General features: G+C 43.8%; 1 protein-coding gene across 2 annotated transcripts; it reads left to right on the forward strand.

Moving 5' to 3' along the window:
- The first annotated feature begins 23,127 nt into the window (after positions 1–23,127).
- PRPL11 (plastid ribosomal protein l11) lies at positions 23,128–53,589 on the forward strand. 2 transcript variants are annotated; one of them, XM_086788226.1, is made up of 5 exons: positions 23,179–23,437; positions 23,572–24,034; positions 25,179–25,351; positions 52,910–52,973; positions 53,086–53,589. In XM_086788226.1, the coding sequence occupies exons 2-5, from the start codon at positions 23,953–23,955 to the stop codon at positions 53,292–53,294; spliced, it is 528 nt and encodes a 175-aa protein (XP_086644352.1). In that variant the 5' UTR covers positions 23,179–23,437; positions 23,572–23,952; the 3' UTR covers positions 53,295–53,589. The 2 variants fall into 2 exon arrangements, with proteins under 2 accessions (XP_086644351.1, XP_086644352.1); XM_086788225.1 differs by lacking the exon at positions 23,572–24,034 and having other exon boundaries at positions 23,128–23,437.
- Positions 53,590–72,089: the final 18,500 nt, after the last annotated feature.

Below are 72,089 nucleotides of genomic sequence, written 5' to 3' on the forward strand. Positions count from 1 at the left end.
GAAGTCGCATGGAAAGCTTGCTTATCAAAGATGGAAGGCAAGTTGTTATGGAGCTCATACATCATTTAGCAGTGAAGAAGGAGCTACAAAGGTAGCTGCGGTGGTAGATTGAGATGAAGGGAAGATATTATAAAGAAACCAACAGGGGTACTGTGTTTAAGAACAAGAGTACCACAATTAAAGAGTAGTACATTCAGCAGACAAAGCAAGAAAAGTTTTTTTTTGCAGTAAAATCAGTTATTTTACCTCTTGTAATGGCAAGAGCTAGCAGGCCAGCCACCACGGCCAATGTAAAGCTACTGGAGAAGTAAACAAGTAAGGGTACTAGAGTAGAAATCTAAAGCGCAAAGAGGCAACAACTCCTCGAGCGCACAAGAAGGGATGCATAGAACGGTCAAAAGAAGGCCATCTGGAATAACCATCGCCAGCCAAGCAAGCAACAAATAGCAGGCAAGCAGTAAACGAGGATGCCTGGAGAGAACCAACAGAGAGAAAACAAAGATAAGAGAACACGAGCCATCGTTGCAAGCAAAGGGAATCAATAAACAACAGCTTTCAGTGATCAGAATCAATAATTGTGCAGGCCTCAGAGTTGTCTTCTCCACCACCAAAGCCTCAGGCCACATGTGTAGCACGAACAGTTGCAAAGAATGTGGACTGGTCGGTGCCAAAGCCATGGTCACCGTCCTCAGCACACGACACTCCTGTGAACCTTTATGTGAGAGATGGTGCACATAGCAAAGCAGATAGCAACACGACACCAACGCACGAGCCTTGTTCCAACTTTGGAGATGGCGGATAAGAGCCATGAGTAGAGGTGAAGGATAGACTTGCAGAAGTGGGTGGATAAGGGCCACCCACCACGGCCCATAGAGAGAGAGTGCAGCTTGGCAAGTAGCAGGAAAGTAAAACACCTTTTACCGAACAAGTGATGTAAGTGCAGCCACAACGAGCATCTATAAAAAATTTCAACCAGCACGACCATTTAGAATTTTAAATACCCTTATTAATTGTAAGGTTACATTCACACCATTGAAGATTAAACCTTGTTCATATGCAGCTTATGGAAATGCATGTGATGGTCACATTGGTGCGAACATATGCCCAAGTGGAGGCATCTTGCTATTCTTGTGATGGTCACATTGGTGCAATCATGCCCAAGTGGAGGCATCTTGCTGTTCTTGGAGGTCATCATAAGAATAATGATCTTTGTTCATTTGGCATCGTTAAGGTGCAGAGTTGTATGGTTTTATCTCTCCATAGCCCTAAAAAAAATGGGTAGATATTGGCTTTGGTGGTAAAAGCCGTGGATGTTGATCATTATTTCTTTGAGATGGGTGCCCTACCCTTGCATAGCGCATAAAAAGGTTTGTAAAATCATATCACCCAGATTTATGAGCATCCCCTACTCGAGACCATGGATGCTCGAAATGGTTTGTAAATGTAGTGTGCGTTGAGTTGTGCACGCATAGGTGTCACACTACATGGGTTGGTTCCCACCCAAACATTTATGTTCAAATTGGACTCACTGGTTCCGCTATGAGCAAGTGGGCTCAAAATGGACTCGATGCCTAAGATGGTAGACATGTGCACACACGTTCGTTGGCTAACACTCCAATTTTGCATTGAGGGGGAGTGTTAAGAGACGTGTTGCATTTGGCAATGCTACATTGGTGTTATGGGTGATGGGTGAGTTATGGAACACCTCAATTAAGAGGGGGTGTTGAGAGATGTAATCATTGTGTTCTGTGTATGTGGGAATGCACCCTAGAGGTACAAGATATTGTGGTAAGATAAGAATGCCACATGTGATCCTATATCATTGTATGGTTCATTGTGAATGCAATAGTGTCATGGGAATATATTTTAAGCCCTCTTAAAAATATTATTCTACCCTTTTAGATAATTCGGGGATGCTTGGATTATCTTTGTGTCAAGCCAAATTATATTAATATCATGGGTGATGTCATTATAAATATTAATACGTTTGGTGGATATTGACGTATTTTTGGGATCTCCAATGTTTGTTTCAGTTGGTTTGTATGGAGGCATGATTCCTGGGTTACTTACGCCTGGCAAACATGTGTGTGGCTATGGTTTGTATACTTATGGAATATTTGTTTTACCAATTTATTGTTGGTTATTTTATAAGTGAAGAGGATTTTGAAGGTTGAGGAGGAATTGCACAAATTTATTACTTGGGCATACCATTTTTGTAAACAAGCTTTATATATACATGTGCTAGCTTGTGCACATTTTGATTTATTTGGAAAGCCTTAGTTTATCAAGCATAGACTTGATCTTTAATATTTTTGTAAAGCGTGATATGCTTTAAACCCTAGCCTCAATTTATGGACACTCTATTTTTAAAGATAAGAGTGTCGCGCAAGAAAAGCACCTTTTTGTATTTTTGGAGGCGATGGCCTAATTTGGAATAAAATATCTCACAAAATACTCATGTGTGGGGGAAAAAGGCCATACACACATGAGGGGGGATGATTGCACCCAATCTTGGAGTAGTGCTTTGTGAGCTAACTCTTTTTATTTGTTTTTCTCTCAATTATTGAATATGTTGAGTATGTGGTGTTGATGAATTATTTGAATTAAATCAATTCTTGTAAAGTTTCTTTAAATTCTATCTTCCTAGAAAATTAGATCCATGACAGTGGTATGAGTGGTATGAGAGCTAGATCTAGTAAGATGGAGACAAGAATTGAAAGCTTAAAAGCTTAATTCAAAGGTTTTTGTAGAGTTCCATCTATTATCCTAGGGGCAAACACGAAAGGATAAGGGGAGGGTGGCAAACAACTCTGCAGAAAACCATAAAACTATTTTCTTCTTGAAAAGTGGTTTTTCCCAATCCAAACCCTCTCTATGATCTACCCGTATGGATGGAATTAGCTCTTGAAGGGGGTTTGAGCTCCATAATCACATTGCTAAACCACTGATGGAGAGAAAAATCCATAATGGAGGATGCTCGTGCTTCTACAAATCAATTTGTAGAAAAAGTGCTACACGCTTTGCAGGCTAAATTTTTTAAAATTAAAGCTTAATTAATTAGTTACTAATTTCCTTCTCCACAACCCTCTCTCTCCAAAGTGACCTAGCATCATGAACTTTCTTCTCTCCCATTCTCTTCCAATTGTGGGCAACAGCGGCATTGGCTAATTTTTAATAACGATGGGACACTCTATGCCACATTGATAAAGAGAATGTCCAAGCTTATATTGACAAATTTTGGGGTATTCTTTTATAAGTTCAAGTAATCAAAAAAGTCAAGGAAAAGGAGCAACGTAGAAATTCATTTGCTGGACTTAAGTCTATCATTAGGGCCGACATTAACATGTTTCATCCACATGAACTCAGTACTGCTATGGACCTCGCCTCAGAACATAACATAAAACATCTATATCTAGAGATTTCAAGATACAGGATAAATCTTTTACAAAGTTTACTAAACCTTCTTTCCCTTCTAGTACTTTTGATAAATCCAGGATGCAAAAGGGTAAAGATGGGACTAAAGGAGATGCTCGGAAGGACAACAACAACAAACCTTTGAATGGTCAACCAAAGAATCGAATTTTCAAATGTTACAAATGTCACCAGGAAGGATACCCTGCACCACAAGATAGCCCTAACAAAAAGAAGAATTCCGCATCAATGGCTCGACTCAATGTTATTGAAGAAGATGACAAAGATTCTTTCAAGTAAGAGAGTAACTCTTATCCCGATTATTCAAATAAAGGTAAGTTTTCAATTTTCAAGGGAAAATAAAAGGAAAATCAATTTCTATATTGCATGATGATGGTAGTTTTCATGATTTCATTTCTAAAAAAGCATTGAAAGCACTTAACCTAGATGCATCGTACTCTAGTTTTACAAGGTAAAAGCTGTATTTCAAGGTACTAAGTACAACTGCACAAAGGAGGTTAAGGATTTAGAATTACAAATGGGTTCACTAAAAGAAAAGAGAACATTCCTAGTGGCACCTTTGCAAGGTGTGGATTTCAACTTAGGTATGCCAAGGAGACATGAGCATAATCCCCAAATTGACTATGATACCCATACCATGTGGTTAATAAAAGGTGACCAAGAAATTTGTCTTCGATGTCAGACCAAAGGTGAATTAGGTTCATTCTTGACTCATAGAGCTGTACAAAAAAAGGAGAAGACATTTTTTATTTTTGTCAACTAGCTTACTGCCCAGGATGACTCTAAATCAAATGTGTCTCATGACCCTTTCATTTTTAAGTTCTCTGATTGCATCATAGATGATTTTCCACCTAGCTTACGAAAACCTCGTTTAGAAGACCATAGAATTGAGATAATTCCTTGTAGCTCACTGTTATGTAAAGCTCCTCATAGAGTCAACATGCTTGAGCAAAAAGAGATCCAAAAGCAAGTCGAATAAGTATTAGATAAAGAATTTATTAGACCTAGCAGTTCTCCATCTGGTGCTCCAATTCTTCTCATTAAAAAGAAGAATGGAACATATCGATTGTGTATCGATTATCATGCATTGAACAAGATCACTATTAAGAATCAATATTCGATACCTCGAGTGGATGACTTGCTAGATAAGATTAAGGAAGCCCAAGCCTTTAGCAAGATTGACCTAAAGTCTGATTATAATTAGATTCGAATAGACGAAGGAGATATCTTCAAGACTGCCTTCAGAACCCAAATTGGACATTATGAGTTTTTAGTTATACCATTCGGTTTGACTAATGCTTCGACTACTTTCAACAGAATGATGAATAGAATATTCTTGAAATATCAAAATTTTGTTGTAGTGTTTTTTGATGATATCTTAGTTTTCAGTAAGAATCATCAAGAGCACGAACATCATTTAGAAAAAGTGTTCTCACTTCTTCAAGAGAATCAGCTCTATGTCAATTCTAAAAAGAGAAAATTATTTCAAGAAGAAATTGAATATCTAGAATACATTGTTTCTACTGATGGTATTTGAGCATATCCCAAAAAGATCAAATGTATTGCTAGTTGGCCTAGACCACGTGATATTCATGAACTCTGATCTTTTCTTGGATTATGTAGCTACTACAAGAAGTTCGTTATTAGGAATTTTGCATACATTGCACATCCTTTGGCTGAACTTCTTAAGAAAGCTGGACATTTTGATTGGACTAGTAGACATGATCATTCCTTCATTGAACTTAAGAAAGCATTAACCCATGCACTAGTTATTACACTACCAGATTTTCAACGACCATTCTTCATTGTAGTTACTAATGCAAGTGGGCAAGGCTTTGGTGCTGTTCTTATGCAAGATAGACATCCCATTGCTTATGAAAGTCGTAAGCTTAAACCAATAGAAAGAAATTATAGTACATATAGCAAATATTAAGTTGTGGTTGTTCATGCTTTAAGTCTTTGGAAACATTATTTAATGGAATCTGAATTCTTAATCAAGATTGGCCAGCAAAGTATTTGTCATTTGTTGACCCAACCATTGATCTCTGATCGACATATCAAATGGACTTCATTTATCCAAAGTTTTCAGCCTATGATTCAATATCAACCAGGCAAAGAAAATGTTGTGGCAGATGCTTTAAGTAGACGTCCTAGTGTTCACAACATTTTTGTTATTCAAAGTCAACCATTGAGTCCTATGAGAGAATCCTATCATACAGACCCAAATTTTACTGAAGTTTAGACTAAACTTAGAGACAATAATTGGAACCTTATTGATGATTATTCACGACATGATGGTTATCTTTTCTTCCAAAAGAGATTGTTTATTACACAATCTTTCAAACAATTCGTATTGGAGTAAACGCATCAACGGTGCACCATATATGGGTCATCAAGGTGTTTCAGCTACTCTATAATTAGTCTCTAGAGAATCCTTTTGGCCTCATCTTAAACAAGATATAGAAAAATTTGTGGTTGAATGTTTTGTTTGTTAGAAAATTAGAAGCTACAAAGGTAAAACCCAAGGACTTCTTACTCCTTTACAAATTCCTAATGATACATGGGAACAAATATCCATGGACTTCATCATAGGTTTGCCTACTACATCGAGTCATAATGATATGATTTGGACTATAGTTGACCGTTTAAGTAAGCAAGCATATTTATTGCCTTGTAAGAAAACTTTGACTTCTCAGCAAGCCGCGAATATGTTTATCAAACAAATCTTTGTACATCACGGATTGCCAAAAGTCATTATTTATGATAGAGACTCGAGATTTTGTAGTAACTTTTGGATCACTCTATTCTCCAACTTAGGCACTAAAGTAGATTTTTCCACAGCTTTCCATCCGAAAATGAATGGACAAACTAAGGTTACTAATAGTACTATCTTGGATCTACTTAGAGCCTATGTTTCCCAATAACCTAATTCATGGAATAAGTACATTCATCTTCTCCAGTTTGCTTACAATAATACTCCTCATTCAACTCTGGTTGAGGACCATTCAAAACTATGTACAAAAAACCTTTGCCTATTCTAGCAACTAGACTTTCCCACAAAATCGAAGCTGCTGATCAATTCACTATCGATTTTAGTAGCATTCTCAATGATGTAAAACATTTTATTGCTCATGCTCAAGAAAAATATGCTAAGAAAGAAAACTGTAAACGTAAAGCCATATCTTTTGAACTTGGAGATTATGTACTTTTGAGAATTAAAAAACGTCAACTTAAGAGTGTTGAAAAATTCCCAGCTGTTAAGCTTGCCCAAGATTTTATGGACCTTTTAAGGTGATTCACAAAATTAATGACGTTGCATATAAACTTGAATTACCTTCTCATTGGCAAATTCATAATTCATTTCATGTTAACTTATTAAAACCTTTAAAAGGACCACTTCCCACTCATCCAATGTATAAAGAACCACCTCTTATTGAAGGTGAGGAAGAAATTTTACTACCATGCACTATCATTGATCATCATATCACATCAACTCAAACTAGTAATCAATATAGCAAATATTTAGTGACTTTCCAAAATCATCCTCTCTCATGAAGATGCAAGATGGGTGCGTGAGAAATATTTTTATGCTTTCCCTGGGATCCTTCGTTCTTTTCAACAAACCGGCAAACCGGCAATTGAGGGCAACCGCAAACTCAAGCAAGAGGGAATGATGTTATGGGAATATATTTTAAGCACATCATTTTTGTAAATAAGCTTTGTATATACATGTGCAAGCTTGTGCATGTTTTGATTTATTTGGAAAGCCTTAGTTTATTAAGCATAGACTTTATCTTTAATATTTTTGTAAAGCTTGATAGCCTCGATTTATGGACACTCTTATTTTTAAGATAAGAGAGTGTCATGCAAGTGTTAAGGAAACCCTACCCTAACATGTCGTGGGAAGTTGCCTATCCGCCGAGCTTGAGCATGGCTCGAGAGCTCCACCGTATAGCCGCTCGTCACCGCCACCTCTCACACACCGAGGCAGTTGCTCTAATCCAACAGGTGATGCAAGCTCTCTCGCGAAGATTGTGTGGGATCTCCATGGATGAGAATCGTGTTGGTTAGCCTAAATCACGAGAGAGAGAGAGAGAGAGAGAGAGAGAGAGAGAGAGAGAGAGAGAGAGAGAGAGAGAGAGAACCACTAGGCACTCCCAAACCCTAAGCACACCACACATGGTAGATTAGAGTTGCAAGAGAAAGGGATAGAGAGAACACTCCACTTCTATTACACAAATGGGAGAATGAGTTACAAATAAGAGAAATTGGCTTTTATAGTTCCAAGCCTTTTCCCACTAGGCCGCCCGGGAGTAAGTGACCCGGGGCACCCTTACAAGGCTTTTCTCTATGGTTTGGCCACCTGACTAAGATTCTCTTGTCTATCTTTTAAAGCTCAATACTTGGCAGCATCTTTAGGGCATTGGATTAAAATACTTGGCAGCATCTTTAGGGCATTTCCCTAATCCAACGAGACGGGATTTACAATATAGCACGGGCGCCATTACATAAGTGTGTGGACATAGTTGTCATAGGAATGTGTTAACTAATATGTAGTCAACATACTCCCCTTCCTGAAGTTGATCACATCCTCGTGATCGGTGAGGGGTTGTTAAGGCACGCGGGGAAGTATCGCACTTGATTGGTTCTCCTGTCTCTCCAGAAATGAGAGGGGGTGGGAGAGTTAATATGATGGAACGAAGTTAGTGGAGTACTGATGATTAAGTATCGAGCTAGTCTGATGGGCTCTTATGAGTTTGGCTTTTTGTATAAGTCAAATAGTACTCTTTAGTTTATTTTTTATGTTTTTTTTAACGCCTTTACAGCGGGACATCCTTATTAGAGGAGTCAAAGTACTTAAATGAGTAGACTAGTATGGAGTACTTAATGACCATTATCCTAATGGTAGGTGGTATGATTGAAGAGGAGTTAGTAAAACAATGGCGTTAGTAAGCAAGTGGCCAGGGGGGAATTATGGAGGGACAAGGAGGCAACAGGAATGGAGACTGCTTGTGCTTCGAGATGATGTATGTCGATGGTGATGTTAATGAAGCTCTGGCATCTTTCTCAAGACACTGTGATTGGTATCTTGGCTCCCGTGGATGTTGAGTCATCAGGTTGTGGTGTTCTCTCTTTTTATTTTTATGCTTTGTGTTCTTTAGTCATTGGAGCTCTTGGATCCTGTGTGGGTAGGAGTGGTAGTCGATGTCAAGGATCCATAGGTGTAGAGCCAAAGAAGAAGTTTTGGGTAGGATTGATTAGACATGAAGTGTAGTTATTCGGGTGCAGTAGGGGTGACTAAGAAGATCCAGGCGATGGCTCATACCATGGACCAGGCCTACGCCCACCCCCATCCAGAGATATACCTAGACAGCTGTCTCGATGATAAAGCTTTCTAGGGTGTGTGCGCAAAGGATAGAACCCACTAAGATTTGCCTGTGTTGTGCATGGGCAAGGACAAAAGGTGTGCCCGTGGTCCTAATCACTTGGATCCTAATCACCTAGAGACTCCCTTTTTTTGTGTGTGTTTATTGGTCAGCACCCCTAAAAAGGGTTTTGTACTGAGTGGTCCATGTGGCTGGAGTTGTGAAGCACCTTTGAGTTTATCTTTGAGTGGTTGGATAAGCTCAGCCATGTGTAGCACTGCCCCTCGGTTTGGTGATGAAGTCAAGGGGCAGGGTGGAGCTTCGTGGATGAGGCTTAGTGAGTTGAAAGGGTTGGGCGAATTGAGCATTGGAGTACCCATGGATTGTTGGGTGTGGGCAAGTCCAGAGGATTTTGTCGAGGAGGAGGGGACTAGCCTGCCCATTAGTCGCCAAACCATCTTTGTCGATTAGAGAAGTACTAAAGTGGTGGTGGGTGTGGTTTGGGTGAACTCTTGAGGGGTATGCCTTGGGAGCCAAATGATGAAATTAACATCATGGAAGACTTGGGCTTCAAAGAGACATTTGGGCACCCAACGCTGCCACAAGTGATGAAGGTCCATGGTGGGCGAGGCTTCTAGCTTTTTTGTCGATGAGGCTTTGAGCTATGAGGTAGTTGTCAACACAGAGGAGAGGCTTTTGATTGTGGCTTGGGGAGCCACAGGTGTGTGTTTCCTTCATGGAAGCCTTGTGCTTGGAGCACATTGGCAGCAAGCACCCAGCGTTGTTGGCTTCGCTGTGCTTGGGGTTGCTGAACCTGTGGTTGTGGTTGTGGATTCTTGGGGAGTTGTTGTGGTGGATGAGCACAAGCAGCATGCTTGGGTAGCCATAGTGATGCCTTCATAGTAGCCTTGTGCTCGTAATAGGTGGTCGAGGACTAGCCAATGTTAAAGCTTGGTCTTAGGGTTGGTGTTTGTTGGCTTAGTTGGCTTTTTGCACTTGGGCTTTAGAGATGGTCGTCTCGGGATCCATAGTTTTATGTAGCCATCGTAGAATCCCGGAGCGGCTAGAAGATTCTTGGGAACCCACCATTGATTGTCGTGATAAACATATGAGGTCGGGGTGCTTGCAGTGTGGGTGGTCAAGGATGTAGAGTTGAGGGGCAATATCGACAATGAGGCTTGTTTGTCATTTGGCGGTGGTGTCGATAGTGGTCGATCGACCAGCTTAGGTGAGGCATGGGGTGGGGGAATAGGGGATACTACCCGCCACCGATGATGAGGAGGGGGCATGAGGGGGAAGGGCAATCGAGGGTGAGGGTGTGTGGATGATTTCCTCTTGGGGACACAAGAGGACAGTGGCCTTTTTGCCGTTGATTTCCATGGTGGCCATTTGTTCATGCCAATTGATTTGGCAGTGAGTGGCATCAATCCACTCCTTTCCAATGATAATCCGGAGTGCCCCTACATCAATGATAAGAAATCTGCACTCCAACTCGTTATTTTCAATAGAAATTTTAGGAATGAAAGACCCAACACTCATTAAATGCATTTCACATGAAATTTGAATATAAGTGTTTTCTTTTGTTAGTGTGGGTTTTCCAAGAGCTTTCCATGTCTCCAAGAATATGAGATTGTGGTGGACCATAGGATATACATGGGCTTGCCATCGTTGTAGACCATTCTCGATCAAGAGTCCAATCCATATTCTTGGTGGGTTGAGTTCTAGTGGTAGTTCAGGGGCAGTGGAAGACTTACTAGTTATTGTGGGGGGTGAGGGAATACCCTTTGTGGAAGTAGTTGGGGGCAGAGGATCAGAGTCGAAGCACTCCCCATCCCCTAGAGGATCATTGTTACCTTGCCCTGGGGAAGCTAGAGGGTAGCTGTGTTGTCAACAGAGTTGATTGTGCTTGTAGTGTTCTGGACCCAACTTCCTCCAAGGATGACTGCTTCTTTTGTTTCACCTATGGGAACCACATAAAACTTACAAGCCAATGGGTTAGCTACAGTATGTACAATTTATGTAAAAGACCCAAGGCTTTGTATGTGTTGTCCACTAGGCAATTGAACTTTGGCATGGGCAGTTTTAAGAGAGGGTTTGCCCAAAGAGTCCCATGTTTCCTATGGTAAAATATTATGGCTAGCTGTGGGAGACAACAAGGCATGTTTTCTTTGAACATTTCTACCAAAGGGAAATCTATCCAGACCCGAAGGGTGGTTGTTTCAGGTTGTGAAGCTACACTTACACTCAGGGTGTTAAGCAAGACAATGGCTTTGTAGGGTTCATGAAGGGTCTGGTCGTTTAGGAGCATGAATTGTGTGCTAAGTTTGCAACTTGGGAGGGTGTCAAGTGTAGCAAGGATTTAAAGCCAATTGTGGTCGACTTCGTCACTATTAACAGAAGCGACCATGCATGGCATCATCAAGGGCTTGATGACAAGCCTTACAAACCAAGAGATCATTGGTCTTGGCAGTGGTCACATAGAGTCTTCAGCAAAGGGAGATTTGGCCATGGGATGTGTGCCGGGTATATAAATTGACCTTAAGCGTTTGAGATTATTTGCAGAGGTAGACATGATGTAGGTTGTCCCAGTCATGGATTAGTGGAGTTTATCCCATGAAGGGCCAACCCAAGATGACATCATAGGTGGCATTACGAAAGTCCATGACCACAAATGTGAGGTGGAATGTCATGTCACGGACTTTGACCTTGAGGTCATACACTAGGCCCAAGGGTTTTGCTGAGTTCTCGTCTGCAAGCTTGATCACCAGTTTGGTGGGATTAATGGTTGGCCCCATTTTTTTAACATGTTTGTGTGAGGCTGCTTACACAGCACCTCCATCCAAGATGCCTTTAACTACATGTCCGTTATAGGAAATGTGGGCAATGCTGCATTTGTGTCATCACCTTCAAAGTATTGTCCTAGTGCATTAACACGAATTGTTGGTGCACCTTTGGGTTGTGGGGGTGGTGGTGATGGAGTAAGTCTGAATGATGGGGCTCAAATTCATCCAAGGAATCTAGAGCTTACTCCTCCACATAAGCGTGTAGTTTGTGTTCCATCCAACCCCGAAGGTTGTTCCATAAATTTGGACTACCTTTTAACAAGGTTCCAATGGGCATGTGGATTTGGGAGGAAAGGAAGGCAGAGAGGCCGGCCAGGTAGCGTTTATGAGAGTAGGGGCTTCTTGAGGGGCGGGGCCTTAATCATACGGTGGACCAGCAATAGTACATGGAAGTTCAATTTGGTCCTTATTTGACAGATGTGGAGGTCAAGAGGTGGTTATAGTAGGAGGATAAAATACCTCAGCAAATTTGGTGAGCGGACCTCGTGAGTCTCTGTCGAACTCTCTGTCAGTGTTCGCACCGAGTTGTTCGATGTGAAGCATCATTTGTCAACATCATGTTGGCGAATGGATCTTCCTCAGCCTAGAGCGGTTGCAAGGGCTCCTACCTGACCTGGTTCGGAAGTTCAGATTTAATGGGGGATGGCGTGCACTCAGGTACAGGGTCAAAGGTTATGAAAACGGGTGGCAGTTCAAGTTGAGCCTGTTATTGCTCTACTAGTACTGGGGCCTCTTGAAGACGTTGCTTCTCAAGGATAGTACTGGGATACGTGGCCAGCCATTTTTTTCATTTGGTGAGTTTTTGGTGGGCTGCATGGGGGAGTGACAGTTCGGCACAATCATCGCTCTCGGAGGAGGAGGATGTGGTCTTTGTTGAGCCCGTGTGGATGCTAACCCAATCGTGTCCGTGGTGGCTAATGTGCTTAGAGCGTTGTTTCTCTTTGGGATGTGGCCTTCTTTTAGCTTGGCCTGCAAACCGGGTGACAACATTCAATGGGACAATAAATATGTTCCCATGTTGAACGCTCAACACATTGAGGGATGGCATGCCTTCCACTGTGGAATGAGAAACTGATTACAAAGGGAAATCCTTATAGTAATGGTCAATTCCACAGCCATGACATTGTGGTTGCATTGGCAAACGTTTCTTTTGAGGGGATTTTGCCACTCTATGGGGTTCATGGCAGAGGAAACACATAAGAGGTGGTTTCCCTGCTGCGGGGGCACCTATAGTGTGGTCAATTCCACAACCACGACATTGTGGTTGCATTGGCAAACGTTTCTTCAGCTTGCCAACTGTGTGATGACATTCAATGGGACAGTAAATATCTTCCCATGCTGAACGCTCAACACGTTGAGGGATGGCATGCCTTCGATTGTGGAATGAGAAACTGATTGCAAAGGGAAGTCCTTATAATAATGGACAATTCCATAGCCATGACATTGTGGTTGAATTGGCAAATGTTTCTTTTGAGGGAATTCCGCCACTCTATGGGGTTCATGGAGCAGAGGAAACACAGAAGAGGTGGTTTCCTTGTGGGGGCACCTATAGTGTGCATAAGTGGTTTAGGGTCCATGTGAGGCACCGGCAAAGAGAGATGGGGTGTTAGAGGATGGCGCAGCATAGGGGCTCCACAAGTTTAGCAACAAACCTGGTTGGAATCTTTCCATGAACAATAGGGTGTGCATGGAGAGGCAACGGTTAGGATGGAAAGATTGGTAGTGGAGAGGGGCGTGGTGGCGCTATGTGTGAGTAGTTAGTTTGGGGTGGTGCCACCAGTAAGGCTTGGGGCGGCCTGGGAGGAGAGGAACGTAATGTTACAAATGAGCTTTAGGTTGTTATTGGTGCGGTGGTCAATTGTGTGGAATAGCTTTCTCGCATGTTGTCATCGAGAAAGATCTCCCATTTACAGGCCTGATCAAAGGTAGAGGGGTCCTTGACCAACACGTGGTCGTGAAGCCTTGGATTGTGCAAGCCCAAGAGGAAACGGTCCATTAATTGCTTATCTCTTAATTTTTCCCTCTCTTTGCAACGTGAATCAAGGTACTGTGAGCGATGTAGTCGCGTAATGTTTCCTCGGGTTTTTGTTCCAATTGGATGACGGGGCTCCATTTGGGCCCGCAGGGTGCAAATCCGAGAATGAAGGCCTCTCTCACTACTTTGAAAGTGCTTTTGTGCCGAGGGTCCAAGGATTGGAACCATTGCACGGCCTTGCCTTCAAGGGTGAGTCCCAGGAGATGGACTTTGGTTGCATTATCAAAAATTGCAAATGCCACAGATTTGGTTAAAGAAGTGGTATACAGGGTCTCCAACACCGTGGAATTTCGACAGAAGTTTGAAATTTTTCACCCACATAGGTTTTATATACAATGTTTGTGGGTGCAAGTGTTGTGGCACTCCCCTTCCTAAAGCTTGTGCGAAGCTTGGAATGTCAAGTTGTGGCATAAGAGTAGGTGGTGCAAGGGTGGGGGGTGGGAATAGATCCGTGGTGGATAGAGAAGAGGGTATGTGATTGTGCTCGGGCATCTATTCATGCCGAGGTGCATGTATAGAGGAGCCCCACTGGATGAGGGCTCTTCAAAGATCGTTTCACTCTCCCGGCCAAGCATGTGTGACATGGCGACCACATGTGAATGTGCAATTGAGGGCAGGGTAACGACGAATGAAATGGAGGCATTGGGGGCATGCAACCATGACCGAATGGTTAACGGTGTGCGTGCAGGCCCAAAATAGGAGTTTTATTTAAACGACCGTACACTTACAAGCGTACGCCCGTGGCTTTAAGATAGAACGATCGTAGCAAGTGTGGAACCGTCATTCGGATATTTTTTTAAAAATAGTTTTTTTGTACGATCGTACGCTTACAAGCGTACGCCCATGGCTTTAGGATGAAACGGTCATGGTAATAATGGAACGGTTGTACATATTTTTAAAATTTTTTAAAAGATTTTTTTGTGTAGTACGGCCGTATGCTTACAAGCGTACACCCGTAGCTTTAGGTTGGAACGGCCGTATGGATTTTTTAAATTCTTTTTTTGGAAAAAAGTTTTTTTGGTACGGCTGTATGCTTACAATCGTACACCCACAGCTTTAGTATGGAACGGTCGTTTGGATTTTTTTTTAAATTTTTTGGAAAAAAAAGTTTTTAGTACGGCCGTACGATTACAAGTGTACACCTGTGACTTTAGTATGGAACGGCTATGGCAAGTGTGAAATGGTTGTACGTAATTTTTTTTGTTTTATTGGGTACGGTCGTACGCTTACACGTAGCTTTAGTTTGAAACAACCGCCGGGAAGTGTGGAACGGCCATACGGATTTTTATTTTTATTTTGGGTACGGATTTTTATTTTTATTTTGGGTACGACCGTACACTTACAAGTGAACACCCGTGGCTTTAGTTTGGAACGGCCGCAACAAGTGTGGAACGGCTGTACATATTATTTTTATTAAAAAGTTTTGAAAAAAAAGTACGATCGTACACTTATAAGTGAACGTCCGTGGCTTTAGGATGGAACGGCCATGGCAAGTGTGGAACAACCGTGTGGCAAGTTGGAATTTGGAATTTGGATTTTGAATTTGAATTTCCAATTGGAGGGAAGTGAGTGGGAGACAACTAAGACCCCCTCATTAATGCTAGGTAGGTAGGAAAGGGCTAAAGTTAGACGCTACCTCTAAATTAGTAAATTTTGACTAATTTAGAGGCACTCTAGCTTAAAGATTGATTCTCTTAATCCCACTGTTAATCACTCCTTAACCCTCCTCTTTGCTCAAAAATTACTCATAATTAGTGAGGAGTTTAAGCATGGGATTTGATAGGTAAATTAGCAATGTTTATGCTAATCCAAACATGTGATTACTTGAAAATAATTTCACTAATTATGTCACTAATTAATCCACTCAAAAGAGGGAAAATTAGACAAAAGAGACCAAATTAGTGCTAATTCTTGATGGCCTGATTGGAGTGAACTAAGTATAGATTTAAGTCAAGGCAAGTGGTTAGAACACTAATGCCACTCCAATTAGTTCAATTGCAAGCAATTAGGCCCATTTTTTTTAGCTTTTTGCTCTCTTTAAGTCCATTAATTACACTAACCAATAGGTTCATGTGATAATTAGTAAAAATTAAGAGATAGTTTATGGTTTTTTTGTTTGATTAGTATTCTATCTAGTAATGCTCACCTACCTATGCAAAGGAATTAAGCAAAAAAAAAAACAAGATTACGCTAGAAATTAACAAAAAGCGTCTAGGTTTAAGCAAACCTCTCTTGATTAGGCTCTCTAATCACCTAAATCACATGTTTTTTTATTCAAACAAGTAGTAATCATACTCTAAACACAAAACTATACATGAATCTTTAAAAAAACATAAAAAACAACCAAACAAAACATCAAAATACAACAAAAAATCAAAAAATCGTATGCCAAAGAGCCTACCTGACACCGAGCTATGGGGGCTCCGTCGGATTCGAATCAAAGATAGCGTAGACAAGTAGCGGATGACGCTCCCCGACAGTGACGCCAAAGATACTAAGGAAACCCTACCCTAACGCGTCGTGGGAAGTTGCTTATCTGCCGAGCTTTACCATGGCTTAAGAGCTCCACGGTAGCCGCTTGTCACCACACTGTCCTCCCGCACTCGTTGTCACACCAAGGCGGTTGCTCTAATCCAATGGGTGATGCAAGCTCTCTCACAAAGATCATAAGAGATCTTCGTGGAAGAGAATCGCGTTGGTTAGCCTAATTGAGAGAGAGAGAGAGAGAGAGAGAGAGAGAGAGAGGAGAAGCAAGAGGGAACAAATAATTAGCACTAATCACCCAAACCCTAACCCTAAGCACACCACACATGCTAGATTAGAGTTGCAAGAGAGACGGAGAGAGAGAATACTCCACTTCTATTGCACAAATGGGAGAATGAGTTACAAACAAGAGAAATTGGCTTTTATAGTTCCAAGCCTTTTCCCACTAGGCTGTCTGGGAGTAAGTGACCCAGAGCGCCTAAAACATAGTTACAAGGCTTTTCTCTATGGTTTGGCCAACTGACCAAGATCCTCTTGTCTATCTTTTGAAGCTCAATACTTGGGAGTGTCTTTAGGGCGTTTCCCTCATCAAATGACGGGATTTACAATATAGCACAGGCACCCATTACATAAGTGTGCGAACATAGTTGTTATAGGAATGTGTTAACCAATATGTGGTTAACAGCAAGAAAAGCACCTTTTTGTATTTTTGGAGGCTATGGCCTAATTTGGAATAAAGTATCTCGTAAATAGTCATGTGTGGGGGAAAAAGGCCATACACACATGAGGGGGAATGATTGCACCCAATCTTGCAGTTGTGCTTTGTGAGCTAAGTCTTTTTATTTGTTTTCCTCACAATTATTGAATATGTTGAGTATGTGGTGTTGATGAATTATTTGAATTAAATTAATTCTTGTTTCTTTAAATTCTATCTTCCTAGAAACTTAGATCCGTGATGACAAATAGAGAACTTGTGTTGAGTGTGCAATCTCTCTCTCTCTCTCTCTCTCTCTCTCTCTCTCTCTCTCTCTCTCTCTCTCGTTATGGAGTTTTTAGTGTGGTATAACCCACCTTAAGTTTTATGCTTAATCTTGTGTATATCACCATGATCAATCCCATATTAGGATTCTTAACAAATTCCATGTCCTAGAAGCTTGCCATGGGAATCAGAGACTATCGACGGCAAGGCCGCCATATGGTGCAAAAGGAATGGTAGAGGACGCCGTAGCACATGCAAAAAAAGTAGACACCTGTGATGCACACTTGCCACACATACGGGGAAAAAGTTGACAAATCCTTATATTCTAAAACAGTAGAGATTAATTCAAAGGTCAAAACATTTGAAAAGTTTAATAAAATTTTTGTAGCGATTAAATAATTAATCAAATTAAACATCTCAGGCCTCAGCACTAAGTGACACGGTGCTATTAATGAAGGGGGGACCATGGGATCTAGGGTGGGGAAGTGACATCGTGAAGATCGAGTGCACAGGGGCCGTAGGATGGCTGCATAGGCAAAATGTAAACTCGGGGAAAATACAAACTTGGGTGCACATATTAAAATCGGGGAAAATTTTTGTAGCGATTAAATAATTAATCAAATTAAACATCTCAGGCCTCAGCACTAAGTGACACGGTGCCATTAATGAAGGGGGGACCATGGGATCTAGGGTGGGGAAGTGACATCGTGAAGATCGAGTGCACAGGGGCCGTAGGATGGCTGCATAGGCAAAATGTAAACTCGGGGAAAATACAAACTTGGGTGCACATATTAAAATCGGGGAAAATGCAAACTTGGGCACACATATTAAACTTAGGCATGGCATGATAAATGTAGGCATGGCATGGTAAACCCGGCTGTCATCAGGATTCCGACTATTGCCGGTAATTTTTTTCGGCGTGGTTGGGTTTACACCCCCGTATTGCAAAAAAATGGGGGACATGGAAAATTTTATAAGTCCAAAATGTTTCAAAACAAGTTTGCGAGTGTGAAGCGTTTAACCCGGGTGGCTTCTTTGAAGGGGGCAATACTCTACCATTACAAGATTCCACCTTGAAGGATGGGGCTAGAAAACTAATATATTGTTATTTTTTTGGAGGTTTCCCTTAAAAAAATCACGGACGACCCATCAGATGGCCCAGATTTTCCCCGCCACCCCGATCTCATTGCGCTGTAGATCCCATGGCTTGGCTTCATTTAATGCACCATGTCACTTAGTGCTGAAGTATCTCGAGTGCTTATTAAGGGCCTTTGCCCACCTAATTCGTCTGCCACCGTGGCCTCCACCTCCTGCCCCTGTTTTGCCTTTGCGTGGGTAGCCGAGCTTGGCTGCCCTAACTTGGGCGCACCTATCTTCAGCCAATCGCCCTCTAGTTGGTGGACCATGCTGCATTCCTTCCTGCCATTCTACAATTATAAATCGGCCGTGTTGCTTGGGGACTGCTCTGCAGATTGATTTCTAGCACACTGCCTCGATTTGCAGAGCGACCTCCATCCAGGTAAGCCTTGCGTTTTTTTTTCTTGCTCCTCCTCTGTATCTTCTGTATTTTCTACATGCTGTATTCTCTACATGCTGTCGTTTCTTCTATATTTTTTGCATGCTGTATTTTTTGCATGTTATGTATTCCTCTCTCTCCGTATCTTCTGTATTTTCTGCAACATGCTGTATTTTTTGCACTTAGCATAGTTGAGCTTGATGCTCTGATACGAATGAGACATGTGGAAGTTTGGATAGTCTTCTCTCATCCCTAAGCACTTCATAGGAACTCTCGATGCAAGAATAATCAACATAGATATAGACTAGAGAGCGAGAGATGGCTTTGTATTTAGTATATTCATATGATACAACAAAGTACATCTCCTGTGGCCTTTGGCCTTTCCAAAAGGATAACCCCATATCTTCTGTATTTTTTGCATGTTCTGTATTCCTCCCTTGGTGTAGATTGGCAAAAGAAGTATTCCGTATCTCTTTGTCCTGCATGTTCTGTATCATCTTTGTTCTGTATTATCTCTTTGTTCTATATTATCTGTATAAGGCAGGGTTTCATGGCGGGGTATTTGATTGGCCCAGTGCCACGCATTTAGGTGGGTGTGAGGCAGTGTTCTAATTTGCATCTTCTTTGATTATTGTTAATCATCATTGAGTGCTTTAATTAGTATCTAATTGACCCCTTTATTTTGACATTCCAATAATCGCCCAATGGATTCCCAGAACTCGCAAGATAGCGAGTACACGCCCTTATACTCCCAATATTCTCAGGCATCCTACTTTCCATACCTGCATGTGCCAGTCACTCCAACCAATAGTTTGACACTGCCCGCATCCTCATCCTCAGCATTTGCATGTCCCCCACTTGTTCCAGGGACTTTTCATTTGTCCGCTTTCGGTGGTTCACCGTTTGTGTTTACGCCATACCAATGGCCCAACCCAACCGGCTACTAGTTTGTGCATCAAAGTCCGCAACCCTCATAAGCAGAGATGAAGATCTCATCTTTGCCTCCAGAAGGGAGAAGTGATGTGGATGGGGTTTCTACCCCCAGAAAAGGTAAAAAAGCTTCCAGTGAAACGTAGAGTCCAACAATCAGATGATGTAGAGGTGCAGGAGGTTGAAGTTTCCAACAAAGCCCCCATGACCAAGAGAGGTAGAAAGGCCTCAACACCAAGAGAGGTAGAAAGGCCTCAACACCAAAGATCAATGTAGATGAACAAACATGGAAGAGGGAGGTTTGGAAGGATGCATGGGTTGTTCAACTCATTCACATTTGGGGCTCAATGCACGATGAGTTTGGAAAAACTCCAAAGCAAGGGGTTGATCTATGGTCTAAAGTTGCCACTCAACTTGTAGGGCTATTCCCAGAGTGTGACAGACTCTGAAAGTTGCAGAAAGAAATGGGGTCGTGTGTATGTAGACTACAAGAAGGACAAGGCCCATAATTCGATCGATGGAAATGATCGTAAGGTGACATGTCAATGGTTTGATATCATTGATGAGTACATGCACAATCGGGCAAACGTGGATAGCTACACCCATGCTTTAGCTGTGGGTGGTAACACCGAATTTGGGGAAGTAGATGAAGGAGAGGGCACACAATCCTCATCAAAACAGAAGCGCCAAAGAGCAATGTCCCCAATCTACGCCACAAAAAGATTGTAAGATTGAGGATTCCCTTGTCGACATGGCCAAAGTCATGGTGGTAGATCAGCACAAGGACTCTCTTGCGGATCACAAGGCAGCAGAAGCCCAAAAGTTGCAAATGCTTAGCCAGCTTACTTCAGTTGTGTGATTGGCCTTTTGGATGTAGTGAAAAGTTTTAAAAAGGAGTGATTTCACTTTGTTATCTCTACAAATTATGGTGTTTTAACAAGTTTACTGTAATTGAAATCAATCATCATGTAATGAAACACTTCAATTTTTCAGCTAATTTCAAGTTTTAACATGTAAATACACTAATGTTATGTAATCATAGGAATTTAGCCATTCTTCCATGTATTGCAGGGGATGGAAGATGAGTTAATTCTCGTACTTTGTCTCATTGTTGCAATCATCATTTCTTGGATTGCAATGATTGAGATGATGTATTCATATTATGATGAGGACGATTTATGCATGCAACATGTATCCATATACTGAGTCAGTGCATGGCTCGAGTTTGGCCTACGCACGGCAGGCTCGGATAGCTAGAAGAAGACATGAGCGACAGTCATGTTGGGCTTATCCTAGACCCCAAACTTTTATGGAGCGTGGTTTGCTTGGAAGCTACTCAGACAGAATGTTCAAGAGTGAGCTCCGCCTAAGTAAGGAAACATTTCACTTCTTGACTGCACGGCTTGCTCCTCGCTTGCAATGGTATAACACTAACTATCGAAAGGCAATTAGTGTGGAGAAGTGTGTATGTGTGGCTTTGCATCGTCTAGCTGTCGGATCAAACTTACAAGTAGTAGTAGATTTGTATGGGGTTTCCATGTCTTCATGCCAAAAGATCATTATGGAGTTCTATGATGCAATCTCCACATCAGGTCTTCATGACCTGTACATTAAATGGCCTTCTTCTTATAGGATGCGTATCATGGCTAAAGGATTTCAAGCAATACATGGCATTTCGTTTGTCATTGGTGCAGTGGATGGTAGCCATGTTCCAATTATTGCCCCTCATGTGCACCATGATGAATACTTTAATTGAAAGGGGTTTCATTTTATAATTTTGCAGATGATCGTTGCTTCTAACTGCTTGGTTTGGGATTATGACATTGGTTTGGGTAGGTTCTATGCATGATTGGAATGTATTCCAAAGAAGTGATCTAGGACAAAGGTGTGAATCAAACATCTTGGCAATTATTGTTTACTTGGTGATTGTGCTTACCCTACAAGGTTTTGGATACTTCCTCCATTTAAAGGAATGTATTCCAAAGAAGTGATCTAGGACAAAGGTGTGAATCAAATAGCTTGGCAATTATTGTTTACTTGGTGATTGTGCTTACCCTACAAGGTTTTGGATACTTCCTCCATTTAAAGGAAGTAAAGATGGATTATCCCCTGAGCGGTACTTTTTGGAACTACATCAATCTAGTTCACGAATGCCTGTGGAGCGGGCTTTTGGAATGCTGAAAGCCCGCTTTCGTATTTTATTGAAGAGATGTGACATGTTATTGCAAAATGTGCCGAAGATGGTTAGCACTTGTTCGGTCCTTCATAACATGTGCATTATGCATGGAGATTCATTTGATGAGGGTTGGGTTCGAGAGACACAAGCGGAGGTGGAGAGAGCAAACAATGATGCATTGGCTTTGGATCCAATTATTCAGAATGGGCTGCAAGTGGGTCTTGTTGAGGTTACAGCTTTAGTGGAGACCGAGACCTCAGCGGTTGTGCAGAGGGCACAATCACCACCTGATTCATCCCAGGTTGGGGGCGCAGAAAGGAGAGACAATCTTGCTAGAGTTATGTTTAAAGAGAGAGAGAGGACAAATGTAAGAATTGTATTTGGTGATCATGACTCGGCTGATGAGAGTGACAATAGTGAATAGGAGATGAAATAGTGCTTGGATGTTATGACTTTGGACACAATGTTGGTATTTTGTTTATCTCTAAGACATCATATTTTGTAGGCTTTATAAAATATCTCCCAAACACTAGGCGGATTATTTTATTAGGATGTTTATTTGGTTTTTAAATCTCATATGCCTAGTGATTCTCATTCTTTTTTGTAGATGGGAGGAGGGGAGGGGGTAAGATAAATCTAGTTCATCCCCTCCCCTCCTCTCGAAGAGAGCAGGGTGTAGCCACAATAACTGTGGTGATGGGGTTCAAGTCCCCAACTCTTTATTTGTATAGATGGAAATTGCTTTTGCAGGGTATTGATGAAGTTTGGGAGCATCTTGTAAGTTACGGGGTGAAGCATGTAAGTATGTGGGTAAGTGATCATTGATTACCAATTCATTCTTCCATAGTATAGTAAGAAAGTAGGAGCACTTGCACTTGTATTTACAATCATTTATCATGCAAGGACTCTTATCGTATGTGCTGAGCACCAGATTGGGACTAGGCATGCACTGACTCAGGCTCTTTACATGTTGCATGTATATGCAGGTTAACATGTTGGTGGAGATGCACGTTGTGTAAAGGGGACAGGCGCCCATGCATGAGCGATCACTTTTTTAATAAACGCAAGCATGGGCAGTTGGTGTGTAATGGGGTACGCCCATTCAAGAGTGCACAAGGCACTTTTTGGCTGCTCACACGTTGGGCAGTATTGTGACACCCTTAGGCGGTCTGTATCCAACGTAAGATCCATTGTGTGTCTAATGTTGTGATTCCAAAGAAAAGGACATTATTTTGCCATGCAACGAGGCAAAGCTGCGGCCTTATCCATTCATGCATGCAACCGCGTCCACCTCATAGGGAAGCCTAGTTGGTCAATAATTTTGAATGGGAAAATGAGCCTTGGCTTTCACCTCTTTACTCATTATCAAAAAAAAAGAAAAAAAGTAATGAGGAAGCGATACTCATTATCCCTAAACGGCGACGAGTGGAAAGATCACTGTGTGGAAAGATCACTGGTGTGGTGTTAGAGCAGCTCTAGCATGGCGGCCTCCCTGTTCTCCACCTGGTTGCCCACATCAAGCACAGACGTCTCCTCTCGACTCGCCTTGTCGCCCTCCACGCTGCTCCTCCATCATAATCAGCTGGTATTCCCCCGCCCCAACAAACAGCAGCCTCCGCCCTCCTGGAAGGTCGTAGCGATGGCTCCTCCCAAGCCTGCCGGAAAAGCCAAGAAAGGTTGGAACTCGTGCGTCTTTCTTCACTAACTAAGCCTATTTTGCACTTCTAACGCAGTATGTCTGTCTATAAGGTTTGTTCATAGTTTTAAGACGGGGATTGTAGACATCATGAGGTTGAATGTGGACATACAGGTAGATTATAAGGCTGGAAAACAGCAGCACCTCCAGATGGACACTTGCGAATAGGCTTTATGCCCGTACGCAAGTTTTGCTAGCAGATTTCGTAGAAAATTTTCTCAAAGAGACGAAGGAGTGACGAGACGAAGGCCTCATCTCACATCTAGATACGTGAGAACTGACTCGTGGTGCTATAATGAAGGGCTGACGGCCCCGCCATCCACTCAATGTGCTGCTTGAGCTCCACAGATGCGGACAGCTCTCACCTTTAGAGGGAGCTCTTGCGTCTGTAATGTGGTTCTGTAAGTCAGTTGGAAGGTTTCAATAAATAAGCAGCCATACTCGTTCTTGAACTTGCGATGCTTCTCTTCTCTGAACGTGGACTTAGCACCTTTTATGGGCATGTCTCTTCGCTTGGAAAGCATTAACGCAGGCTGGCATGCTCATATTCAACTGCACAAGTGGAGCCCTCTTGAAGGTGTGCGCATTTCATAATACCCCATTGAATGCATATGGCGTTTATTTGCAGTATCACATTGCTTAGCTAACCTTTTGCCCTGCTCTGTTCCTTGGGTAGGTAAAGATGTGGCACTTCCCCCATCAGAACTGACGTCCCTGTCCTCGGATATTTAGGATGTGGTATTCCCCCATTAGAACTGTCTTTGCCTTTATGGTTCTAGTTTTAGTCCCCTTGCATGTTAACCACACACACAGCCTCTCAAAGATACTCGGGGCTGGTGCTCACAGACATTTGTTTGAGTCAATCTAACCAAATAGCCTCATCTACCTTCTGAAAACAAAAAAGATATTTAGGAATCTTCATAACAAGCTTTCTAAGAAAAATCTCCATACTGCTTCTTCTATTATCTATCAGCATTACTTCTATTACCTTATTTGGATTTGGAGGGCTTGACGAGCTCAAGAATGAGGTAAAGGTATAGGAGAATGGCTCTTTAGTTTGGGGGGTCCTCACTGTGTAACTTGAAGGTGGTGTCAATCCAGTAGTGCTTCTCACACTTGACGTGAGTGGGTATGCGGAACAATCATTGCCCTGCTTCATATAGATTCTCTGGAGTGACTTCACAATCCTTGAACCGGCCTTGGCAAGAGACACACAGCTAACACATCTTGAAATTGCGGGCTTATTTACAATGGTCTATTTTTGCTTTAGGTCACCACCATAGAAGTTTTATTGTCATATAATTGATCAAATAAGAAAGTTAAGTCCGCGTCGTTAGGCAAATTGGTAGTTGTTTGAACTGGAGAGCGAGAGGTCTCCAGCTCAATTCCAGCTCTGAATCTTTAGTCCAATGTTTCAAGTCAAAATTGGACCTGATGTTATTGTCGCAATTGTGTCTTCAAGCCAAGAGTGTTGTTAATGGTTAGTTTGATTTGCATTAACAGTGTCAGCTTACATGAAGTGATGGTGTAGGTTTATGGGTTGAGCTCATGCAATGCCCATGTACGTATTTAAGTTATTCTGCACACCTGATACTTTTTTAGGTTGAGCATGCTGGAAATTCATATGAATCAGACCTTTGAAAGTGGAGGTGAACAGAGCTCAAGATAGTTTTACTGTCTTCTTTGAAGACTTTTCAACATTTTTTATGTTTGATATGCAGTGGTTGCAGTGGTGAAGTTGGCACTTGAAGCAGGCAAAGCAACTCCTGCTCCACCTGTTGGTCCTGCCCTTGGTTCTAAGGGTGTCAATATCATGGCCTTCTGCAAGGAGTACAATGCAAAGACTGCTGATAAGGCGGGCTATGTCATACCTGTTGAAATCACTGTTTTTGATGTGAGTGAATCGTTTTCTTGTACTCTGTAAATCTGTGTAATGTACACAAGGCTTGTGCCTAGTGAGTGACATGTGAAGCTGAGTAGCTGGGATTTTAGTAGGCTTTTTATTGAAATGATCCTTTTGAAGGGTTCTTGATTTGTTTGTCAATTATATTTCCTCTCTGTATACTAGTTGGTTTGAGAGTTTACTTCCTCCCCATAAAATACCAAGTAGCTAGATTGTGCTATACAAATTATACCACAAAAATCTGTGCGAGGTCACATCTTTCTACTTGGGGCATGAACTCGATGTTTTTCCTCTTGTGCCGAACATGAAAAACTTAGCTAGTGTTGTGTGTCTTTTGTTTCTTGTGCTGCCATAAAATTCTTTCTAAGGTCCTGAATAGGCCCCATTCTTTCTCAATGCCGAGGAATTTCTATCCCTTGTTCAGGGTGACACCTGGATGAATTGATTATTTTCTTCCGATCATACACCCTACTTTCAATTCTCACACCCCCGACTGCACAGCTTTTCAGAAGATGCCCACGCATGTGCGCACACACATACTAGACATATATGAACATATGCACACACAGATTATGGATATATATGTACACACATATACGTGTGTGTGTGTGTGTGTGTGTGTGTGTGTGTTTTGTATGCATATATGTATGCATGTATGTATATGTGTATGCATGTATGTATACGTGTATTTATGTATGTGTATATATGCTAGATGTATGTGCATGTATTTATACATATATGAAATGTATGTATGCATATATATATATATACATACATAAATACACATATACATACATGCACACATAGTGAGGATATTGATCTTCCATGGGTCTTCAAGATGCCATATGTGATAGAAAACTAAGCTGAATCCCCTTGGTGCTTCCTTTGTGGCATCACCTATGGCGGATCAATAAGTGCTGACGGGTGGGCGACTACGGGCGGTGAAAAATTGGTAACTATGGGAGGATCTTGGGCCAAAGGCCTGTTGAGAAAAAAAAGAGAACTAAGCTGAATCAATTAATACTTCCACATATACCATAAATCCAACACACCAGTGGAACACAAACTTGGGTAGCTATGAAATTGGTGTAGAATAGTCGTGATAGCTTTAAGTACCATTCCGGCACTATGAACAAGTCAAGCAGTAGTAGCACTGTGGGCAACCAAAACAAGTCGGGGCAGCACTATAGAGCTGGTACAACATGTGCAGAACCTATAATAGTAGGTACATGGCCACCTAGGTCCTAGGTACAAGTACAGTCATTTGTATAATAGGTACAATGGCGGTATGGTACAAAGGTTTGTACTACAAGTGCAAGGGTTGGTACAACAAGAACAATGGTCGGTATAGTGAGTATAATGGTTGGTACAGCAAGTACAATGGCAAGTACACTTGGTATAGTAAGCATAATGGTTGGTACAGAAAGTACAGTGGCAAGTGCACGTGTTATAGCAAAAATACCATCATAGAAAAGCTAGAGAGGGAGAGTATGCCTTTGTAGAGGAAAGTTAGACTCTAAGCCATACATCCAAGATAGAATCACGTTTCATTAAGTGGGTGAGACGAGACAATCTCATAAATGTAATATAATTGAACGAATTTGTAATTATTTGGCCCTACGAGCTCTTTTCACATGATGGAACTCATGCCCGAACACTTGGACAGGTTAATGGTCTCATGGAACATGGATCCTTTGGTTGGCACAAGAAAAAGCACAAGTATTGGTCAAAAAGCAAGAAAAAGCAAAAAGTCAAACCATGTTGACCAAAGGCTGAGGGAACCTTTGGAAGAAAGAGGACATCAAATTGGATCAAAAGCTAAAAGCCACTTTTCCAAAAGCAGCTCCAGGGCTAAAAAGCAAGGCCTTGAAGCTATAAAAGCACAAATCAAGAATTTTGGCTATTATGAATATTTAAATGAGAAAAAAAGCAAAAGCAAGTAGATAAAGCGAAAGCAAAGCAAGGCAAAAGCAAGCACCCCTTTTCAAGTATATAAAGAAGCTTGCACCCTCTTGGAGAATCATCAAAATTTTGGAGAGCCATCTTGGGAGAGCCATTTTTGAAGGTTTGATCATCATCCTCATCATCAAAATCTCCTTGTCCACCCTCAGCCTTTGCCTTGTTTGCAAGTGCCGCCTCTGCCGGATGAACCACTAGTGGCGCCGCTGCCCTAGAGCCGCCTGCTGCCGCCGCCCAGAGCCCGCCATTGTTGGTGTTTTTTGCCGCCCAAATCTGCCTGTTTTGCTTGTTTTTCGCTGTCGCCGCCTATCATCACCCAATATTGCCTCTCTTTCTCTCAGATGTGCGCCGCCCACCGGTAGTGCAGCCCAGCGAGCATCGCTAGCCACGCTAATGGCCAGCACCGCCTGTTGCTCTTGTGCAGAACCTCTAGCACCGGTTGCGCCGCCATCATGAAAATCGCCACTACTCCACCTCCTGCTGTCTCTGCACTGACCCAAGAGAAGAGCCGCTGCCTTGAGCTGAATTCTTGTCCAAACCTATAGCTACCATCTTGGAGTGTGCTTGTTGGAAATTCTCTTTGTCCTGGTGTAGAAACACTTGTGGGTATTTGTGAGTATTAGAATTGATTCCGACATTGGATATTGGTACTAGCCCGGTGTAGAGACTCTTGTGGGTCATCCTCATGGTGAGCTCGGCATCAAAGATCTTGTGCCTCGACACGGACTTCAACTCGACCTCGACATCGGCACTCTTGTTTGATAATGTATTTATTTTACTGTATTGGTCTTGGCTTGGAGAAGCCCGTAGATTGTTCCTAAAATAAATTCCTAATGGGTGAGACTAATGAGTCTCCATAATACAAATATCCAAATTATATCTCTATTCAATATATCCAAAGAAATAAGTGTTGGTTGTTGAATCCACCATCTCCAAGGAGTAGTCTCTCGGTCCTCAATCCCTAGTGTCATGTAAAAAACACATGCTACTCTCCATTGGCTTCCATGCTTACGAATGCGTACACCAACTTGAGATATTGAAGACCCATTGACGGTGCATGTGGATGTGGAACGTCCACTGGATCTGAGCGTAGACATCAAGTCCTAGGGATACCAGATTCAAGTCTATTGACATTGACACATAGTAAGTTCCCTTGCCAACAAAGTGTCAGTCCACATGACCCTTGGCGTAGTCATAAGCCCCATGTCAATCCGGCGTCATGTTATGTTGGTACTGTGACCACAGACCTTGGAGGAGGGGTGGGTTCAAGTCCACTCTACCACTTGCACTCTACGTTGGTACTCTGGCCACAAACCTTGGAGGAGAGTTGGGCTCAAGTGTGTAACATAAGATAAGAATCACTCGCAGGTATAGATATCTTGGTGCTCCATGATCATTTCTACGACACATAGTTTTTAGGCATTTTGGCCACCAATAGTTTTACAAGCATTTGGGCCGCGAGCAAAAAAAAAAATCCTCAATCCATTAGTTGTTATGCGTTCCGTGAATCTACTACATCCCAGTAAAGGGAGCCATAAATGATAATCATGTATACTATAGATACAAGTCTTTTCAACCATTGGTAATGTTTCCTTGAAACAACTCGAGGTAAACAATTCACCCTTCTCCTCGTATATACATACAAGGGTAAGCACTTATCCAAAATACATATTTGCTAAACACAAAACAAAATACATACTTGCTAAACACAAAACAAACAATAGTGGAAAAGCACTTGTCTCTTGTAAGAGGTCTCCAAGGCTTGTCTAACCAAGATCTCCTAAACACAGTCCAAAACAAGATTATAGAAAACCAAATAAAAGGAGAGTAGATAAGCTCACCACCCAATGGTGTAGGAAATGGCTGTTAGGGTTAGGGTTTTGGAAGGCACACTAATAGGAAACGTGAGAGTGAGAGAGAGGAACACGTTTGCTCATGTATTGATAATGATAAAATGAACTACAATAGCCACATAAAAGATGTGACCTAATAGTGTGTTCACATGGTCCGGTCATAAATAGTGCCAAGTGGACCAAATCACTTATAAACCTTTATAAGTGAAACTAAGCTAAACTGGGAGGAAAAACCTCCACTAATTGAAGTAAAAAGTGTCCCAGTAACCTACTGATGATCACTAGCACTCCCTTGGGTGCATACATAGCATAAAACCCAACAAACCTCCCTGGAGTGATACGTGATCACTGTACATCATCCACCAAAAGGAAACAAATTCAAAGCAGTGCGAAATGCTTCGAATTTGACGTGGTAGTGCCTTGGTGAAGATGTCTGCCACATTCTGATCTGTAGGGCAGTAAATCAGACTGATATCACCTGCCTGGAGTCTCTCCTGAACAAAGTGATAGTGAATCTCAATTGTCTGTTGCAGTATCTCTTTAAAAGCTGCAATTTGGTCATCATTTGATCCCATGAGCAAAAGATCATCTACATAAAGACTGATGACCAGCAGATCTTTCTCTTCTTTCTTTACATACAAAGTGGCTTCTGATGGACTGTTCACAAAGCCTTGAGTGAGCAGGAAAGCATCTATCTTTGCATACCAAGCTCGTGGAGCTTGTTTCAAACCATACAAGGCCTTTTTCAGCCTGCATACTTTCCCTTCATGACCATGTTCTGCAAAACCTATGGGCTGACGTACATGAACTTCCTCCTCGAGGTCCCCATGTAGGAAAGCAGTCTTGATGTCCAACTGATGAACAACCCAACCACGATGTGCAGCCAATGCAATGACACTCCTAAGTGTCGACATACGGGATGTATGAGCAAATGTCTCCTCATAATCAATGCCCATGCCCTTCTTCTGTGCATAGCCCTTTGCAACTACACGGGCTTTGTACCTGTCAATGGATCCATCTGCATGTCTTTTCAACTTATAGACCCACTTAGTACCAATGGCTTTCTTGCCTTTGGGCAGATCAACCAAATCCCATGTTTGATTCTTTTTAATAGAATCAATCTCATCCTGCATGGCTTTGTTCCAATGCACATTGTCTCGTGCATCCACAAATGAATCAGGCTCATCATCATCCTGTAAACTAGCTGCCATAACCATATTTAAATCCATGATGTGTGCATGCTCATTGGTCCGTGTCTCCCTACGAGTACGGCCAGCAACAAGAGGAGTCTCTAGATGGCTGTCCTGTAATGTCCTCAAATACCATCTAGGTATATGTCTGACCTGTGGAGCCTGTTGTCCCATATGTGGCTCAACTTCTGGAATCTGGCTCAATCTCCTGCTGAATTTCTGCACCACTTTCATGATTAGCTGGCTGTCCTGCACCCTCATGGGTTGGATCACCAACTGTGGAATGAAACTCCATAGGTAGTAGGCCTTCAAACACATCATTTTTAGCCTCGGTCAGAACGGAGAGTCTTAACCTTGCATCCTGACTCTGTTTCAGCAAGTGCTACAAGGACAGACAGGTGCTGGTCTGCTCTGCAGGTATACGCAGCAGGTGCTGGTCGCCTGCTGTCTGCTGTACGGAGCAGGCTGGTCGACCAGTGTACGGAGCAGACTACTGTACGGAGCAGTGTACGAAGCAGTGTACGGAACAGCTGTCGGCGAGGGCCTGTACGTGCAGCTGACGGCGAGCTGTACGGACAGCTGCAGGGTACGGAACAGCTGATGGCGAGCTGTAGCTGTACGGGGAGGCGAACTGATGGTGAGGGCTTGTACAGACAGGGCAGGCGAACTTGTACGGGCAGCTGATGGCGAACCAGCTCTGATACCAAAATGTAGGAAATGGCTGTTAGGGTTAGGGTTTTGGACGGCACACTAACAGAAACCGTGAGAGTGAGAGAGAGGAACATGTTTGCTCATGTATTGATAATGATAAAATGAAGTACAATAGCCACATAAAAGATGTGACCTAATAGTGTGTTCACATGGTCCGGTCATAAATAGTGCCAGGTGGACCAAATCACTTATAAACCTTTATAAGTGAAACTAAGCTAAACTGGGGGAAAAAACCTCCACTAACTGAAGTAAAAAGTGCCCCAGTAACCTACTGATGATCACTAGCACTCCCTTGGGTGCATACACAGCATAAAACCCAACAAATGGTAGGATTAGTACTTTGATCCACCCGTGTAACGGATGGGCAACTCTAACATGGAAATCTTATCTATCATGAATACTAATCAAACACATATACATGCCAAAGAAGAGAGAAAAGAATACAGCTTTGCACAGTACACCACACTAGGGGCCAGAAGATGGGCTGACCCCCCTTTTATGGTTAGATTACAGAAAAGGAGTCTGCTTCAGATACAACTTTGCAGGTGTCCAGGGATTCTCCATTGGCTAGCACCTGATTCTTCCACTACAAGATGAAAACAGTACCAAAACATATACTGAATTTGATGTTCCTTTGCAGAACAGGAGAGCTTTCCTGGCTTAAAGCACATGTAGGACAGCCATGGACAGCCCACAACATTCCCTCATCAGCCCGGTACAGCCCTGTAAGGTTATTTCCAACTCTACCAAGCCCACAGAGCAAATCGACCAGCTTCAAGGGGCTGTACCAGCAGTCGACCAGCCCTCCTAGCTTCCAGTAGGAGTCGGCCTGTAATCACTTCATGCCAGAAGGAGTCGGCCAGCACATAGGGAACAGTCCTCCAGTTGACCAGCCCTTTGGCTTCTCCAGGCGAAGTCGACCAGCAGCTTTTTGGTGCCTGAAAGCAGCCGGCCAGCACAAGGGGAAAGCTCAGATTTAGTCGACCAGCACACAGGAGGGTTTTGATCTCGACAGCCAGCAGTTTTAGCTCTCCGAAACAGGTTGACCAACTCCCACCAGCCACTTGGAAAGCATACGACCAGCCCTATCTCCACTTCATCTCCAGTAATAGAGCTTCTCTGCTAGAAATATCCAATCGTGTGCTTTTTAGGTCTAGAGGGAGGCGCCTACAAGCAAACAGCCCAAAATATGTCCAGTGCCTGTGCTTTGTCCGCCACGTGTATTAAAATAGTCTTGTCCAGTGTGTACAACTTATAAGTTTGCCCGGTCACTTATAAGTGAATGTGGACGTGCATCAATAAATATTAGCATGTGAACATATAAAGCTGTAAATTGGGTTTTTAAGAGCACTTACCACCCGTAAAACACATGTAGGCCACGTGTTAGTCCAAAATAGTGTGCACATGCACGTCCACAGGGTGCCCAGGCGTCCTCGGCCCCATGGACAACATGGGTAGAAATCTCAAGCATTGTCCAGGCAAACAAAAAAAGTCATCCAAATATAAAATTAAGGTCATGCACATACACGAGTGCAACTAGATTGGAAGAAACACCCATCTGCTGAGTTGTATCAATCAGGGAAAGTGTTCAGGGATGCAAAATCCTTCCGGAATCTTCCCAAAACATAAGTACAGGTGAAACACCCTATAGGATAGCTTGTCCCGGGAAAAACATACCATGTTAGGCTGTCAGAATATGTAGCGGAGATCATGACAGAATCTGAGAACACAAGAGCAAGTGCACTGTGGAAAATAGATAGCAGTAGAGAAGGAGAGAGAGAGGCGTGTAACTCTGCTCTATATACACAAAATATCCCGAATAACTGATACAATGGAATGGGGGTCATGGGACCAACCCCAAGTACCCAATCGGCCCGTGCAAAAGCTGTCGACAGCCTCATGACTGGTGTCATCCAGTTGGCCAGCACTAGAGAGGTCCATGACCCGTGTAATCCAGTCGGCCAGCTCCCAAAAATGAACACATGCATATTTGTGCAGCCGGCCAGCACTGGGTTATGCTGCTATCATAGGGTAGCCACCCATACCATGGAAAAATAGGAAAAAATGGGAAAAAAATATGGAGAGTGGGGAAAAATGAGAAAACACCTAATACGGGCGGGCATACCCACAACAAAGGCCCTGGTGTATATGTATAGACAGGAGATGACTTCTAACGCCCCCTCTCAGCTCCTGGTTGTGGAACCAACCCCAGGGAGCTAGAGTGCTGCCGGAGCAACGCCAGAGATAGCGACTTCGTGAAGAGGTCCACCGCACTGTCTTCTGTCGAATAGAACTCTAGCAAGATGTCATCAGCAACGATATTTTCATGAACAAAGTGCCTCTGGATGACCAAGGATTCCACCAGTGGAAACCCAATCCTGCCAAGTAACCTCTGCAACTTCACCAGTTCGCAAGCAGCACCACTGTTGGGGTAAAGGCATTATGCCCACCCTTATAGTGTGTACAAGCCCATAAGTTTTATAGTACATAGTACACTTAGTACTTTTAATGTACTAAGTGCACTATGTGCACTAGAGCAAATATACATGTGTGATAGGGGAGTCACACACTCATACTTTGTGAGTTGACTTATCCCCACATGTCTCTCTCTCTCTCTCTCCCTTCTTCTCTGTGTGTGTCTCCCACATGAAACCCTAACTGTTTCAGCTGAGCCTTCTTTAGCTCTTCCTTCAACTGGTATCAGAGCTCGGCTGCAGCCCTTTGGAGGTTTAGTCTCCGGCAACCAGGTTCCGTCCTCCAGCCCGTCCGTCGTTGCAATTTGTCCGTCAATCCGTCCATCTATCGACCTTTATCCACTGCCTCCTGACTCAGCTTTCGCCCGGTCCGGCCTCCAACATCGACGGAGTTAGTGGGGAGACAACCATTGCCGCCCGACTCGCTGGGGCAGTGCTTGCAGCAGGTGAGGCGCCTAGAGCAAAGCTCCGCCAGCTTGCAGTTCCATCCCCGTCTCGCCGCCAGCCTGCGGTTTCATCCCTGCCGCAACCAGCCTGCAGTTCCGTCTATCGTCATCACCAGCTCCCCGTTACAGAAAACCTCCGCCTGTCCGTAGAACTTGGGGTGGATGCCCTCCTTGCGGCAGGTCACCCGCGCTCCACCTGGAGCACGCATGAGCCCTGCAAGAAACCCGACGCCGCTGATGAGGCCGCCATGGCGTGATCGCTGCAGAGCTCCTCAGCTACCGCCCACCTGCACAACAGCAGCAGCATCAGCACACGAGTCAGCAAATACGACGTCCCCTCCCCTTCCTGTAACAGAAATCAGAAATTTCAGAGGTATTTGCTTAAATTTTGGGATTTGCATGTCCATTATCATCAATTGAGCAGGTACAGGTCCTAATGGCTCAGATTTGAGCACAATTGGCAACATTGGGTGACATTGGTCACATTCCGGGTCAATTGGCAGGAAATTGGGTGTTAACATTTGGGGCTTTTGATGTAATTGTGCCATTGGGCATTCATACATGCTGTATGATGTGAGCAATCTCACATTCGGGGCTAAATTGCAGGAAATTGGAGTTCAAATCAAAGGGCTTTTGTGCCAATTGGGTTGATTTGCATGCAGGCACTAGCATTTGATGCTTTGGGCAATGTGTTGATGCCTGTCAAGCACTCAATGTGCCAGTAAATCAAGGGCCTTTTATGTATTGGATGTATATGTGGCCAGGGGGAAGCATTGTGAAGACTCTGGATGTCTTCATGTGCATTAATGTACCATTCATGATCAGAAATTGATCTTGAATCAAGGGGCCTTTCAAGATTTTGTGCTTGTTGAGCTTGGCAAAGCAGCAGGGAAGACTTTTATGCCTTGAACCCTCAGAAATCCACTTGCAGTCAAAGGGCTTTTTTTCCCAATTTCTGTCCGGGACTGTTGTATGCAGTGGTGGGGATTGTCAAGGTCTGATTTTCACTCATTTGGACAGCCAAGAGAGCATTTATTGCTATTGTACTTGCTGGTACAGATTTGGTACAACTTTGTACAAGTTTTGGCATGGCTGTACATTGATTTGAGTGAGGAAAAGGCTCATTTTCAGCTGCTGTACTTGCCGGTACAGATTTGGTACATCATTGGTGAGCACTTAGTACTATTGTACAATATTTTGGAATGGGAACAAAGCACATGTAAGGTGCTGCTATAAATCTGCAGCAACCAGATTTTGGTGATTTTATCACATTCAGTGGGAGGAGAGTTGCATTCGTGCTTCCGCAGTGGGAGATAAACTTTGGGAGAACAGCTGTGAGCACTTTGTGTGCTTTGGTGCAGTGTTTGCACATCTTGCAGGGAGTCAGGCATTGACTGTGGCAACCACAGGTGAGAGCTCTTCATTGCTTCACATCAAGAAGCTTGAAGGCTCACATAATTATGACATTTGGCAAACCCAGTGCTATAATGTGTTGCTCCAGAAGAAGCAGCACAAGCCCATCAAAGAAAGGGGTGTAATGCTTGCTTCTCTTACTGCTGAAGAATGGGAAGATATGGATGAGTTGGCAAGATCCACCATCATGTTGTCTGTGTCAGACTCTTTACTTTTCAGCATACGCGAAGAGAAGACAGCTCGGGGAATGTGGCAAAGATTGCAGGACTTGTATGCCCAGCAAAGTGCCTCAAGCAAAGTGTATTGGTTGAAGAAACTCATAGGTCTTCAAATGAAGGAAGGGGCGTCTATGACAGCCCATCTAAATGAGTTTAATGGTGTTGTTAGCCAGGTCATCAATCAAAAGTTGGCAATGGACGATGAGTTCAAAGCCACCTTTCTCTTATGCACTTTGCCAGAGAGTTGGGACACATTCAGGACAGCCACTAGCAATTCAAATGCTATGCTGTCATATGCAGATGTGGAGGGTGCTCTCCTTCAAGAGGAGATAAAGAGGAAGAACAACTCTGTTGGAAAGTCCAATGCAATGAATGCATGTGGGAGATCCGAGCAAAGGGGTAAAAGCCAAGAACGTGGAAGGAGCAAGTCCCGCTCCAAAAAGGACTTGGAATGCCATTATTGTGGCAAGAAGGGACATTTCAAAAAGCAATGCTACAAATGGAAGACTGATCAAAAGGAAAAGGACAAAGGAAAAGACAAAGACAAAGATGAAGCCAAAGATGCAAAGCCAAAGGGCAAAAGTGGAGTCAAGATTGAAGAAGTCAATGTGTCACATGCAGGTGACAGTGAGGATGAAGTCCTATTCATGTCTTCACTTGATGCCCATTCACTCCATGCAGGAGATGGTCATGGTATGCACTCATGGATCATTGATTCAGGTGCCTCCTTTCATGTCACAGGTTGCAGAGACTTGTTTGTCAGGTATACTGCTGGCAATGAAGGAGTAGTTTATTTGGGTGACAACCATGCATGCCAGATTCTTGGCAGAGGTGATGTGAGGCTTGTGTTTTCAGATGGCTCACAGCTTATGCTCCATGATGTTAGGCATGTGCCTGAGATCAAGAAGAACCTGTTTTCTATTGGACAGCTTGATGATGCTGGTTATGTTACCACATTTGGTAGTGGAAAGTGGAAGATTAGTAAGAGCTCACTGGTTGTTGCCAGAGGCTCTAAGGTGGACACTCTTTACTTCATGCATGCTGGTGTTTGTCACCATGCTAATGTAAATGCAACCGAGCTGCCGGAAATCTCTATGTGGCATAGCCGGTTGGGACACATGAGTGTCAAAGGAATGGAGCAATTGTCTCGTTTTGGTTACTTGCCTTCTCTAAAGTTCTCAAGTTTTCAGTTTTGTGAGCATTGTATATATGGCAGGCAACTCCAGTGCCCCCACAAGAAAGCTCTTGGACAGAAAGATGCTCAGTTAGAGCTTGTGCATACAGATGTATGTGAGATGCCTCAGCTTTCTTTGGGAGGGGCAAAATATTTTGTGTCTTTTATTGATGATGCCACACGCAAGGTGTGGGTTTATCCTCTTCGTTTGAAGAGTGATACATTCTCAGTGTTTGAGAAGTTTGTTGCTCATGTTGAGAATCAAACTGGCAAAACACTGAAGGCTTTGCGTTCCGACAATGGTGGAGAGTATATGTCCAAACAGTTTCAGGACTTTTGTGATGCTAAAGGCATCAAGAGGGAGCTCTCTACTCCTTATGATCCTCCACAAAACGGGACAGCAGAGAGGATGAACAGGACCATTCAGGAGAAGGTCCGTTCTATGTTGTCACATGCTGCGTTACCTCATGGTTTTTGGGCTGAAGCTGTTATGACAGCCGTTCATCTTATAAACAGGTCACCTAACACGAGGCTTGGTGGGAAAGTGCCAGAGGAAGTATGGACAGGGAAGCCTCCGTCCTACAAGCACTTGAGAGTGTTTGGTTGCGTTGCGTACGTGCACATACGCAGGGAAATACGCACCAAACTTGATCCTAAGTCTCACTAATGCATATTCCTAGGATATGGTGACAGAGGTGAAATGGGGTATAGACTTTGGGATCCAGTGAATAAAAGAATTATACGCAGCAATGATGTCATTTTTGATGAAACATGCATGTATAAGGAGCCTGCAAGGCAACAGGAGCGTGGCAGAGTCATCTTTGATGATGATGGACATCATGGACAACAACCAAGGGCTGTAAATCAGCCATTACAGCAACAAAACCAGCCCTTAAATGGTGCTGAAAATGGTCCAAATGGACAGCCAGAGATGGCAGAAGATATCCCTATGGATATCCCACAGTTAGAGGAGATACCGGGCATGATCTTTCAACCTTATGGCATGGAACAGGAGCCACCAATAGGTGATATGCAGGCTGGACAGCAACCTGCAAATGATGGTCATTGGGTAAGGAGGTCCACAAGACCCTCCAGACCCCCTGACAGGTTTGTTCCAGGGGTTGACTACTTGATGCTCCCTGAGTGTGGGAGCGTGCTATGAAGTCAGAGATGGATTCTCTGCACAAAAATGGAACATGGGATCCGGTGCATTTGCCTACAGGCAAGAAGGTTTTGCCATGCAAGTGGGTTTACAGGCTCAAAGTTGCACTTGATGCAAAGCCAAGATACAAAGCCAGGTTAGTGGCTAAGGGCTTCAAGCAGGAATATGGTGTGGACTTTGATGAGATCTTCTCTCCAGTGGTCAAAATGATCACACTTAGAGCTGTATTAGCTTTGGTTGCTCATGATGATCTGGATTTGATTTAGATGGATGTGAAGACTGCTTTTCTTCACGGTGATCTCCATGAGGAGATATATATGCAACAGCCAGAGGGTTATGCAGTGAATGGAAAGGAGAAGCTTGTATGTAAGCTGAAAAAGAGTCTTTATGGGCTCAAACAGGAGGGAATAGTCCAAAACAGTCCACCAATCAGCAACACAACAGTCCCCCTCTTGCTCACAAAATTCCCAAGATCTATCAAGAGCCTAGGGCTCTAATACCATGTCAGAATATGCAGTGGAGATGATGACAAAATCTGAGAACACAAGAGCAAGTGCACTGCAGAAAATAGACAGCAATGGAGAAGGAGAGAGAGAGGCGTGTAACTCTGCTCTATATACACAAAAGAATCCCGAATAACTGATACAATGGAATGGGGGCCATGGGGCCATTTTATATGGCCCCAAGTACCCAGTCGGCATGTGCAAAAGTTGCCGACTGCCTTACGACTGGTGTCATCCAGTCGGCGAGCACTAGAGAGGTCCACGACCTGTGTAATCCAGTCAGCCAGCTCCTAGAAATGAACACGTGCATATTGGTGTTGTCGGCCAGCTACTGGGTCATCTTGCCATCGTAGGGTAGCCACCCATACCATGGAAAAATAGGGAAAAAATATGGAGAGTGGGGAAAAATGAGAAAACACCTAATACGGGCGAGCACACCCACAACAGAGGCCCTGGTGTATATGTATAGACAGGAGATGACTTCTAACATGGCTCCACAAGCCATACATGTACTGTCATGTCAAGCTTCATCTGCCACACATGTTCTGTATAAAACAGAAGCAACAAGGATTTTTGTGACATTCCCCTCTAGCTTCTCAGCAGTTGACCACAATTGAAAAGGTTTCAGATAGGTCGTCAAATGTTTCGGATAATCCTGAAAATAATCCTCGTCTACGTACAAGCTTGCCTCCCACATGCTTACGCTCCTTGTGAAAAACCATCTGCTCAGGTTGCAATACCTCCTCGAGCTCATCCATCTCTGGTGGATTTTCCAAAACTGGTTCTAAAGAAGGTGGTCCCACATAAGGCCTCAACAAGCTGTCATGAAAGGCATTATGTATTTTCCAATGATCGGGTAATACCAATCTATAAGCCACTTCATTTATCTTCTGTAAAATCTGGAATGGCCCATAATACCTATTTGAAAGCTTAGGATAGACTTTCATGGTCTATCCGGACCTCAATAGTAGTGCCATACAAATAATGTCGCCACTTTTTTAGAGCGCTAGTGTCGGTCATAGGTCGAGTAGTTACGCTGGGCGCGGTCAAGCCTTTTGCTTTCAAATACAATAGGACGTCCCCTTTGCATTAAAACCGTTCCTATGGCCTCTCCACTCGCGTATGTCTCCAATACAAATGGTTCATTGGGATCCACAATACTCAAAATAGTTGCCTTAGCTATGGCCACCTTTAGTTTTCAAAACTCCTGTAATGGGGATCCTCCTAACGAATAGTTTTGTCGTCCTTTGTCCTTAACTGATCCGTGAAGGGGACTGCGACCTTCAGGTAGCCCTTGACATACTGTCGGGAAAACCCCAACAAGCCTATAAGAAATTTCTAATTTCTTATGGGTGATGTCCATGGTGAGAGCTTGGTCTTCTGAACCCTTTCTTCATGTACTCGGTTGATTGCCGTTCCACCTCTTGAGCTTCGGAGTGGCTAATTTTGTAAGCAGGCTTGTTTACAGGTTTCGAACCAGGGAGCACCTCAATGCTTTGGTCAATATCCCTAGATGGTGGAGCACCATCTGACAAATCATCGAGAAAAACATTCCTAAAATCTCGTAATAAAGAACTCAACGTAGATTTGTACTTGTTAGTTTTTATTGATTTAGTTTCGGCCTTGGCTTTCAGGTTTTGTTCACAAGATGACAAAACAATGTTTAATGAACATAGGTCTCTTCCAAGGCTGTTTAAGTTTTCATTACTTAAACCAGTTTCAACTATCGAAACATTAACTTCAATACTTGTTTCATTTACGGAAACAACATTATCAACGTATGTTTCATCTACGAAAACAAAATTATGTAAAAGAGCGTAAAAATATACCTCAAGAATATCGTCGGCGTCGATGGCACGACATAACTATAGGGACGAAATAAGAGGTGCAGCTGGAACTTGACGCTCACCCTGTAGTCTCACTAATCTCCTCTCATGCATGATCTCTAGGGTATTATACTCGTAGCTACGATGTAGCATAAGACCCAGTTTATATAACTACTCCATGACTAGATAAATATCGTCTATAGCCAAATGCATGACTTGAAAGTCTAATGAAGTCTCATAGTCCTGCATAGCTAGTGACACCCCTAAGACCACGGTGTTCTGAACAGAACTATCGTGACCATTAGCTAACGAGACCTTTGACTTATGGTCACTTTTAGTCTCAGGTAATTGCAACTTCTTGGCCAATGTGTAGTCAAGGAAGTGTGTGGCACCATCGTCAATCATGACGGTGACTCCATGGCGACCTACCCTGTCCTTATAATCAAACCAAATCATGTGGTCCGAATGATGGCTGCCTCATAGACTGTGTCACGGAGGCTGTAGCAAGCATGGGCACTAACCGTATGATAAACTGTGACCTATCTGAACTCTGCGGAACTAGGAGGTAATCGTTGGATAGCATGAATCTTTACTGGATAGTATGAATCTGCCTCGAGGATTTTCTATCTTTTTTGGCATCACTGGAACTCCCTCCTGTGCCCAGCTTAGGACATATTGCCTTGCTATGTCCCGCCTCAAAGCACTTAAAGCATTGATTTTCCTTTGGTACTTGAGTGTGTGTGCTCACTCTATAAGAGTGATGTACTTTCTTTTGTGTCAAATCAATCAACTCAAGCTATCTTGGTCTACATGTAAGTACTTGTTCATTGCTTTCATTTCCTTTCATTTTCATTTCATTATGTTTGCCATCTTTCCTTTCTGCACCTAGAGTTAGCTTGCTCTCCTGCTTCAACATGGTATCAGAGCCATGCTTCTCCATGGGCAACCCTTGGGGGTGAAGGCCGACCCACAAATGGAAGTTGGTCTTCCTCCCTTGGTTGTCCATCTCCAATTAGTTGGTGTGAGGTACAATCTAGCCATTTTCTAGGGTTTAGTCTAACCAAGGTTTTAAGGTTCACTCATGAATTTCCAGCAAGAGGCAATCAATCAGGCAACAGCTTTTGCTAAGCTCACAGCTTCTGCTGAACGCGTGTGAAGCACAGCTAACACACGGTTGCATGAAGTCCTCAACTGATCACGCCATTAGCTGTGACTTAGCATTGCTCCAGTTCGAGCAGTCCGATTCCGCATAAGGATTGCTGGGGCTGTTCCAAGTAGTGGGCCCTGCAATGGTGAAGCCACAGATGGCCGGAGGCATGCAACAGCCAGACTTTACAGGGGAGAGATTGGCGTTGTAGAAGGTGGTAGAGTGGTGCCAGAGATTGGCGCTGTAGAAGGCGGCAGAGGGTTTGTAGTCATTGTCCATAGCAGCGCAGTGCCAGAGATTGGCGCTGTAGAAGGCGGCAGAGGTTTTGGAGTCATTGTCCATGGCAGCGCAGATCTTGGCGTCCAACAGTATTCTCCATCGCAGATCTTGGCATCTATTATTTCCTCTCATTTCTTTGGCCTTCCATATGTTTGGGATAAGGTTATTATTTCCTCTCATTTCTTTGGCTTCACACTTCACCACAAATAGGGGGGCTTTCACATGAAGCTAAAAGCTTCCTACCCCTCTGCTGCACCTTCAAGTTTTTTGAGCTAAAGTTTTCAGTTTAGATTTGAGTCATGACTTCGCTATCTTCTAGTACTATTGTTCATGGATAAGTTCAAGGGGGAAGGCTTTCCCACATGGCAAACCAAGATGCAGCTGCTACTTATGCGTGAAGGAGTCTGGGAAGTTGTTGAGAACGACACATTTGATGCACTTGATCAGCCGCCACGAAGGAAAATTTGGAAGCAACAAAATGCAAAAGCCATTGCCCTCATTGGTCTCTGCTTGGCGGACTCTCTCATTCATCATGTCCACTTTACATCCACGGCTAAGGAGATCTGGCATCGATTGGAGAGCATCTTTGGTAACAAGGTCACGAATTCCGAAGTTTTTTTGAAATTAAAGTTTTATGAGCTGAAAATGCAAGACAATGAAGAGCTAAGTGATCATCTCTCCAAACTTAATTCTCTTGTTCAACAATTATCAAGTTTGAAGTGTTCTCCAGATGATGAGGACAAGATGGCAGTACTAATCAAAAGCATGCAAGGTATTTCTTGCTTTGAGCAGACCATTGAAGTATTACGCCTGGCAGCTACTACATATGATGACTTGGTTGCTCTTCTCATTGAGAAAGACCGCAGTACTAATCAAAAGCATGCAAGGTATTTCTTGCTTTGAGGAGACCATTGAAGTATTACGCCTGGTAGCTACTACATATGATGACTTGGTTGCTCTTCTCATTGAGAAAGACCGCCGGAACAAGGAAACCACTTCTATATCCTTGACCTCAAGCACTGAAGAGGCGCTTATCTCCGCCAGTAGCTGGAAAACCAACAAGAACATCATATGCAGATAGATGCTGTAAGCGGAAAGGTCATATTGAAGCCAATTGCTTCAAGAAGAAGGAGAAAGGACAAGAACAACACCATGCCAATCTTGTTGCTGTCGATGAACCACTAGACAAGCTTCCCGAAGATCATGCACTTTTTGCCCATGTCACCCTCGATGAGGATGACAAAGATTATTGTTTCTGATTTCTTCTGTGTGTGTATGGGTGCTCTGCCCTTGCAATATGCATAGAATGAATGAAATAAACAGTGTGATGTGTGATAGTCAATAAGGGTCCTCTGCCCTGGGTTGTCCCCCAAAAATGTGTGTTGTTTTTACTTTGATATGATGTATTGACACCCAGTTCAGAGTAAGAGGGGGATGATGAGTGATGGTTCTCACTGCCGGTCGCAAGCTGACTGAGTAGTCATTGACACACGGGAGGTGTTGGTCAGTTGGAATGGCTCTTTGCAGTATTGCGGTGGAGGGGCGATTGGTTTACTCCTTGCGTATTGGGTCTCACACTCTTTGCTCTGAGGGGGGATGTTGGAGAAATCATAGTCAAAGAGTGTGTTCTAGTGTGTACTAGGAACTAGTTTATGAGTCTTTGTGTGAGAGAATGCCATGTGTCACTTTGGAAGTTATCCCATAAGCATATGGTACTTGAGTGTGTGTGTTCACTCTATAAGGGCGGTGCGAAACAAACACTCGCACACCTAACACTTCAACACCTTTGAGGACCAAGAAAAGAAAAACAAACAGAGGGAGCTAGAGTGCTCTTGCAAACAGTACACGGACACCGATTGGCCCCAAAACGCAATGGCGTCCCTTGCGGTATTTCTTTAATTGATTATAAGAGAACTTTCATTACAATAAGGCTTGAAACTCAGCCGTCACAGTAGAACTGCTGAAGCCTGCAAAGACCGTGCATCATGGCTTCTTGTCCACTCGGCATCCACAAACAAGTCCAGCCATTGTTCACATCAAAAGACTCTTTCACATGAGTCTTGTATACAGAAGCTTTCTCCCATGATCAGGGCTGCCACAACCATCCATGGCCTCTCACCCTATGAACAACATCACACCTTGACACATCCAGTGCTTTTGCATCACAACAAAGACTCCAAGCTATTTTCCAAAAAAGAACTCGCATCACAGCAGAGCATACCATACAATCGCCACACCTGTACCATCCCTCTCTGCCTTCCAAGGGTACTATCCATCTCAGTCATGGATTCCCAAACCCCTGTCCAATTAGCAGCAAGACTGTACCAAACATGTGTCCATTCTTGTACCCACTGCCTGCATGTGACCTATCTCCTAGAGAACCATAAACATGTTTCCTCGAGAAACCTACGACCTGTTTCCACATGAAACCCTTAGGCCTGTTTCCCTTTGAAAGCTTTGTCCTGTTTCCGTAGTACATACAGAACCATTCACAACACCATTCAACAACAGTGCCAACAACGGCATACATCTAGTTACTTGTTCCCTCATGAAACATTTGGTAACATAGAGATGCCCATAACTGTAGGTCCCTCTCTTCCTTTCCAGCAGGAAGAAAACAATCTGCTCCATGAGCATGCAGCCATGCGAGCTTGCATTACTCCCATGCCAAGAAACACATTCAAGTGACCTGTACTTGCAGCCGGAAACCCAAGCACATAGCTGAATTTGCTGCCAGCCAAAAACAGCCCATACACAGTCAAAACAGCCTCGGAATTGCTCATGTTCGTAGCCACATGCACTGCCATGAAACAGTCCATAAACCCTTTCCAAAACAGTCCTGAACCACAGCAAAGAGAAGCTGAAAGTTCCATCCGTTGAACACCATTGACATGATGTCTGTGTTCATGTGTTTGGAACCACCAAATGCCAAGTTGATGCCCCACAAGTGTGTAGGGGAGAGAGAGAGAGAAACCCACACGGCTGTGCACTTCCTGCAGCCGCCTACAGCCCTGTGCCTCCTTCCAAGAGAGAGAGAGAGAGAGAGAGAGAGAGAGAGAGAGAGAGAGAGAGCACAGTCCAGCCCCTCCAAAAGCGTGTGAGGCCCTCCAGCACGCAGCCCAACTTGTAGCAAGTAAGGAAGAGCCCCCACGTGCTGTTCAGCCTCTGTGCGCCACCTGCAAACAGCCCGACAGCCTGTTGTTCAATCAACCCTCTGTTCAGCCCATGTGTAGTCCAGCCACGTGCAGTCTAGGCTGACAGTCGCCATAGAGAGAAATTCAATCGGCCCTGTATGCACTGCAGCACAGCCTTTTTCCAGAGAGAGAAAGTGCACACACCCTCCTCTGCTGTAGCCCTCCGCTTTTTCACCAATAGGGAAGCGCCTCCCTCCAGCCCGCCAGTGCCTCTTCAGAAAAAGCACACGCGTGGTCCCCAATAATAGCTTATGGGCCACGATTGTTAGAAGTCATCTCCTGTCTTAATCAGACACTAGGGCCTCTGTTGTGGGTGTGCCCGCCCTTTGTAGGTGTTTTCCTCACTCCACGTATTTTTTTTCCCATTTTTCCCTATTTTTTCCATGGTTTAAAGTTTTTTTTTCCCACCCACCCACCCTTTTTAGTTACATCGCCGCGATGGCAGATTTGTTAGAGTTGGCTGAGAAGCATGCGAAGATCCCAACTCTCCCCACGTTCCCAGTGGACCATCAGTTGGACGGGAACAATTACGGCATTTGGAAGGTTATGATGGAGTCTGTGCTGGAGTCACATGACCTTTCTGATTTCATTGTTATCGGGGTTCCACGGCCGGAAGCAGAGGAAGGGGAGTTACTGTCAACGAGGAAGGACCGCTAGGCACATGCACAGATGTGGGATCGTGTCAACGCCAGGGTTCGGTCATTTATCTTCCTCAACTGCACACCCCAAGTAATCAATCACGTAAAGCATATGACGCTGGCCAGAGGCATATGGCAGCACTTGGCTTCTCTTTATATCTGGGTATCGTCCATGAAGAGGATTTCCTTGGAAGTATAGATGCGGGCTATGAACCCTGCAAAGTTGTCGACGATGCGGGAGCACATTAACAAGCTGCAGGCCCTTCCGCAGGAAGTCCTCCAGGTTGGGAAGGAGATATCATCAGAAGATATGGCCATTACTTTGTTGTCCCACTTGCCTGCTCAGTATTCCACTTTCTACTCCTCTTTGATTACTAGTGGCAGGCTCAGCACCATTACCTGGGAGGAGCCTGTGCCCATGGTCTTGGACCAGGAGGAACGATTCACGAACCCTCCTCACAGCGGAGGTTCGGAGGCCTTAACTGGCCAACGGCCGAAAGGCCGGAATAACAACAAGGGCAAAGGGAAGGCTTCACCGGAGAAGTCTTCTGAGAAGAAGCCTGACATAGAACGAGAGAAAATGAAGGCCGAGAGGTCCTTCTGATTTTGGCGAGAAAGGCCACTATTGGAGGAAGTGTCCTAAGCGGATTGGGAAGAATGCTGATTCTTCAACCTCAGCTGCAAAGACTCTTGCATTTATGCACTTAGAGATGATGGACTCCGATGCTTCATCGTCTTCGAGCGAGGAGGCAGTTGGCTTCACCGCAAAGGATACCCAGGAACGGAATCTTGACAGTGGTGCTTCCAGGCACATGACTCCGTCCCGTGACTTCTTTTTGGATTTGAAACGGCAGTCAGGTCGCATTTTCATTGGCGACTCCACCATTCCGATACACAGTGAGGGCCAGATGGAGATAATTCCCGACAGCAAGGGGGGCAAGCATGCCTCCCGTGTTCTTTACGTCCCTGCTCTTGGTTTTCATCTTCTGTCAGTGCATGAAGTATGCAAGACTGGCTTTCGGGTGGAATTTGAGGAGCATTCAGATGCTCTACGGGACCGTGAGACTGGCCAAGTTGTTTGGGAAGGCGGTGTGGAGAATGGTATCTACAAGCTCTCTGCACTCTCCTCATTGACAGGTTCTCAGGTGAGAGATCTGTGGCACTTTCGTTTTGGCCACTTAAATGTGGATGCAATGCGGCGAGCTTTCTGGGACCAGATGGTGGTTGGCTTGCCAGATGTTGGCAGCAGGCAAGGACGTTGCAATTCTTGCATACGTGGTAAGCAGCATAGGGAATCCTTTCCGAAGCAGGCTTCCAGGTGGGCTTCAAAACCATTGGAGTTGATTCACACTGACTTGTGTGGACCTCAGCAGACACCATCATTGGGAGGATCTCTCTATTTCATGCTGCTTGTTGATGAGTGTACCAGATTCACGTGGGTCTACTTTCTCTCACAGAAGGACCAAGCTTTTGCACGGTTCAAGGATTGGCACGTGATGGTGGAAAAAGAGTTTGGATTGATGGTGGAAAAAGAGTTTGGATTGCAGGTAAAGACTCTCATGGCTGACAAAGGGGGTGAACTCTCCTCGAATGTATTTCTCAGATTTTGTGCAGATCATGGCATCAAGAGGGAACTGGCCAATACAGGATCGCCTTCAGAGAATGGAGTTGTAGAACGCAAAAACAGGACTGTGGTGGAGATGGCGAGGACCATGCTGGAGCATCGTGATCTTCCTCGTCGTCCACTTTGGGGAGGGGCTGTGGCAAGGACTGTCCATACCCTCAACTGGTCTTCAACGACTTCAGTACCTAATATGACTCCGTTTGAGGCATACTTTGGTAGGAAACCTGATGTCTCCCACATCCGTGTTTTTGGGAGTGATGCGTATGTACATATTCCGAAGAAGCAGAGGGGAAAGCTTGACTCCAAATCCCGCAAGCTTATGTTTGTGGGGTATAATTCTCTTTCCAAGGGATGCAGATTGTATGATCCAGAGAGGAATGAGATTGTTGTCAGTCGTGATGTGGTCTTTGATGAGCATGTTCCAATATCCACTGTTGAGGAGCCGCCACTTCTTGGAGATCCGGAAGAGTCTGATGATGATTTTTCCTAGACCATTGTTCCAGTTGATCAACCTTAGTCAGTACAGGAGGTTGAGCCCGTAGCTGGAGTAGAGCCCCCGTAACGGCAGGAGGCTCCACGATCTGTTTGAGGACCCAGGTGGTTGATGGACACTCTTCGGGAGTCAGGTGTCACGGAGTTACTCTCTGAGTGGACCACAGAGGACGGCCTTCGAAGATCGCACAGAGTCTGCGACAAAAGCAATACAACGGAGCTTCTTTAGGTAAACTATGCTTTGATGTCTCGTATTATGCGGGACAAGGAGCCCACTTCCGTTAAGGAGGCCCTTTCACAGGATACTTGGAGGAAAGCCATGCAGGTGGAACTTGATGCCATCGAGAAGAACAACACATGGGAGTTGGTACCGAGGCCGTCGAAACGGTCAGTCATTGGTGTCAAATGGGTCTTTAAGACCAAATATGCGTCAGATGGGTCGGTGGACAAACACAAAGCCAGACTCATGGCTTAAGGTTATGCTCAGCGGCAATGCATCGACTACGAGGATACCTTTGCATCGACAGCATGGATGACCACGATTCGGACCATTCTAGCCCTTGCTTCTTCTCAGAGGTGGCCCGTGTATCAAATGGATGTAAAATCTGCGTTCCTTAATGGTGACCTGCAGGAGGAGGTGTATGTTGAGCAGCCTCCAGGCTTTATTGTTCCAGGATCAAAAGGGATGGTTTACAGGTTACATAAGGCCTTGTATGGTCTTAAGTAGACTCCCAGGGCTTGGAATCAGAAGATTGATTCCTTCTTTGTTCGGACTGGTTTTCGGAGATTGGTTGCAAATCCCAACCTGTATCTCTTTCGGGAATGCGGCATGGTTACGATTATCATCCTTTATGTGGATGATCTCATTCTCACCGGCGGTCATGTGGAGCATATTGGCGTGACGAAGGCTGCCTTGTCAAAGGAGTTTGAGATGACCGACCTAGGCTTACTCCACTTCTTTTTGGGATGGAGAATTGCAAGCCTATTACTTCGCTGATGGACCCAAATACAAAGTTAACTGTTAATGATCCTTGTGAGCCAGGATGCCTTGTAGTATGTGAAGTTGGTTGATTCATTGATCTGGTTGCTGAACACTAGATTGGACTTGAGCTTCTCCCTGGGGCTGTTGAGCTCTTTTATGCAGACACCATTGAAGTCTCATTGGGACGCATGATTGCGGATCTTGCGGTATCTGCAGAGTACGAAGGATCTAGGACTCTTTTACACAGGAGGGGATGGAGTCAGACTCCAATGTTGGAGTGACTCAGATTGGGGAGTTGATCTAGACACGAGGAGATCTACTTCAGGTTACAGTTTTACCCTCGCCTCAGGAGCAGTTTCTTGGAGCAGTAAGAGGCAGCCAACTATTGCCCTATCTTCGACAAAGGCAGAGTACTGGTCTTCTTGTGGTGCTGCTTGTGAGGTTGTGTGGTTGCGGAGGCTGCCAGGCGAGATTGGGTTTCCACAGAAGGAGCCCACAGTCATCCAGTGTGATAACCAGAGTCGTATAGCTATTGCTCGAAACCCGGTCTTCCATGCCCGGACCAAGCACATTGAGATACAGTATCACTTTATACGTGAGAATATCTTGGCTGGTGACATCTTGCTACTTTATTGTTCGACGGAGGACAATGCGGCGGACCTCTTCACGAAGTCTCTACCTCAGGCTACGCTTAGGTGGCACTCTAGCTCCCTAGGGTTGATTTCAGAGCCAGGAGTTGAGAGGGGGTGCTAGAAGTCATCTCTTGTCTTTATCAGACACCAGGGCCTCTATTGTGGGTGTGCCCACCCTTTGTAGGTGTTTTATCATTTTTCCTCACTCCTTGTATTTTTCCCCATTTTTTCCTATTTTTTCCATGGTGTGGGTGGCTGCCCTATGCTGGCAGGATGACCCAAAAGTTGGCCAACTGCACTCGTGTGCATGTGGAGCAGGCCGACTATTCTGTTCAGGTGGTCGTGGACCTTTTTTTTGGCTGGCCGACTGGAGGAGACCCAGTCGTGAGGATGGCGGCTGTTTTTCCGCTGGCCGACTGGATATATGGGGCCATGTAAAATGGCCCCACTGCCCCCACATCATTGTATCTTGTTTTCATATTCGGGATCTTGTGTATAGAGAAGAGTTACACGCCTATCTCTCTCCTTCTCTTGTGCTATCTATTTTCTGCACTCTACTTGCTCTTGTGGTCTCAGATTTGGTTATCATCTCCGCTGTGTATTTTGACAACGATCCCTTAAAAAAAAAAGGTATTCTAATGTTTTTAAGGCTTTTTAAACCTGTCCCCTCCCCCCCACATGGGGATGTGAAATAGGGATTTTTTTAAAACCTTGAGTCCTTTTCGACCCCTAGAGTTGTATCAATCTGTCCATGAAGTTATTGCCTCAAACTGATGCCATTCACACTGTCCACCATGGCCCCATGCACACCTGCATACTGTCTAGAGAAAAACACAGGGTCGTGACAAACGGTCCAAAGCGGATGAAGAGCACACCTCCGATATATATGAAACCCAATGTACTTATCATGTGTATTCATGCTTCATCTTTGTTAGCAAACATAAGTTTGCATTAACAAAGATGAGCTCATCTGCTTTCCTGCTCCCAAGGCGATTCTTCTTTGAGTGTATGTGACCAAAGGTACTCCATAAACGCTCCAAAGCTAATGAAGAGCGCACCTGCTCCAAAATACAAATGGTTAGGTGCTGAAGCTCTGGTGTTTCTCCACCATAGTCTTCCCATGAAGTGACAACACCAACATGAAACCTACAACATGAAAATTTGAAAAACCACAATTACAATTCAAACATCAAATAAAGGTTCATATGACATAGATTTAAATAAAGGTTTAAATTTCAGCTTTCAACGTGTCATGCTGTGCGTCACGCCATCCAAACATTCTCTCTTTGTTGCGGTAGTTTGCAAGTTGATTCTTCACCTTGTGTCTTTGCTTTGGAGTTCCGAGTACCAACCAACCTTTGCAAAGTGGCATTCCAACCACGTACCACCTCACCGTCTGCCTGTTGCTGCCTCTCCTTGTGCTGAAACTTTGGATCAAGCACATAGGCAGCTGTATGTAGTGGAGAATCATATTGGTTCCAGCTACTCACTGTAAGATCCTCCAACTCTTTTCTTCTATCTGCATCAGTCTCTATCAAACGGATGTTCTCAACCATCCGATCCATGGCCTCATAAATCTTCCCAATGTTAGGAAGATCTCCATCCACATGCTTCAAAACTTTAACAATTGGTCAACATAACTTGAGAAGATGCTCCCCCCCCCCCCCCCCCCGCGGGCCCCCGCGGTGCCGTGCCCGAACACCCCCCGGCCGCCCCCCCCCCCCCCCCCCCCCCGAGCCGTGCCGGCCCGCCCCCGCCCGCGGTGCCGTGCCCGAACACCCTCCCGGCCCCCACGGAGCCGTGCCCTCACGCCCCTCGGCCCGCCCCCCGGAGCCGTGCCCTCACGCCCCCCGGCCCCCACGGAGCCGTGCTCGAACACCCTCCCGGCCCCCACGGAGCCGTGCCCGAACACCCTCCCGGCCCCCACGGAGCCGTGCCCCCCCGGCCCCTGGGCCTCGCGTGACGTGCCCTCACGCGCCCCCGCGTGCCGTTCCCCCCCGGCGCGGTGCCGTCACGCCCCCGCAGCCCCCTCCTCCCCCCCCCCCCCCTCTACAGAAGGCCAAAACTCATCCTATGTAATAGTAGCATAGCAAAGCTGCCCAAGTGCTTGTCTATGAGTAGGCCACGACTCCCAATTAGGGCATGCCATCATCTACTTTAGGGCTGGTCTCACATGAAAGAGACGACGAAGCATCATGAAATTGTATGCGAAGTGAGTGTCGGAGTACTTCAATAACTCTTTCTTTGCAAACTTGTGATATAATGCAAGAGTATAATGGTGGCGGATTATGAAAGAAACAACCTCTTTGCCCGTGTCAATGGTGGCCTTTACCCAATGCAACTTTCCAATGTGTTAAGCAAGTTATTGAGATAATGTGCCACGGATGGGCTCCATTTAATGTGCGGGTACCTCTTCCCCAATAAGGCCCCTGTTGCTAATGTGCGGGTACCTCTTCCCCAATAAGGCCCATGTTGCCTTGTTGGTACTCTCACCATCTGAAACAAATTGAACCACATTTTGTGGACCCACATACTCAACAACCTCACTCCATATCTCACATAGCACAGGAGCAATCTCTCCCTCAAGGTAGCATAAGAGGGTGGAGTGTATGCACCAGCAAATGTTGCAATTTCAGCCACCATCTCTTTGAAGAATGCTGAGCGGGCAACATTAAAAGAGATCCCACAAGAGTAGAAATGGGAGGAGCATGTGTTGGCATATCAAATGAGCTTCCACCACTCCCAAGAGACGATGCACCATGAAAAGAAGTGGATGGATGGCGAGATGTAGCACTTATAGGAGTTCCATGACAAGCTGAATGCTGAGTTGGAGCACTTATTGTATGCTCCTTGCGCTGAGTATTTGGTGGAGGGGGAAGAAGTGAAGCTTCCCGTTCCATTCTTTGTGCATCTGCTGGAGCAATCTTTTTGCATTTACCTATGCCAAACCCTAGCACGGCAAGCAAATGGGCTTCAACCCGCTTTGGACAGCCACCTCTTTCTAGACCACAATATTGGCAACAAAATCTTTTTGTCCCACCTCTCTTGGAGTCATATTTACTAACAATATCCACATGCTACCACCAATAGTCACTTTGGGTGAATTCCTTCTGATTATTTGGGTTTTTTTTTGGGAGCTTGGGGCCACGTGTCATGCTGCCACCTGAAATGTTTCTCACAAGCCCGAAATGCCAGAAACGCGCACTTTCGGTGTGCAAGAGACATTTCCCCGTCAGAAACGCGTTTCCGGCACGTCACCAGCCCACAAATGCAGCCGTTTCCAGCGTTTCCCGTAACTGCTTGGATATCCTACCTCCAAACTTATCTCACCTGATGATTGGTGCCCAGCACTTGGCGTATAATAAGCTGCCAGACATTTGAACACATTTCAATTTCAAGCGGGTTACAAAACTGTGCAGGGTTCATGCATAAAGAAACACATGGACTTCCCCAAGCCTATCTTGATGGTGATTGGCCTAACATGTCCGTGGACTAGGGTGTAGTACTCATCACTGTTTCAAAACAGGCACATAATTAGGGTTTGTATGTCCATGTGGCACCAAGTGCAGTGTGCAGGTTACAAATTTTTTAATATCGCATTGTTGTTTTTTGGGTGTGGGTTGGAAAAACAGGATAAGAGCTTCACCTTCGTGCTGAAGACACCCCCTGCATCAATTCTGCTGCTCAAAGCTGCTGGTGTGTATGGCTATTTATCTGCATTTCTTTGCTAATTCGTTGAGGACTCATTTAACTATTGACATCAAAAATCAAATTTTGTGTAAAAGTTGTTACTTCTGTGTGTGTGCAGGAGCCCAGAAAGGATCAAATAACCCTCAGAATGAGAAAGTTGGAAAAGTAACCGCTGAACAAGTACGAACTATAGCAGCTGAAAAACTTCAAGACTTGAATTGTACCTCCATTGAATCAGCTATGAGAATAATAGCTGGAACTGCCTCAAATATGGGCATTGAGATAGATCCACCAATTCTTCAGCGCAAGGAGCGTGCAGCTTTGTAAAATTTAAATTGATAAGGTTAACATCAAAACCAGAGTTCCCCTATGAGAAAATTTCCACAGTAGTGCGTGGGGTGGTTTGCTGATAGAAAGTGAGGTGTGGTGTTTGTAGATGCGGAATGAGAGAAATTTTCAGTGCTCAGTTTTTGGGAGGGATGTCTTTTGAACATCCTATTGCACAAGGTCATGCTCTCGTGCAGTTTACCAAACTATGAGCCGTGATTTATGCTCTCAACTTGGTTTATGTCAGCAAATGTACCAATTCCATAAATGTCAAAAGTCACTCTGTTTCTTTGAAGCTCAGAAACCTAACTGAGGCTTTTTCTAGCTAGCCACTCCTTAACCTGTGAACCAGCAGCTTGTCTCTGTCCAATGCCTCTAAGGTGTGAATTCAAAGTGCTCTCTCTTTGACTTCAGGATTCCGAAAATTACTGAGAATTGTTTTTGTCGATGGAGAACATCATAATTCCTACAGGCAATTGCATAAGAAGCCAAGGTCTAAACTCCTTAAGCCAATGTTCTAGTTTGAGATTTACCTAGCCCATGAAGAGCCTTCTACATTTCTTAAAGAAGACTAGAAGATCAAATAAACCCACATCCTTATTTGTAAGGATTCATATCCTAGACAACCAAATATTGTTCCTGCTCTTGATTGTAGCCAAAGATGAGACTCAAGTCTCTACTGCCAGTGGCTTCAGACTTTGCTACTTCAGGTTAAGCAATGGATTTTATCACAGGAGTACGAGCCCATTGTTTTCTAGTCTGTCACAAGAGAAATCCGACCCCACAAGCCCCCCCCCCCCCCCCCCCCCCCCCCCCCCCCCCTCCGGCGCTCCCCTTCCCTTCAATCTTAGGCTAGTTAATAGTGTCAGAAATGTCTGCAGCTACTTAGATGTTCCCAATGCTCGCTTCTTATAGGCCTTTCCCTTGGGCACTGGTTATTACATCACAAGCATGCATCCTACTCTACTTAATTGCATTCTTATCGCACCGTCACTTTGTGATTGTGTTCTACATGGCAGGCATAGGGGCTGGCCCTTGGATATGTGGCAAAGCTGCTCTTGGCTATTCTAAGCTATTCACACCTAAATTAAACTCTTCTTGTGTCACTTCGATAACTCTCCTCGTATGTTGCCCTTGTAGGCTTGGATTTGGATTCATCTTTTGGCCCACTATCTCCATCCTTACATGTTCCACATAAACCATTCCCTTTTGTTAGCTGTAGTGGAGCTTATCTAGAGCATGATTCTTGTCTACTTCATCATCTATGCAAGAGGACCATCAAAGTCTTGAGGAGAAGAAACCAATGTCTGTAGGAATCTAATTTGGTGTAGAGTGTGCACAACACGAGATGCACACACGGAGGCTCCCAAATTGCCCCTCCCTTTGTATTTTTTAAATCTCGTCTTATTCACTTGTAATTATGTCTTCTTGTAGTGCTCGGAGTGTTAGATTGATGATTGAGTTAGCCACAATACAGGAGGTAGAATCCAAGCCCACAAAAGATTGTAGCGACAAGTATCATGGTTCTTCCAGTGAGGTCGTGTCACATAGAGTCAAAGTTATAGCATGTAGTGGACACGGCATTGTTGTACCACTATATGCTTGATTGTTTGAGATGTAGAGTATGATATTATGATTAGAGGGCACATGGTGCACTGCAAGGATCCAATTTAAGGATAGTCGGGGTGCCTTCCATTCACAGAATAGGACATGGGTCATACAAACTAGAGGACGTTGAAGTTCTTGAAAATTGCATCATCATCACTAATCACTGTACATAATATTCATGGAGGGACCTTGCAAAGTACATTACTAGTATGTGGTTTGAGCCTAAAATTACAGCTAAGAAGATGGCATGTTTGGACATCCCACCTTGATGCCTACAAAAATTTTCCAACAAAAGACTACGCCACATCTTTAGATGTGTGTCCTTGGCAACTTACGCATGCAAAGAACCAAAGCATAGATGGAATGTTGAGAATGAAGCATTTCAACACAATAAGAGTGGCCAATTTTCAAAACAGAGCCTCATAATGTGAAGTTGGTGATTACTTTGGATGGGATCAATCCTCTCTTAACAGTCATCTAGATGGTCTACAAGGCCCTTGGTGCTTGTTTACTTATACTTCCTCCCTTTTTTGAGAATAAGGAACCCTTGCTTTTGACTTTACCAATCTTGAGTAGTGCTCTCATTTTTTTGAGCACAACTTTGAATATGTTATTTGGAACACAAAAATGGCAAGTTAAGAATGTGGATGTGTACTTTGCACCTTTGATAAGAGGTCACAAGAGCTATGTTTTGGCTATAACACTTGGCACATTTTGGCACCCTTGCAATAGCATAAGTTTACTTTATCTGGAAGAGCTACATGGATGATTCATGACTATCTAGGTCTTAGTATAAAGGTATGCCCAACACATGTGGCCCTAATTTGGATACTAAGTTTAGTTAGAATCTTGAAAAAGTGGCATATTCAGGTAATAGGAAGTTATTGTCCGTTCAGATGGAGATATTGGTGCTTGTTTTCAAGGTTCATTAAACATCAGTGAAAGCCACCTAGAATGAGTCGTAATGATTGGTATAAAAAGCGGGCAGCTTTCAGGGGAACACTTCCCAAAATGGGAAAAATGAAAGAAAAAGCTACAAATTTGATACTTTACATACTAGAGTGTTAGATGCCTTTGAAAGCGTCCATGTATGTATCAAAAACATGGGCAAGTTATCATGACAAAAAAACAATGGTATAACAAATTTGAACTAATGTCGATGACACTTAACCATGAGCATGCACCATGGATCCTAACCACACAGAGGAGCACACTGTTTAGTCAAGGCTTCCCATTGAGTATGTGAGCGCACACTCGTGGATGTGGGAATTCCCTTCATGGGAAGGCTAAAGAGCCATGATTGGCACACCATACCATGTTGCAAGTGCGATACCTGCGTATGTTGCTGCAGTGGAGTGGGTCATCTTATGTTTTTGTTTGTGTATTTGAACCACTCGAAGGATGTTCATGTGGTTATTGAAGAATCCATGGCACAATGTTGGTTGGTTGAGTCCCTTTAGTATATTGCAAACTATCTAATAAAGCAGATCGAGACTTTGGAACAAAGATGATATCTGCCAAGGAAAAGGATTACTTTTGTCAAAATTTGTGATCAAATAAAATACCTTTCGTTTTGTATAACATCATCATGGAGACCGACAGAGGTCTTATATTGTGTTGAGAGAGGTCTTATTTTGCTGCTACGAGGAACCCACCTCAACCTCTCATGAGAGAGGAGGTAGATGTGTGTGCGATCGAGCCTTTTGGGTTTCACGTGTTATTTTATCACTTCTTGCATGCATCAACTTTTAATACATATCTTATTGATTGTGTTTATTGCAAGCCTAGAATATATATATATATCAACTTGAAAAACATTTACGGTGGGTGTGTGTCCTTGTGAATCTCCACTTAGAATTGATATGCAACTCCACTAGTCTTAATCACTAACATTAAAAAATGAATTAGAGGTAGAAACTTTACACAAAGATCATGAAGAAGGAGCCGTCCCATATACTTTAGCCTATTTATGGGGCTTGCATACTTTAGCCTATTTATGGGGCTTGCATACCTCTTCAAGCTCGTACCACTCATCAGATACAAAAATTAGAAGCGTGCTGATGGAGCAACCACCTGCCATGGCTAGCAGTAGTAAGTCAATGGAATTTGATTCCTGCAGCACCATACTGGACCCTGTGTTTCAGCATTGGTATGTACGCACCTTGGTTGGTGTTGATATGATCCATCTATGTGTACAGAAAGATGGTTGGCAGTCTTATTTACATGACTATCACATGCCCGGATCTCAGTTATGCTGTGGGGCTAGTAAGCCAATTTATGCAAAGTCCCAGAAAACCTCATTTGGATGCAGTGAGATGCATTATGCGCTATATAAAGACCACTGCACATTATGTTCTTCTTTATGAGCATGGTAAAGGCTTGGATGTACACGGCTACACAGATGCAGATTGGGCAGGTAGCTCATATGACAGGAGGTCTACTAGTGGTTATGCCTTTACATTTGGAAGTGCAGTGGTGAGTTGGAGCAGTAAGAAACAACCTATTGTTGCTTTATCTAGTACAGAGGCTGAATACAGGTGTGCAGCCATTGCTACATGTGAAGGAGTATGGTTAAAGAGTCTCTTGGCTGATTTTGGGTGAGCCTATTGATGGCGAGGTTGTCATTCATTGTGACAACATGAGCAGCATACAGTTGGCCAAGAATCCAGTTTTTCATGCGCGGACCAAACACATAGAGGTCCACTATAATTTTGTCAGAGAAAGTGTTTGGATGGTATAGTGGATTTGCAGTATTGAAGAGCAGGTGGCCGACATTAGCAGGGAGAAGTTTGAGTACTTCCGTACTATGTTGGAAGTACATGGGATGAGCTTGAGGGGGAGTGCTGAGAGCTTTGATAGCCAAGCTTATCTACATCTTCATCTATGGCAGTACATCATGAGCTTGAGAGGGGCTGTTGAGATTCAAGCTCGATGTCAGCTTGTGCTATGTGCTGGCATGTTAGGTAGTAACATGTGTGAGACATAAATGACCGCGTCCAGCTGGTCATAGTGTGTGGACATTAGCTAGGGTTAGCTGTGTGTGGACACAACACATGTAGTGTGTTGTAGATTATGGATTATGGCTTTATGCATTATGTGAGAAGGGAGATGGCTTCTCGCTATGGTTAGGGTTTGATAATACATTAGGGTTTGCTCCTGTGTGTGTGTCTCCTCTCCCTTTACCTATTTTTCATCAAATGAAAGATCTATTTTTCTTGGATTGCTCTTCTTGCAAGAGCACACAAACCAACTCCTTAAACTTCAAGGCATTTGCCTTTCATCATGAGTTTGGTAGAAGAAAAACCTTGATGCGAGTTTGGCAATGCATTCAAGACAGTAGGAACCAATGAACTATTAGGATGCATTTCATCAACACTAGCCAATTGCTCCTTAAAATCCTTGATTTTTGTAAGGAAATTGTCCTTGGAGTCTCCCTTATCCATATGCTCTGACTCTAATTGCTTGGAGAACTGCAAGGCGTTTGAAAGAAATGCAAAGTATAGTGAGTAGAAATTTTACTTGTAAGATGCAGAGATTGATGTCGTTGAAGTGAATCCCATAGATTCTTTCTTGTGTCTCTGAACACCCGTCTTAGTAGATCTGACAAAACTACTCAAGAATTTGATGAAAAATAGTGAAAATCTGGTCCCCGAAGATGTCTGCAAAAAACCAAAAACTACACGAACAATCCCTAAAATGCGCTCAGAATGAGAATCTGACCAAAAAATTACTGTACAAAGTACTACACACCTCATGTCATCTTTCTTCTCCTAAAATTTCTTCTTGATCCGATTCAAGAAGACACTTGACTCATGGGTGAAGGGTAGGTAGCAACACAGGGGCAAGGAGTGTATGCTCTGATACCAAATGTTGGAAATAGGGCTGTAGGAATGCACACACACACACACACACACACACACACACACACACACACACACATTTATTGTAGACAAGAGGCAAGAGGATGTGAGAGTGTGGAGTTTTAGACCCTAGATTATTGATGAGGAGTTCTTTAGATGAGTGAGGAGTTGTGGTAGTTTGTATGTTTTTTGTTTGTTAGTTTGTAATTATTTGGTGTTATTTAAAAACTTAAAAAAAATAAATAAGCAAAAAGCAAAAAGCAAAAAGCAAAAAGCAAAAAGCAAAAAGAAAAAAAAAAGATTTGGACAATGCTACATAGAGGTGTTGTTGTGGTTATGAGTTACAAGGGTTTTGCAAGAGTGAGACGAGACTATTAAAAGGATATTTAAAGTGAGTAAAAAGTACAAACGAGCAATGCAGATACGAGGACTAGAGTTTTAACTCTCTATTGTTTATGATAATTTCTTTTATTACTAAATGAAATTTATTACAATTTAATAAAAATTAAAGAGTGTGATTAATTGAAGTTTTAAAGAGTGAAAGAGTAAGAGTGTGTGAGATGTGAGAGTGATCCTCATTTATGACTCATGCGATTTTGCTACTTAGATGACCTAAAGCTTTAACCTTTTCTTAGAGGCTAGTGTTAGTCCTTTTATGCTTAGGCATTCTTTGAGGTGTGTCGATGGAGTATGCCAAGATACTTATGTTATGTTTCTAGTGGACCATTTGATATTATTGTTTTAGCTTTATAGGTAAACTATGCTTGAGAGGGTGAGTTAGCAAGAGTTCAAAAAGAAGAAGAAGAAGAAAAAATGAAGAGTTGGAGACTAAATAAAACAAATAAATAAGTAAAAACAAAATAAAACAAAACACAAGAAGATAACTATTGCTATGTGAGATTCTTGGTAGGTTTCTAGGAATACCCTTAGAGAAAATGTTGAGAGCTAGAGCCGATGCCTTGGTCTCAATGGGGTGGGACCTTGTGAAAAAAAAAGCGATGGTGGAAGAGGGGAGTTTCACTAAATAAATATTAAGTGTTGGAGTGCTAATGCTTAAAGAGAAACCCAATTACTTTACAATTGTATTTATAGAGTTAAAATATGTAGTTTTGTATAGGTTTTATGAAGAGATATTGTGTGTAGTGAGACAAGGTCATAATCGAGGAGACATAGCTTAAGTAGCATTTAAGTGTAGAGTTGATTAATGCCAGTTTCTTGACTGTGGTAGACTTTAGCAAGCATCCTTGTAGCATTTCTTTTTTCTTTCTAGCATTTCTTTTTTCTTTCTTTCTTTTTTTCAGCACAAGGAAAAAGATCCTTTTATTAGAACAAAAAAAACCAGCCATTAAGGGCTACATACAAACTCGCCTCCATGGACGGAGTGGGGATTAAAGAATCAAAAGGTGGAGAAAGATGCACTTCTCCTTCGGCTAGCCGCTCTATGAGTAGAAGGCTATCTCATACAAGGGGAGGGGGAGAAAAAACACACTGGTGGTATGTAATGCCAAGTGGGATCACCACCTCTATCTATGAGAAAAGGGCCAGGCTGCCAGAGCTTCAAGAAAGCTTCCCATCACTTATGCATGCAATCAGAGCCACCGTGCACGTTCCCCTATTTGCAGAGGATATGAATGATTTCGAGCCAAAATGTTCCTGATATACTCTGTAGGCGGAGTGTGGGTACCCTCAATGGCTTTGCTGCATCGAGCTCTCCATATGTGCCAGGCTACAATGCTACTATAAATCTCCCATCTCTTGCACAAGCCCATATTCGAATGATCAGTAGATGTGACATGGACTAGTACTGCCAAAATGCAAAGGTGAGAGGCCTGAAGGGCTAGCCCCCCACCTAAAAGCCTTAGCCTTTGTGGCCCAAGCAACAGTGCCCCATGAAATGATATAGGTCAAGGTCCTGTCCATGGTGAAAATGCAAAGAATCCACTGCCAAACCTATTAAGCTTTCGGGCAATCCCAAAGACAATGTTGCTTTGAGACTCCTGAGGGTGGCTGCACCTCGCACAAGCTGCTGGTCGACACCAATGGCCAACCACATGCTAATCGCCAAGCTCTTGTGTGCCAAAAGCCAAAGAAAGAGGGTGATCTTTTGAGGTCGAAAACTGTCCTAGAAATCCTCTTCCAAAAATCTGAGAGACACCGCTATGAGAGGCCTTGTGACCATTGCAATGTAATGCTACGTGTAGGGGTGCCCTTGACCTCAGGCATCTAAATCTTATAGCCTAGCCATGTGGTGTATACAAATAATGGGGTATCTAGAGTCTCCTCTTGATTAACAAGATCATGCCAAGTCTACTCCCCTAGGTCCCATTGGAGGCACATGAGGTGCTAGCTCTCCCAAATCCGTAACTGCTAGAGTATCTCCTTGGCCACCTTGGCCGGCAAGGGGGTCAATGTGCCACTCATGTGCCTTAAATCTAATCACCCTCACCCTTTGTAAGGTTTAGCCACTCAAATCATCTAGAGGGGGACTCTGATCTCTCTAATCTTCCATGGGGACCAATAGAAAAAGTAAGCAAAGTACAACTCTCATCCGTGTCATGGACTGCCAATAGATTATCATGCCTAGTAAACATGCCTAGCCACTGTAGTGGGGAGTCGAGTCTAGGATAGGGGTCAACCACTCCTGGGGAATTGTAAAGTGAATGTTGAGGCTCAGCTAGTCTCTACCCTCGATCCTAGTTGGAAGCTATCTGAATGCATGCTAATCTCCCAAGGGACCTGGCACATCCTATGCTCAATGCTCCCCATGATACATGAGGTCGTGCCCTAGCATATGACCACCACTGGTGGTGGGTAAACGGATCAGGGGTTCCAGATTAGGGGCTATCAAAGATTCTCCTCCAAGGCTATCAGAGCTAACTACTAAAGGGTTGTGGCCTGAGGTGATCCCAAGGTTGGAGTAGGCTAGCTTTGAATCTGTCTTCAAAAGTTGGGCTAAATTTGTGGGCCTGCATCTCTGTGTGAAGATCCATTTGGTACTCTATGACCAGGGGCCCCTAGGCTCAAAGTACGGGTTGAAATCTTGGCTAAGAGGAAGTCCTTCCAAGGCTGCTCACCTGGAGAAAGTCCTCTAATAATCAACTTGTCTAGCAGGGTGCAGCTCTGAATGGTGTAGGGTCAATGATGCCTAGGCCACCTCTGCGTCACACCTGAATGATCACTCTCCAGGCCACCTTGGCTCGGGTAGGCCTCCCATTATTACCGGCCCACAAAAAGTTTTGGATCAACCATTGTACATGATCAATGCGCATGCTTGAGAAGTAATGTACCACATGGTGGCAAGAAGTACTTGGTTTGCCACCACCACCACGCGGCCAGGTAAGGAGAGCCTCATAGAACTCCAGTACAAAAGCTTCTTCTGAATGCTTAAAACAAGAGGGGTGAGCTATTGCTCTGGGGAGATATCGATGCCCACCTTGAATCCTAGATAGCAGATTGGAGTGCCCCTCATGATCCACTACTAGAAAGCCTCAACTGGCACTAAGTCAAGTTAAGGTCGAAGCTACTATCACCTCCCAGAAAGTGAAATGTTGTCTAGAATGCTCTGATCCTAAATAAAACCTATTTGAATGTCATGGATCAAGTCATGGAGGAAAAGTTGAAGTCTCTAGATGGGCTTGACCAAAATCTTGTAGGTGGTCCCAAGGAGGGTGATGGGTCTCCACTTCCGAATCTCTAATACAATTTTCACCACCATCCTTAGGAATCAAGTAAATGAAACCCTTTTAAAAGCCTCTTTGACATGGCACATGTAAGCATAATATCATTGAAGGAATCTCAAAGGCCGCCTTCCAAGAGATCCCTATGTGGCGAAGAAGGAAGGAAACTAGAAGCCCATCCGCTCCATACATTTTCCCCTAGGGAGAGCGGACAATGCTTCGCCGCCTCCTCAACCAATGAAGGGAGTCAATAAGATGGTCCAGAGAGTGGGGGAACCACCTCTCCCGTGTGCCACTAGACCCTCTCATGCGCATCCACCAGCCTAAGGGGGGGATAATGGAGCACCCCAGTGGCAATGGCTCTCACATGGCCTTGTCAAACGATAGCTCCATCTGGACCACCACCCTAGGCATAATAGGGTACCCATGAGGAGGGATCAAAAAATATCAATGGCAATGTGTCTCACATGCCCCCGTTAAACGATAGCTGGATCTCGGCCATGCAACCTCTACGAGACGAATACCATCTCTCCACGTATGGGGCGATGCAATCTCAAAGAAGTCCCCCTTGACTCTATATCAAGCCTGGGTCTAAAAGGAAGCTGTGGCATGGTATCTGTACTCCACCCTCCTCTCCTTGATGGATTTGATCTATGTACAGGTGGCAGCCTAGTGACTCTTAATCCATGGGCTATTAGGAGAAATCTTCTTAAGATGTTGGAGAGAAGCAAGTCCCCTCTGAATGCTCCTCTCCTGCTCATTAACATCCCTCCAATTTGCTCTCTACTGCCTCTTGCAAAAAATTTTGATCTCGTTAAGGGCTGCATCCAAGGTGCACACATTAGAACTTGAGATAAAATCCAGTTCCACCCATATGTACTCTATCTTGCTGGCAAATCCTAGGGTCCTGTGTGAGGCTGTCCAGATTCCTAGTGGTGAAATGCCTATCATGCCCCGCTGAGGGGTCCTCCAAGGACATACTAATCGGAGCATGATTAGATAAAGTGGTGCCCAAGATGCCAATTATGCCCCCGGACCGCAAGCCCACTCATCCACATAGAATCTATCAAGTCGAGAGAGGTTGGGGTTGGTACTCCTCTTATCGGACTGTGAGAAGCATAGGCTCCTAAGGCTATGCCCAAACTCTGGTAGATTCCAAGGTTCCTATCCCTTGAGTTCTAGGATTAACTCCTCCCATGTAGATTACTATGTGCCTAAGATTGTAGTCGTGCCTCCTCCGAGTTTGTCCTTTGTTGAAATTGAGAAATCCCACATAATCCTTTCCAATCCTAATGGTAAACCACTACGCATGCCTAGAGACTATGACACAAGCCTCCCAATGTCGACAAGAGGTGCTCCCTAATAGAAATATAAAATCCACCTTGCGTCCCTGAGGGACCAAAAGAGGGAGAGCCAAAAAGTGTGACTCCTACCTACTGGTAAAATCTTCCCACAGTGTGATAGGTATGCCCCTCAAAAAGATGGTGCTCCTTGAGAAAGAGAATATCAATGGGACCCCCAACTATAGCTCTATGTAGCTCTCCTCTGAGGACGCCTCGCCTTTGAAAGCACTGAGCCTCCCTAAACCTTGATTGTTCCATGAGGCTATCCGCATATCAAACTCTATGATGGGAGGTAGAAGTATCATCGAAACTTCCCTCCACTCGAAGATACTTGGGCATGGGTTTCGATAGGGAGCAGTCAAAGATCAGTCTTGGGGTGAAGGCAGGCATGCCAAGTGGGCATGGATCATGTCTTCCATGTGTTGCCATTCTATCCAGCATGCGAGTAGGCATACTCTACTCCATCGATCACAATGAAGGTATCTGTAAGAGGGGGGAGGAGGACTACAATTGAGATATATGAAGGAACACAAAGAGAAACACCTCCACACACCACCTCCCCATTCTGATCTTTATGGCATGAGCCTCCCACCTCCATCCAAGCCAGGGGCCAGAGCTAGGTGAACACGTCGGTGATGCGCAAATCATGAAGATGGTGTGAGAGCTCTATTGGCTGCCCCCTAGATGGTAACAACCACCGACTCTGAATCCCATTGTGTCTTTGGGGCTGTACTCAAGGGAAAGGAGAAGATCATTGTGCAACTCTCTAGCGTGGATGGCCTCCTGGAATGATGAAACACACAGATCCAAATGGGAGCCAGTGTCTCCTCAAAGATATCACTCCCTTCCATCAGAAAGAAACTATAATCCACTGGTAGCCCCAAGATTGGGGGGTGGGCACCTAGGGACTCTAGCGGGAGAGCCCTCATTGGGGAAGCAACGATGGTCATCTCTATCGGCTACGAGAATCGATGAATCAAATGGTAGATGGAGCTCGTCGACTACCTCTGCTCTGGATTGAGCACTATCGGAGGGTGGTGGAGTGCTCTAGAGAGGAGGAGGGAGGGGAGTGCGGGCTCAGAAGAAGAGGATGGGGTACGGGGAACTACTATCGGGAAGAGTCAAAGGCAAGGATGGAGGATGAGGAGGAGGCAAAGGGGGGTAGAGAGGCGGAGAAGAGGGAGATGGGAGCAGATGGGAGTGATCTATAAAAAATGGAGGGTGCAAGGAGAGGCTTGCCGAGGGCTCAATGGGGCCACTTGGAGAGGATAGAGGATGAGGAGGAGGCAAAGGGGGGTGGGGAGGTAGCTGGGAGTCATCCCTCAGAGAGGGAGGGTGTGGGGAGGGGCTTGCTAAGGGCTCAGTGGGGCTACCTAGCCTCACTGGCATCTGAGAACTTGAGGAGGAGTCTTGGTAGGGTAATAACTGCTAGACCGAAGGGGACGGAGATGAGACCCTCGTATAGTGACTAGGGAGCCCATTGTTGTTGATAGGTGGGTGCTATGATAAATGCTTGAAATAGTTATCTTACAAAACCAAATCCTCATATACTTTGCTAGCTTGGTGCATGTGGTAAGCGGCTCATAGCCCTAGAAGTCAGCTAGGTGGCCTTTGTGTGGGCCAATGGTCTGCCACTTCAGCAGAGTCATTTGTGGTTGCGTCTTGGTGCAAGTGGTAAGCGGCTCATAGCCCTAGAAGTCAGCTAGTGGCCTTGGTGTGGGCCAATGGTCTGCCACTCCAACAGAGTCATTCGTGGTTGCGTCTTGGTGCTCCTGCGGACCTCTCTCTCCCTACCCCCCCTTGATTGATGATCTGAGCTAGGATGGGGGGGAACACTCGGAGGCATTCTCTTGGAGTGGCACCGAGTGCAAATGAAGCATTGGTGGCCAGAGAGGCCTATGTACTCCACTCTCTGCAAGATGGGGTCTCCCAGAAGACAAGGAAGGGATATGACGTTGCTTGGTTTTTTTGAGCTCAAAGAAAATTCCCAAATGAAATGTCTACCCTACCCCAAGAAAACACAAAATAAATCATGGATGTATGGTTAGAAACATTAGGAAGGGTAATTATTGCATGGCCATTTTCCAAAAAATTGAAATTAGTTGTTGCCACCTTAGCCAATAGTGGAAAAGTACACTTGTACATAACAGAGAGGGGAGACTACGAAAGAAAGGCAAAAGTTGTGGGAGGCTGTGGAGAGAAGCTTGGAATAGGAGACACTTGGAAGAAGAAGTCTGTAGTAGATAGTGAAGATTGGATTTCGTGTGAGTTGTACATCGATAAGAGAGTAGAGAAGAGAAATTGAGAAGGTCAAAAGGGTGCAGATAAGAAAAGAGTCATGAGGAGCAAAAGAGGTTTTTTTTTTGAGGGGGGGTGAAGCAATTTTGAAAAAATTTTGATGTTTGTTTTGTGTGACCAAAAGACAATGCAGGCTTTGTTTGAGTTGATTTGAGTTTTCCCAGGAGCAGAAGTTTAAGAAGGTGAGAAGGTCTTGTAGGAGGCAGGTTCACTAAGACCTCTGTGGCTATAATTCTATTAGAACTTGGGCCGGTCAAAGCCTTCATCAATAACCCTCTACAATTGTTCTAGGTGCTAGTTATAGACTATGTTAGGTTAGAAGGGAATTTGACCTACATCAGCTGAGATCCTCTAGGGTGATATCCTAATCGAACAAGTGTAGCTTGAGAGTCGGAGGATGCCAAAGAAGCCTGGAGGACAAGATCTTGACTAGGGACAAGATGAAGGATTTCGGAGGCAGAAATTGACTGTTCTGCATCAGTTGGTGGGCTTATTTTGGTTAGTTAGAACTCAGTTGCTGTGGGGTCAGTTGGGTCTTGTTTTGGTTAGTTAGGACTCAGCTGTGGTCAGTTGGGTCTTGTTTTGGTTAGTTAGAACTCAGCTGTGGTCAGTTGGGTCTTGTTTTGGTCAGTTGGAACTTAGGTGGTTAGGAGAGGCTTTTAGGAAGATTGACAGAGCCTTTGGATATCAGAGCTGACCTAGGAGGACATCGGAAAGAGACAGCTATACAGTTTGAGGAGCTTGGAGTGAGCTAAAGTGTCTACTTGAGTCAGTTGAGGATCAAGGGATATCAACTAGGTGTAATGGTGCCTTCTTTTGGTGTTGTATGCTGGTGTTGTGGTGTTGGTGATAGTTCCTCCTCACTGTGGTGTGATTCGGATGGGGCTATAGAGGCAAGTTCTCCCAGACACATCATTGTTTTTGAGGTGGAGGATGAATCAGGTTCATCTAGGAGGAAGAAGAGGAAGCAATAAAAGGATCAGTCCAAAGAAGGAAAGAAGAAAACTAGATCTAGAAGACACATCGATATGCAAGACTTTCCTTTGGGTGTTCAGGAAGAAGAGTATAATTCAGTAGAAGGATCCTAGTATGACCTGTCCCCATCTGTTCAGTTATGCTCCAAACTTAGAAGGATACGGAGCAAGCAGGTTAGCACAAGATGACCCAGAAAAGAAAAGAAGGGGGGTCAGGTTAGTATAGTGCATATGAAGGAATACATGGATTATTTGTTGCCAGTTGTGGATGCTTGGGTGAACAAACACAGAGTCCCCAAGGTCTATATTGATAGTGGTGCACAAGTTTGTGTAATGACCCAATAGACAATGGAGGCTTTAAGGCCCAAAGTTAGAGCCCCATCAGAGTTAAGGGTTATAATGACAAATAATGCTAGTCAGGTGTTTAGGAATTGTTAAGAAGCTATAGTAAAATGTTTTGGGATTTGAAGTAGAATTAGATGTTCATGTGATGCCAGTAGGTCTAAGGCATATCCATTGATTCTTGGAAGGCCATGGTTGATTGCCATGAGGTCAAGGAATGACTGGCGGAGAGGACATCTAATTTTGGGTTTGGAACAGCCGGTGAGAAGGTAGGTCAGATATGACATGGGCAAAGAAAAGGAGTTGATTCCAGAGAGTAGTACATCAGAAGAAGAAGAAGAGACCGGCTCTATAGAAGACTCTGAAATAGAGGAGATGAAGGAGAAGAAATTTAGTGCTAAAACTTGATTTTGACCTGATGTGTATGTCAGTACAACTCTGTACAAAGGAAGGGGAGAAATTGAAGGTTGAAGATGAAGTACAATCAGGTGGAGAAGAAGAAGAGAACGGCTCTATAGAAGACTCTGAAATAGAGGAGATGAAGGAGAAGAAATTTAGTGCTAAAACTTGATTTTGACCTGATGTGTATGTCAGTACAACTCTGTACAGAGGAAGGGGAGAAATTGAAGGTTGAAGATGAAGTACAATCAGGTGGAGAAGAAGTCTTACAAAAGATGCTAGCCAAGGAACTAACATAAGCTGAGAGAAAGGAGTATATAAGTATGTTGGCAGTTTCCATACCTATTCATCTCCTCTTATACATAGGTTAGGGGAGTGTCTACGGTGTAGATCCAATTGAAGTCAAAGGCCAATCCATATGTATAGAGGTTGAGAAGATTGGGGGTTGTACAACAACAAGTGTTGAGAGAGGAAGTGGATAAATTACTGAAAGCAGGGTTTATATATCCACTTGACAATTTTGAATGGGCTTCTCTAGTAGTGATAACCCCAAAGAAAAATGGGAAATGGAGAGTCTGTGCTGATTTTAAACCTTTGAATGCAGTGACCAAAAGAGATCATTATCCCACCACTGCCTTTTCAAGATGAGATCTTAGATAGTGTAGCAGGCCATGAAAGATATAGTGTATTGGATACTTAGGATACTTCCAGATCTCAATTGCTCCAGAGGTTTAGAGGAAAACCACCTTTTATTACCCCCCTTGGGAGTTTTTTTCTTATAGGGTTATGCCCTTTGGGCTAATAAATGCCCGTGCAACCTTCTAAAGGTTTATGAATTTGGTGTTTGAACCCTACCTAGGGTCTTTTATCACATAATTCATTGATGATTTTGGTATATACAGTGACAGCTGGATCCGCTATGAGAAGTTGAGGTTAGCTTTGAAAAGATTGGATGATTTGGGTTGTAAATTGAACCCAGATAAATGTCATTTGGCTCAAGCCAAAGTATGTCTGCTTGGTCATGTGGTTTCAGAGAATGGGATTGAACCAGATCCTATAAGAGTAAAAGCCTTTCTCTTATTGTTGGAAGCCCCTCATAATGTTAAGCAGTTGCTGACCTTTACCCATAAAGTAAGATATCTAGCCAGGTTTATCTTTGTTTTGTATTAAGCATTATATTTACTACATCAGGCAGCTCAAAAGGATCCTTTAAATTGGCAAGACAAGGAGGAAGAAGTTTTTTATACAAGTGAAGGAGATCTTGAGTGCTTTGCCAATAGTCATGTCTCCTGATTGGAGCAAGGTATTCTTTGTGAACCCTAGTGTGGGTGAGGATGCAGTGGGAGCAGTAGGGGAAAGAACACTCTTACATGAGGCCTGTATATTTTGTCAGAGCAGAACAAAGACTCAAGGGGAAAGGGCTTATTTTGAGGCAGAACATGTGATGGTGGTTGTAGTATTTTCTTTGAGGAAGTTTAGATCCTACTTACTCATCCCAAAACCCTTCACTATTCTTACTCTTCTCTACTACCTCATCTGATCTAATCAAACATCCCTTCAAAGAGGTTGTCCAAGTGGTTGATTGAGTTAGAGGAGTTCTAGTTTATTTGCATGGTGGAGGACAACACTAGGGCTACACTAGCTAACATTCTGACATACAGACAGAATCTAGTAGTGTTGAAAGAAGAGACAATGGCAAAGAAGAAGGTGCCTAGATGGAAGGACCCTGAAACAGGGCTGTTATATGCTTTCACATTGTTTTTTGATGGGGCTTTCAAAGAGAAGCTCAGGAGTGACCAATGGAGGTATAGTATTGTTGAACCCAGAAGGCAAGGAAGTATTTAAACAAGGAATAAAATTATAGGTGCATACCATCAATGAGGCTGAGTATGCTACCTTAGAGTATGGGCTGCAACAATGTATTGAAAGAGGAGTCAAAAGGCTTATCTCATTAAGGGAGATAGCTTGTTAGTTATTAGACAACTGCTGCAAATTGTTTGGAAAGCAAAGAACCCTAAATTGAAGGAATGGAATTTTCAAATAAGGAGGATGGAAGTGCATATATAACATATGAAGAGAGACTAGAACCAAGCTGCAGATGCATTAGCAAAGGAAGGGTTGGGCAAGAACTTGGATGTATATGCCATCACTGTTGCCCAAACCACTTATATTGGAAGAGAGAATTTGTAGAAGATTGAAGAGTTTCTACGTATAGGTCTTCTACCGATAGACGTGTCCAAGAAGCAGAAATATGGTTTTATAAGAAAAGCTCTGCAGTATACCCTCTTGAATGATCAACTATACATGAAACGTAAGGACTTGATTCTAAGAAGATTTCCAAACAAGGATGAGATCTTTGCTATTATGGCCTCCTGCATGAAGGGGTAAGTGGAGGGCATTTTGGCTTGAAATTAAAATTTTGACATCTGGGTATGTATGGCCTAGTTTGAGAAGGGATGTGTATCATTGGTGTAAAAGCTGTGAGCCTTGTCATTAGAAACAAGGTAGGAAAGTTTTTCAATATGAATTGATAAAAAGTATTGTATCATATGGGGCTTTTGAGAAATGGGGTTTGTGGTCCTCTGCCCACTACTACAAGGGGAAAGACCTATATATTGACTGGAGTAGACTATCTAACCAGATGGGCTAAAGCTAGATGTGTGAAGAATGTAACTACTAAAGTGGTGGCAAATTTGTATTTAAAGACATTTGTACTAGATTTGGCATGCCATTAGAGCTATTGACAGACCGGGCTTGGATTTAGAGGAGAAGTTGTATAGAAGCTCTTGCAAAAATTACACATCACACATAGGTTTTCTACTCCTTACTATCCAACCACAATAATGCAATGGACTGGTAGAAAGATTCAATGGAGAATTATGTACTATGTTGACTAAGTGTCTAGAGGAACATCCCAAGTAGTTGGGACTTGCATGTTTCCTCAGCACTTTGGGCTTATAGAATAGCTGTAAAATCAACTACCGAGTTTTTACCATATCATCTTGTTTATGGGAAAGAGGCTATGTTGCCCATTGAAGTTGAGATTCCCAGTTTACAGTTTCTTCTGAAGCATCATGATAGCGGCTTGAATGTGTATAAAGAAAGATTGTTGGACTTGCAAGAGTTACAATTAGCCAAAGAAGAAGCCTTGGACCATTATATCCAGTTAAGTAATAAAAAAGCTAAGCATTTCAATGAGAAAGTCAAGGACAAAAGTATCAAAGGAGACTTGGTGCTTAGATACAACAACAAGTTGGACAACACCTTCTAGAGACCAAATTCTAGATTAAGCGAGGAGGTCCTTTTAAGGTTGTACATATATATGAAAATGGCACTTATCAGCTAGTTGACTTGGATGACCAGTTGTGCATGCTAAAAGATTCAATGGATACACATTGAAGCCATATTGGTGTAGAATAATGATAATTCAGAAGGATGCAGAGATGTTGGAAACAAACCAGCCTGCTTTGCTGTAGATGTGTCACAGGTGATGGAGTAGAAGTTTGTTGGGATTTGGATTTTATTTTCTTTGAGGACTGTCTTAGTGAGCTAGCAGCATATTGTTGAGCATGAATTCTCTAACCATGGTGGTTAGGAAAAATATGATAGGTTTTTTTGAGCCCAAAGAAAATGCCCAAATGAAATGTCTACCCTACCCCAAGAAAAAACAAAATAAATCATGGATGCATGGTTAGAAACCTTAGGTGTTGGGTGGCCATTTTCCAAAAAGTTGAAATTAGTCGTTGCCGCCTTAGCCAATAGTGGAAAAGTACACTTATATGTAGTAGAGAGGGGAGACTGTGAAAGAAAGGCAAAAGTTACGGGAGGCTGTTGTGGGGAGAAGCTTGGAATAGGAGAAACTTGGAAGAAGAAGTTACGTGTGAGCTGTACATCGAGAAGAGAAATCAAGAAGAAGGTCGAAAGGGTGCAGAGAAGAAAAGAGTCATGAGGAGAAAAAGATGTTTTTTTTTGTTTGGGGGGGGGGTGATGCGGTTTTGAAAAAAGTTTGATGCGACTGTTGAGAAGAAGATAAGGCATGCTTTTTTTGAGTTGACTTGAGTTTGCCTAGAGAAGAAGTTGCAGAAGGTGAGCAAGTCTTGTAGGAGGCGGGTTCTCTAAGACCTCTGTGGTTGCAATTTTGTTAGAACTTGGAGAGCGCAAAGCCTTCATCAATAAACCTCTACAATTGGTCTAGGTGCCAGTTATAGACTATGTCAAGTTAAACCTCTACAATTGGTCTAGGTGCCAGTTATAGACTATGTCAAGTTAAAAGGGAATTTGACCTACATTAGCT

This window comes from Cibotium barometz, chromosome 52 (genome assembly GCF_041138505.1).
Source record: "Cibotium barometz isolate CiBa-2024 chromosome 52, ASM4113850v1, whole genome shotgun sequence".
NCBI classification, from domain to species: Eukaryota; Viridiplantae; Streptophyta; class Polypodiopsida; order Cyatheales; family Cibotiaceae; genus Cibotium; species Cibotium barometz.

What these genes read in the sequence shown, in the direction of transcription:
- PRPL11 (XM_086788225.1), top strand. Translation starts at nt 23,242, where the DNA reads ATGGCGGCCTCCCTGTTCTCCACCTGGTTGCCCACATCAAGCACAGAC. An exon ending in TGCCGGAAAAGCCAAGAAAG is followed by an intron (nt 23,438 to 25,178) that starts GTTGGAACTCGT and finishes TTTGATATGCAG; the next exon opens with TGGTTGCAGTGGTGAAGTTG. An exon ending in TTGAAATCACTGTTTTTGAT is followed by an intron (nt 25,352 to 52,909) that starts GTGAGTGAATCG and finishes TTGGAAAAACAG; the next exon opens with GATAAGAGCTTCACCTTCGT.